The sequence below is a fragment of the Numenius arquata genome, chromosome 4 (assembly GCF_964106895.1).
Source record: "Numenius arquata chromosome 4, bNumArq3.hap1.1, whole genome shotgun sequence".
NCBI lineage: Eukaryota > Metazoa > Chordata > Aves > Charadriiformes > Scolopacidae > Numenius > Numenius arquata.
The window spans coordinates 17709367-17781455 of NC_133579.1; the positions used below are offsets into that span (position 1 = coordinate 17709367).

The 72089-nt window shown below is 42.3% G+C and overlaps 1 protein-coding gene across 1 annotated transcript; it reads left to right on the forward strand.

Annotated features, from left to right (window-relative positions):
- The first annotated feature begins 1488 nt into the window (after positions 1 to 1488).
- AQP4 (aquaporin 4) lies at positions 1489 to 10619 on the forward strand. The gene is given in 6 exon segments (XM_074146220.1): positions 1489 to 1513; positions 1516 to 1555; positions 5811 to 6225; positions 7160 to 7324; positions 7691 to 7771; positions 9712 to 10619. Coding segments are annotated over 6 exon segments (1005 nt in total). The 3' UTR covers positions 9991 to 10619.
- Positions 10620 to 72089: the final 61470 nt, after the last annotated feature.

Here is a 72089-nt window from a genome sequence, read left to right on the forward strand (position 1 = left end):
TGGGGAACTCCTCCAGCAGCCTTGACAGAAAAAGCTGGTCTGTGGGTCTATGAAGTATACGATGGGCTTACGTGTCAGTAAGACAGCGTTAGGACCTGAAGTTTCTGGAATCACTGTAGCAGGTTGTGAAGGGCATAGATTGAAAAACCAAATGCACCAAATGAAAGCACAGAGCTGTGTGATAGTGACTGCACCCCCTCTTGACTAAGCTCAAGACATAAGCAAATGAAGCAAAGCTCGAAAACAAGGCAAACATCCTGTTTTTCTTTTGCCGTTGAATTGTGAACGTCTCTTGGTATCCTTTATGACATGGCTTTAGGGGAAAAGCAGGCAAATGTGAGAGAAACACCTACATTTGTACTTTATGGTCACCTTGCATTTGCCATAAACTGTGATCAGTAGGTATTTAACACATGGGGCATGGCTTGTTTGATTGCTGTGTGTACAAATTTGTCCAGGGCATCCTGAATTGATAGTGTTATACATTATACTTGCTTTTCACTGGTGTAAATTATTACCTACAATCTCCTAGCAGAAGCTAAGAGGGGACTTTCTGTCCATGGTTTGCATGCCCAAATAAGACCTTCAGCTCTTGCACTGATTTCTAATGTTCAGAAAGATTATCTGGTACAGTGTATCCAGTACAGGCTGGCTGATCATCATGCCAAATTTTGATTCTTTCTCTCTTGAGGCGTGAGTGCACGGTAGTAGATGTAGATTCTCTGTATGTGTTATTTTAACCTGTTTTAACACTTGAACAACATGGCCTTTAAAATGTTTTGTGTATAACATGCACAGATTCTTACTGCATGCAAAGGTCTAAGCCACTGGGGGAAAAAAAAAAAAAAACACAGCAGATTTTCTAGATACATTGCTCCATTTTCATCCCTGCCTCCTTCAAGTGACTGATGCATTCTCTAACAAAATAATTGAGCCTGGCAACTCAGGTGACTTTGATTTTTTTCCTTATTACATAAAGGGCTGGTTTTTTTCACTGAATTTTTTAGAGTTGGAAGGGACCATAACGATCATCTAGTCCAACTCCCCTGCCGAAGCAGGATAGGATTTTCACAGGATTGTTTTCATGCTGTAGATTCAGTAGGTTCTTCTCAAGGTGAGGACCATCTGAACTTCCTCAACAGCACCATGGTCTAATTTCAACACTTCTTTTCAGTGGCCTCTGTTGCCTTTCCACACCGGGCAAAACTTTGTTGAATTTAGCAACTTCCAACAAATTAAACACTTTTGCAACCAGTAGAGTCATAATAGGCATTTTAGATGGATAAAGCTCCCTGGCTGGAGAGTTGCTTAGACTCTTTTTTTTTTTTTTTTTCCCCTTTGATACAGCGTGCGGCAGAGAAGAAACTGAGAAACTCTTCCCCACGCTGTGCAGCCCCCTCTGTAGAAGCACAGTGGGCTCTCTTCGGCCCCGGGCTGCTTCATTTAACAAGCAGCCGCGAATCCCCCTGAATTAATCTGCATATTCACATGATCGCAAATGACCCGCAGCCGGTGCCCTGGCTCTCAAGTACCCTTCGCCCGCACGGACCAGCAGGTAGGGGACCGCGGGGCTGGCTAGTCGCATGGTTGGGAGCTGTGCCACCACCACCACCCTCCCCGAACCCACCCCGCCGAGCGCCGCTCGCCCGCCCCGCCGCGGCTCCGCGCCCGCCGGGCAGGCATGAGCGACGGAGCGGCCGCTCCGCGCCGCGGGTGAGTGCGCGGCCCTCCGCGGGGCGCGGAAAGAGGGAGGGAAGGAAGAGGGAGGCCCACCCCAAAGCGAAGATGACTTTATTGGGGGGGTAGTGCGCGGTTACGGGAGGGGCGCCCCTTCTCCGCGCCCGCGGGAAACACTCCTCCGCGTTGTCCGGCCCGGGAGGGGCGCGCAGCTGGGCTACCCTCGCTGTGCCTGTGGGGGGCTCGGGGGTGCTGCCTTTCCCCGGCGTTTTGCACCCGAGGGATGGCTCGCAGGGCGGCAGGGTCCCTCTCGCCAAAGGGACTACCGGAGCCTTTCAGTCATCCTTGGGTTTTAACACTGGAGGCGCGAAGGGGGGCGAAGGGTTGCAAACCCTTTTCCTTTCCTGCACCCTAAAACTTTGTTTTATTTGCCACTTGTGGTCCTGCGATGGAGAGAGGTGTATGCAGAAAGCCCAGCTCCTGCACAGCCAAAAAGTTGTGGTACTGGGCTCCCAAGCCTCTCCTTCCCACCTCCTGTAGATATCCATGGCAGTTGCTCATTCAACATTGTACTGGGAAATGAGGCAATGTGGTTATAAGCGAGCCCTGCGATAGTGCATTTGTTTTGCAACAGTAGCCTGTCCCCCTCCTCCCCCAAAACTGGGGAGCAGGTGCCCAATGTCCATTTGAGCTACCGCCAGCTGTGCCAGCACAGGTTGGGGAGTAGCTGAGTCTGCCGTGGAGATGCCACTGGAAATAGCTGCTGCACGCACAGAACTCCTGTGTGACAGTGGTGTCGTGTGGAGTGGCTGGCTGCGAGCCCACGTCCAGGCTGTTTGCTCTGCTCCTTGAAGTGCTATTAGTTAGAAAAGGAAGAGTTTTTAAGATACCGATTGACTTTTGTACTGAAGCCTTTGTTATTGTTGATAATGTTACGGCTTTGAAGCTATAATCACGCCTGCAGCCCTGACAGCAACGTGACCTGTAAAAACCCACCTTGCATCCTATCAGATGCAGTCCACTGTGTCATCTTGTAGTCCAGACCAGAGAATTTCAAGTGTGGCCACACACAAAATTAATGTGTGACCATAACATGAAAGTATCGTTCTGTTGCATTCTGTATTTACCTAAGGCAAGCATGAACAACTACTGCAGAAAATTGTTTTGCAACTTTGATGGCAACTTTTAGCTGCTGGAACGTCCCTTCTTGGTTTCAGACCTGGCACAGCCATCACTCACTCTCTGTCTCATCTCAAGCCTTTAAATTAACTGCATGCTGAAAGAATAGTGGATGTTGGAGATGGTGCTGTTTTCTAAGTTGCTGATAGCCTTTGGATTTAAGTGAGAGCTTGGTCTTGGGGCTCAAACACAGTATTAAGGTTTATTAACACTTGTAGGGTTTTTTGCTGTGAGGAGGAAAGGTGTGCAGTTGGAAAGAAAAATTTGGCTGTGACAGCTGGGCATTTTGCTGGGTGTTGAAATCATAGAAAAACAGCCTGCTTCAGAAAAACTTGTGTGCATTAAAAATAGATGTTTAGATTATTAACTATCAAAGTATGGCTGACAGGGTAGTTCTGCCATCTTGATTTTTTTTTTCCCCTGTGTAGAATGTTGTTTTAGAAGAACAGAAACTTTATGTTGATGAGCAAGCTTTTGTGTTTGAGTTGTGATGCTTTTGGCTTGCATGCAGCCTTTTTGCATCTTCAGGGCTGTAAATTATATTGATCTAATTAATTGCACATGGTCTCAGTTGGAGTAGCAGTATGAGATCTGCCATTCTTAAGTGGTAGCCTCCTTCTAGACAGGCCCATCAGCAGTTCAGTAGGTGTGATCTTCGGGATCTTCTCTGGCATACATTTGTGCACACACGCACTCTTACTATGTTCATCCAAGATGTTCCACAACTAGAAGGAAGCTAACTGCACTATTTTAATACCAAATACAGACACACTTTTCTGTCCAATTCTACAGGATGAAGGAGTGTAATTAATTTGCAGATCTCACTATTTTCTGTGTACAGAAAGAGGTGGTCAGGCACAGTTGGACAAAGAAGTCGGGAGTCGTCATATCCCTCTCTCCCATGCTCCAAAAACCTACATACCCCCATAGTGCCCTTGGTGGTTGGAAATCTTGCCCAAGTCCCAAATGTAACACCAGGGCTTGCCTTTTGTTTAGCAAGCAAAAGCTTGGGGAAACCCAGGTTACATCCCAACTGGGCTGGTGGTTTAAGGGTAGATGAGTGCTGTTTCCCTTGTCTGCGCATCCAGGTTTCTTTTCCATGGGTTTCAGGATATGCTTCATCACTGTATGAAATGTTCACCTGGGACATGCCCTGGGAAAATGAGCTTTTGAGCTCATGAGTATGAATATAGCACCTGTGTCTTGCTCAGGCCACTAAAATAAATTTTTAGTGAGGAAGTAGTAAGGGTGTCAATGGTAAGACTTCAGGTTTCAGTAAGAATCTGGGCATAGGGTTCAAAGGTAAGGACAACCAAATACCTATGAGCTTCAGCATTGGGGGAGGCAATGATTTTGGAGCCATTTTGAATAGAAGGTCTAGTCTAGATAGTTGGTCATTAACTGACTGTTAATACGAGACCTTAAAAAAACATCTTTCCGTTTGTCTTGAGTTTGACCCAAAATCAGAAGATTTTGGGGATGACTTTTATTTTCTTTTGAGCTTCTCTCTTCAATTCTTCTCTAGCAGAGCAAGTCCAGCTCAAGTTTCTCAGATGACTTTGCAAGCACTTTAAAACAGCCATTTGCAGGAGATAATGTAATTCTTGGTCTCATCTGAGAGTCCAGAGAACTGAGGGAGAGTTCAAATGACCTATCCAAAATGCACAGTAAATTACATGAGAAATGAGACAGGGAAACAAATTATTTGCTCCAGTCACAGGATTAAATTGCCTTTCCCTAACTCATTGCAACTGTTAAGAAATTCATGGGCCATTCCTCTTGCAATAACTTGAAAAGGGCAGACATGCCTTTTATGCTTCTTTCTGATGTAAGTGGTATTAAATATGCATTGTAGCTCAGTTACCTTAGATAACTGAGCATAAATTCATCTATCTTCCACTTGAAATTCTGTTCCCAAATGTAGCAGCTGAATATTCTTTCTTTTGTTTTCTACTTTTTGGAAGGGTTGGAGGTTTTTTGCTTTTGTTTTTAGAGAAGAATCTTGTTAGCATTCCTTAGAAACTCATTAAAATGCTTCCCTTTTGGCTTATTCTCCTAATTTATTAATACTACAAATAACTTTTCTTTGGTGACCCACTTTCATAGGTATCTGAACATCTAGCAAAATTGTAACTCATCAGGAAAGCAGTGTAGACTAATAAACAGCATCTCCAGACAGAGAGGAAAATCAAGACACTTCTTTCTTTGCCACACAAGTTCTACACACCACACATACAGAAAATATCTCTATTTCACAGCTTGCTCAGCACTCTTAGCCCAAAAGAAAGCACTTTATTGATTGTGTGATTGATTTAAAGGTCAGAATTTAGGATTGCATCTGTTCTCGTGGCTGAATTCAATTTTTATTCTACGTCCATATTGAAGCAACTGCTCTTTGCATAAATATAAATTGAAATATTGGTCTGTGAGAGTGTTGAAACAAATGGACTTCCTCTTACAGCTCCCAGGACAACATCCCAATACTACACTGTTGTCAAAACCACTAGGGTTTGACTAAGATGCTGGGTTTTTATTGAATGATCGTACCTGCTTTGTGAGAAGTAGAGATTTACTTAAAAAAAGAGGATACCTACTGGTTTAATGAGTGTGATGGTCAACAGGCCACTGGAAGTGGTAGGGCTGTAGACACTTTAAGTCAGGCAGAGGTCAGCCTCCCTGATTTCAAAAGATACAGAGTTTGCTTTTTTGTGAACTGAAGCTGTACAGACAGACTTCTCTCAAAGGGTGATTAATTACCCTGTGTCCTGCAGACACTCAAACACTGGTTATGTTTTAAAGGCAGTCTACTCTGAGAGTGCAGTCTGTGGTTGTCCCAGCTCAAGGATACTCAGCATTGCCACCTTCTCTCCAACATCTGCTGGGTAGCAACCTGCTAACAAGAGAGCATAAGGTTTATTTGGTGACTTCTGATGAAGCTTTGTTTTCCTTTTCAGTAAGTGTGGACGTCTGTGTAAGTTTGAGAGCATCATGGTGGCATTTAAAGGAGTCTGGACACAGCCCTTCTGGAAAGCCGTTTCAGCAGAATTTTTGGCCATGCTCATTTTCGTTCTCCTCAGCCTTGGCTCCACGATCAACTGGGGTGGAGCAGAGAAGCCCCTGCCTGTAGACATGGTCCTCATCTCCCTCTGCTTTGGACTCAGCATTGCAACCATGGTGCAGTGCTTTGGACACATCAGCGGAGGCCACATTAACCCCGCTGTGACCGTGGCAATGGTCTGCACGAGGAAGATCAGCCTCGCCAAGTCCGTCTTCTACATTCTTGCCCAGTGCCTGGGAGCCATCGTGGGTGCAGGCATCCTTTACCTTGTCACACCACCAAGCGTGGTGGGAGGCCTGGGAGTCACTGCGGTAATCAATTCTCCTCCGGCTCTTGAACTAGTCTGGCTTAGCACCTAAGAAAATATAATCAGTGTTGTGTAGAATAAAGAGAGCTCAAGTAGAGATTTTAAGAGCTTGCTGGTTTATTTACAACATCTAGACAGGGCTTAAAGCTCTCCTTAGGATGGGTTTATGCAGTATAATATCTATGGCTGTTCTTTTAATAGAAGTTCTCTTTCCTAGAACTTCCCCAAATCTGATGACAGCAGGTAATGTTAATTTACATATACAATTTAAATAATATATGCGTGAATTGCCATTTTTTCTATGGGCTGGGGAGGGTGAAATTAATTCTATGCCATTATGATGGGGATTGAAAAACATCAATTTAAAATGACATACTTTTGAAATAGATTGTGGCTTAGATTTTAGCTTTGTTCTAAACTAATAAGGAATGCCATCAGTTAGCCCTGTTGCAGGACTTATTAAAAATGCACTTGAGCCGCACACTGCTTAATTTTTAATTGAAATTTAAATTAATTAAGTCAGGGCTAATTAATGAATTTATAATTGAATAGTAAATTACAGTGCTCCCAAGGAAAAAAATGGTGAAGTGCAGCATTTGCAAATCCCTGTGTAAAAATAAACTATTCTTCTGCAGTCTAACTTTGAAGTTCTTGTTGGGTGTTACTGTTCAGCCTTCTGTTCTCAGTCCAGTAGTAGTTTTCCATGGCTCTCAAAATAAAAATAAAAAAGAATTAAAAGTTTAATTAGAAAAAAAAAAAGGGAGAAAAAGGTTTTTTGGGGGGGGGAAATCTGTACCTCTAAGAGTTCATTGTTGTGTACTTTCACTGTGTACCATTTAGAAATGCCTTTCATTGAAATACAATTAATGCATGCAGTGGCTTTCTGATTTACAAAATCACCTTTGCTTCATCTCCAGTGTTTCTTTCCCTTCTTCCAGGTACATGGGGATCTTTCCGCTGGCCATGGACTCCTGGTGGAGTTGATAATTACATTCCAGCTGGTTTTTACTATTTTTGCCAGCTGTGATTCAAAACGAAGCGATGTCACTGGTTCAGTAGCTTTAGCAATTGGATTTTCTGTTGCAATTGGACATTTATTCGCTGTAAGTTAATGGCTTCTCTTCAACAAATAGACCCCTTGTCCCTTTATGACTACTTCAGAAGTAAATGGAAACTTCTGTGGCCTTTATGGCTGCCATAGCTATATAGCTGCTATATTCTTTATGGATCCACACCAAAACCCTTTGGAGTAGCAGGAGGGTCCCCTTGGGTAGGCTGTTGCATCAGAGCTTTTCTTCCTGTTTATGTGATGACTTTGTTAATTTTGTGATAAGACTCAGGAGACTGATAGTACTTGCTGTCAAGATTAGAAGCCATGCAAAGCCAAAAAAAAAAGTACAAGTACCAGCAGAAACTGAATAACTACCTTCAAGACTTTAATAACAGGTAACATTTTGCCTCTGCTTTAGATTAACTACACTGGTGCCAGTATGAACCCTGCTCGATCATTTGGACCTGCCGTCATCATGGGGAGATGGGAAAACCAATGGGTAACTCTGCTTTCATGCTTCCTTCACCATAGCGACAAACACCTATCAGGATTTTTCATACATCATTTGCTTTTAGTTATCTATCCCAGTTGGTCCCACAGAGACCATCACTGAGGGAGACAGGTACTGACCTGCCACAGGCTTTGGTATAATTAAGCTCCTTGCCCGGGACTGTGGTGCAGTACACAGCACGCTGGAATAGCATCTTGCTGTCCAGGGGCCGTTTTGCGGAGGTAGTAGCTGGGGTAGAAAGGAAATCCTACAAAAAGTTCAAAACAAAAAGAGCAATCCAGTGAGACTGAAAGAATTGAACTGCTAGAAAGAAAAAAAAATTCCTCCCAGGCAGATTGCAAACCCCCCGGTCGCTCTGGTGAGGAGTTATGGAAGTAATTCTGTCAGCCTCACGTTTCACCTGGTTCTGCGGCAAATTGGGGCAGATGTATGAAATGAGAGCAGGGACCCTCTGTGATCTGGTTCCCGGGGGAGAACCTGCCTCGGCAAACGCCCGCAGTGAGAGATGAAGGGGTTGCAGTCTGGTCTTTGCAGACCAGACCAGATGTTACCTGCTTCAATTTGAAAGCATCAGCTTAACTAGGAGTATTTGTGCAGAAAACAATTTGATAAACAGATTGTGAATGATGCAGTCATTTTCTATAGCATCCCACTATTAAACTTATTAAAAACCAATTCACATTTTATAAGGGAGAGATGGATTGCAGCTCAGTCTCACCTAATTAAAGGCAGGGAAAGCACTTCTAGGGATGCTTTCAATGCTTACTGTAAGAGCTGCATATAACAGTGCATATAAGGATTTTCTTGATTTTTAAAGTATGAAGCCCACATTGCTCCCACTGCAGCTAATAACAGAAATAGCATTGTCTTCAGGCCCTAAGGCTCCAATTCTGCAAACACGATACCATGTGTAACTTTGTTCCCAAGAGTTATCCTATTGAGGCAGATTTACCCAGTTATCAGTGAATAGCTTCTTCATACGAAGAACTGCTGTAGTTTTTCACAAGATTAATTATCCATACTCTGAGGGAGCCTGTAATTTATAACTAAAGCTGTAAACAATAAACAAATGTACCATGGAGAAACTTGTAGGAAAAGCTTAGCTGCTGTCCCGGTCACTTGGAAAGATGGCCTTTTCTCCTCCTCCAGTGCAGTGACTTTGGCGTGTCATTGATGGGAGCCTGTGGGCTTCTGCACCTACTGATGTTACAGAGGTGCTGCCTGTCATGCTGAAATAGATGGGTGCCCTACAAAGTTGTGTCTGTCAGCTGTATTTGCTTATTCAAATTAGATAATCAGGTAGCTGACTGCCTGTTGGATTCTGCAGGATCAGAAGCCAAATTTGAATTATTTTGCAAATGTGAGCCTGAAATACTGAAGTAGAACTGTTTGTGTATACACTAGAAAAGGTTTTGTTTCCTTGAAAGTTCATTGTCACCTTGGTTGAAAATGCAGGAGGAAAATCAGTTTTCTGCATTGATGTTTATTCTGTGTGTCATCTTGCAAACAGTCCATACATGCTATCTACAGCTGACAATAAGTAATTAAAATTTAGAGAAGGCCTCTTGGAAAAACAAAAAGGTGACCTAGGACTAATGCCATTAACTGCCTAAAGACTGCTTTATGACCAGTTTCATATGGGATTTTAGAGCAGTCAGTTGCTGAGCTCCAGGTCACCATCTGTGAAACCCATGGTAGTTACACTTTTCTGCCACGTAAACTGGTATGATGGCAGATTTCATCCCAATTCATGAAAGCCAGGGAACTATGTGACCTGCTTGGAAAGCAGAGTTAGTTTGAACGATTGGGTCAGAAAGTTTTCTGGGTGAAGTGTGTTAACCCTAACGTGCTTATCTCTGATGATACCCTGGCTTCTTTATTTGCTCTAGAGCTTAAAGCTGATCTCTTTTTCCACCTCTTTTTTGCAGGTATATTGGGTGGGACCAATAATAGGAGCAGTCCTTGCTGGTGCTCTTTATGAGTATGTCTATTGCCCAGATGTTGAACTCAAGCGCCGTTTTAAAGATGTCTTCAGTAAGGCTACCCAGCCGTCCAAAGGGAAGTACATCGAAGTGGATGATAACAGGAGCCACGTAGAGACCGATGACCTGATCCTGAAGCCTGGCATAGTTCATGTCATTGATATCGACAGGGGTGAGGACAAGAAGGGAAGAGATCCATCCAGCGAGGTGTTGTCTTCTGTATGACTAGCAAGAAGCACTGAAAGCAGAGAGCAGCCTGCTACCATGTCCACAGATATCCTTCCACCTATTAAAGAAACAGATCTCCTCTAGACTGAGCGTCTACCATTTCTTAAAAGGTACGGTGTGGGCAGCTGCATGGTAGAGATGTCACCAAACCATACACCTGCTCAGTTGGAAGATTAGGCTTTTTCTATAATTATGATTCTCCATCTCCATCTATTTTTCCAAATTAGGAGTTGTTCCTAGTATTTTCCTTTCCTTCTTTCTGGAGCAACCCCAAAATCAAAGAAAAAAAAAAAAAAAAGAGAGATGAAAGCATTCTCCTTTAATAAATCAGTCAATAATGAGAAAGATGGAGATGTTTAACATTCAGATTGACAGTTAAGACATACCAGGAAATGCCTATAGACATAAAGACCTACTTATCAGATTGTTCTTCTGACACTTAATTGGCTGTTGTCAGCTCTGATTAGAACATCTTATCCATTAAGCGTTCTCTGCGAGGTTCAGGGACAGCACCAACAGTATTTAAGAGTTTTATCTGCAGTCAAGCAAAGGAGTATTGTTTCTATTCACGTACATCACTATTGCCTTGCAAACTACCTCTGAAAAAATGATACTTTAATAGGTTTAAAAAAAAAAATAAAAATTCTATCAACCCATCACACTTCACTCCTGTGATTTGCAGTATAAATATATTACCTTCATCCCTTCCCGGGAGTAAATACGCTGAAATTGAATGTTGAAGTCTACTGTAATAAGGCTGCAAAGCATTTGACTGTACTTCATGCTCCCTCTTGTCATTGTCTATCTGGTGAAACATTCTCCTGGGGTTTGACTATTGACCATTTAGTGTAAGCAGACTCTCAAGGTCATGCAAAGAATATAAAGGCTTTCCTGTTACTTAATAACTCAAATAAAAGATATCAGAAGAAAAGGCATATCTGTTTTCAGTGCACTTGTTCAAATACACATTTCTGTGCTAATTTATGTAAACTAAGAGTTTAAATTACTTACCTACTTTCTTACAAGATGGTTGGAGATATGGGTTTTTTAATTTATTAGAAAAGTAGAGGGTTTTTAACTTTTAACTGTATTGAAACACTGATTGGGAAATATTTTTTTTAATAATGGATGAGAAAAATATGACTGCTTCTTGCTTTTTTGTTGTAACTGATGCCTAACTATTTGAACGGGATTCATGCTTGTTCCACTGTTCATATGGTCTTAATTACACCTCTGGCAAAGGTTTCTTTATCTGTTGTTAGGAAAAGATGCAAGCACTTGCAGGGTTTTTTAGGGGGAAAGGAACATGAAATATGTTCAGTGATCAGTCTTTCCCTTATATAAGTATTTTGACAGACATAATCACCCCAGCAGAACATTTCTGTAAAGCTGTTACTGACTTACTGCTTTTGTTTCTGATCAGTGGCTTTGAGTTTTACAATATGCAGCTGCAGAGCAGTCAGGAGCATGGTATTATTACTGTAATTGTATAGTTTTTATTTTGAAATTGAAAAGCTACTCCTGCCTATTTAGCAATAAGAGGGGAAAAAAGCATTAGTCCTGGCTGTGGGCTGTAATAGCCTTGTCTGCTCTTTGACATACTCTACATGCAATCTTTATTACAGGGAATTAGATGTTTCTAATGAGATAATAAACCACTGCTACACTCAAATCTGTGCACTATGATCCAAAGGCAATTTTACTATCCCAACTCCCAGCGTGTCCTGCCGTACTCATTTTCCTAGTTTCACGCTTTTCTTGTCATAAACCCTGCTAGAGCACGGCACAAGCTTCCTGCATTGAGCGTGAGATTCATGAGTCCTCCATGCCTTTGCAGCTGGACCACGATCTCTCCCCTGCACCGCCCCGCCCCAGGCACTGCATGTGGCACAGGCGGGTGCAGGACGGAGATTCCTTGGGTGACCCAAGGACAGCCCCGCTCCCCATGCGTGAGCCCTCCTGCCAGGCAGGCTCCTCATCACATACCTGTTGCAGCATCACAGTAGCAGTTGCCTGTCGAGACTAGCAGAACAGCTGATATTTGTCCTTAGCTGTGCCCCTTAGTGGCAGCATCACGGTTCAAGGGCATGAGCATGGACAATGGGACAATGTCAAATCACAGATAAGAGCTCCTTCCCACAGCAAGGACTCAGTCCCCTGGGGAAGGGCAACACAGGTGGGTTTAGAACCCTGTGTACCTCTGCTCAGATGAGTAATACCATGCTAAATAGATTCAATGGGAAGATCAAAACTTGTGGGTTTGGTGTTTTGTTTTGGTTGTGGTTTTTTTTTTTGTCTCAGCTTTTGTTCGTTTTTTTTTTTTCTTTGTTCTTTTGTTTCTTTTTTTCCTTCAAATGCTGTATTTGTTAAAGGGACACTTTGATTAAACCTTTTGCATGGCTTAAACAGGTAAAATAAAGAGTAATACATATAGCACTGGTGGATTTTTAAGCAAAGGTTTGCATTTTTGTATTTCAAGACACTCCTTAGAAGCTCTTGATTTGTGAATTTTGCATGGTACTGTGTTATTTAAATAAGAAACTGTGATTTGTTTTGTGCTTAAGGGTCCTTTATACAAATGGCTTGATGCGTATTTTCCTCACCCAGCCTGATTCTCCCGCCAAGGTGAGCGTAACGTGAGCATGGCACCAGCCACCTCAGTTAGGAGGATTTTTTGTTCTTTAAACAGTCTGTATTTAATGAAGTGTGATGAACACTCAGAACCAGTCCCAGGAGAACTCCTTGCTCAGAGAGTATTGGAGATAAGATACTGAGGCTTCTGGGAAGATTAGGAAAAAGAAGGGAAGCTAAAATAGAGACCACTAGGCAGTAAAGGATGTTGCCATGCCATTGGACATGAGTAGGAAAGCAAGATATGATAGGTCTGCTCCTGCTCCCACAGAACAAGACTCATAGAGGAGTTTGTCATTGACTGCAGAGGAAATGATCCTAAGCTTTTTTGGGGCCCGATGGCTTATTTCATGTGCTTCAGTGTGTTTCCAAAATGAGAGTCTTTCAGCAAGATACTTAATTCTGGAAGGAGATGTGTTCAACTTGAGGTTTATGACCCACCCTAAAGTAAATCTTCAGGAGTGGCTGTCATCACAGATGGTTCTGCCCCACCGCAGGAGATCACCATTCATGTAAGGGAACATCACGCTTTAGTATCCCTTAGGACTTGATTTAGCTTTGACCTGCAAGCATATGTGCTTTTCTTTGTTGTTTTGCAGTGGAATCATCACTGTACAATCGTCACATTTGGTTAAAATATAGACTAGCGTGACCTTTTTATGGATTGGAAATAATTTTGCTTTAATGTGATTTTAAAATATGTACTTTAATACTGTTTGGGTGAGATTTATGTTCTAAGGACCTTCAGTTCTAAATTGTATGTCAAAGCATAACTTGGTGACCTCCTAAAGTATTTCTTGGTTGGGGTGAGAAATAGTAAAGGTATCTTTTTTATGATGGCGGATGGATATCACAGGAAGTCTGCCAGGCACATCATCATTCTGGGGTCCTAAAAAAACCAACACTCCTGCATAATAGCACAATTGTTTCCAATGCTATATTTGCACTTTAACAAACACATTCAAAAGATTTAATCACTGGATTTCAGAAAAGAAAGGATGGAAGCTAAGGGTGGTTGCATTGAGGCACACAAATACCTTTTGGGTTGCATGAACTCCTCAGCGTTCATCAGCCAAATTATAACTATTCTCAGGAAAAAAAGAAACCCTGCAGCATTTGAGTTGTCATCATAACTCTTCTCCTGTTGAAGTATTTGGGAGCTGTATCTTTCATTCATTCAGTGGAAGCAGGAGCGAGACTTATCTCATGCAGTATTTAGGCTTGTCACGTGTATTTGCATATGAGCTTTTCAAAATATGTTTTATTTCTGATTATTATTAATTGCCATAGTATCTGCTTAGAAAGCTAGATGGCCTTCAGATTTCCACATTTCTAGTGCTTGGTAGCAGAGCAGTTGCTGCTGTGCTCTGCAACAATTTATCTGCAGTCTGTGTGACACATTCAGGATATTATACACCATCCAATATTTTTAATCTAAATAAAATATGTGAGAGTTTACATTGTGAACCTTTCTTTCCAAGGTGAGAGATGAAAACACCATGCACAATTTTTTGTATCTCAAATCAGCCTGTGTGTAACTGAGTTTCTCAAGGACTTACTAAATAGACAAGATGCAAATATAGACTGAACTATTTGTTATCCACTTACATGATCTATATCATACTGTCACAGTCTGTAATTTGGGACAAATGAGGTAAAGCAAACTATGTATATGGATTTTTCCACAAGACTTTTTATTATTGAAGTGCTTAGTCACCGTGATATCAGAACTAATGTTATAGGACTTAAAGTTTCCGTATGTAACATTTGCAATAATCTACTGAAAAATACACTATAAAATAATACATTAGTATCTGGTTCCCACTTGTATTCTACTGTATCTCACATTACCGTTGCAAATAAATCTTCTGTTTAAAAAAAAAAAAAGGCATCTTGTGATCACTGGAAACATTTAATGATCCTAAAGCTCAGGACTAAAATAAAAGGAAAAAAGATGAAGCAGCATCCTGGGAAGAACAGGAAAGCAACAGTGCAGTCAAGGGGGTTCTTTATAGTGTACCTCTTACCTAGTGGTTACTGGCACTGTGGTATCACTTACGGGATTATAACATGGTCCTTGTTGTATGAGGACATGTGTGTAGGTTTGTGGACCACATCTGAGCTGTCAAATGGGAGAGGCTGAGCCATGATGGGTGAGTGGTGTCTTTAAGCTTCAGTGGTGGCACTGGCTTCAGTAGCAACAACTATAAACAGCAACTCTGTCCCAGTCATCTGCTTAAAAACAGAATTTAGAGTGTAGATATTCCCAATATCAGCTTCCTTTTAAACCCTCCTTTGGCTTTAGATTCCTTTATCTGTTGCAGATTGTGGCGTACTGCAAACGTTATAAGCCGCTTTATTTATATCAGGCTGATAACTGTTATCTTGGCTACTAATTTCTTTTGACCTTTCTTGCCTCATTAGAAAAGCAATCCTTACAAGTACAAAGACTGTGGCATAATCTAGCTAAAGAAGCTATCACGAGGTTCTTTTGAAAGGTGAAAGGAGCTTATATTATTTGTCTCTCACCTTGCCATGTGTGATGGGGACAGGCAGAGGCTTTCTGCGGGTGTGCCTGACAGAGTTCCCAACTGCTCTTCTCCACTCACACACAGCAATGACCTACCTGTGGTGTATCATCCCTGCTTCCCTTTTGATATGAATTTTCATAAAAAGCTCTGGAATTCATAATAGGTCTAAAAGGTCATATTAATAGACTCTATGTGTGCACACAGCTGCGTGTGAAAGATGTACAACCTTGCACAGCCATTGGATTTACTTCTTCCCAGAAGTAGACAAGATCACTGGGTAAAACCGTGGGATTTGTGATTTGAGATTGCTGCATGCCCCGCTGAGATCCTAATGACTTGGACGTTTATTTCCACTTATTTCTGAGCCATATGGCTTTCAGTTTGAAGAGGGGTCATGACTGTTGCCTACTGCCATGGAACCAATTGAGTTCTGCTACTCTTCGTCCCAAGGTTCATTTGCCATAAGGCTATTTTTTTAATTATTATTTATTTTTCACACTCAAAGCATTTAAAAATTTATTACCTTACACATTTTTGAGACTTCTAGCATGAGAAATATTTTACCGTTATCCCACTCTACCTTAGGGTTAGCCCCATCTATTCTGTGGGAATTGTTGCTTTACTTAAGAACAGCAGATCTCAGGGCATTGGAGATTCATCCATTTTCCTCAAAAAAAATCCTTTGATAATTCCAATAATATCTCCACTACTCTGTTCCAGTGCCTAATTATTTCCATTTGTGTGGTATCTCAGTGCCTATCTGCTTAGTGGTCCCATGTTCAGACTAGAATGTGTGCTTATTTTGTTTCGTTTTGCTTTATTCCCTGCCTTTACAGCTGAGTGGGCTCATCAGAGCTGGAATGAAATGGTTTAGTCTCTAGAGCCTCCTTCTCTGAGCTTCTTCATGCTGCTACTGCCACTTTGGACTTAGGGCCTCTTTCTCTAGGCAGCAGCAGAGTTGCCCCAAAGGGGGGTATCTCATCTGCCTTGACTTGCCAGAGCTGTACAATACACAGGCTAAATCCTGCCTTAGCTTCGCAGAAGACATGAAGTTGGTTTGCACCAGCTGAACCCAGTCTCAGACAATTGCAGTAGAGTAAACAGTGTCCCAGCAAAGAAGTAATCAATTTTGAAAACATGGGATTTGGACCTGTGGCAAGTCCCTGGGCTCTGATTTGCAAGAAAAACATCAATAGGAAAACTGGAACAATGGTTGATTGGCCTTGTAAGTTCTGAACATATGCACATGAATATCCAGTAAGAAAAAGCCTAATGCTTCATGATTAAAGATGACAGAGCAGGGACAAAATGAACTCTGGAGATCAGGAAGATGTACATAGATGTTGGACTCTGCTGCTGTTTGCCCACAGGTATTGCTCCAGAGAAACAGCTGCACAGCATCTTCTCAGAGCTGAGTCAGACCAGCTGTACAGGGTAGGATGCACACAAACACAAATGTTTCAGACACAAGGCTTTTTTGTTTTCCTCCCTCCTTCCACAGCTGCCCAGCATACTTCAGATTTACTGGAGGCAAACATTGCTAGGGCGTAAATGCAGAAGCTTCTCTAACCTCAAGACCAAAATGTGAGAATAAATCTTTGTATCCTCCAACCTTTTAGCTTTGAAAAAGCCCAGCAAATGCCATGGAGGGAGCTTTAACAAAGGAGGTCAAAAAGTCCATCTGGATCCCTCTGCATCCTAGTCATTCCTAGAGCTACCCTTAGAATAGAGATCCATAGGTTAATTTATCACTGTGTAAATAAAATATCCCCCAACTTCTTTTACCACTAGCCTTTCTATCTTAAAATAAATATCCTTTGGTTGAGCACAGCTGAAGAGCATCTAAGGTTTATATATAGTTTCTATTGTATCTGTATCTGTTTCTATTGTTACTGTATCTGAGTGGTGAGGAAAAGGTCAAGGCAAAATGATTTTATTCTCTCCCCAGTTAGAAAAATTGCTTTGTGTGTTTGTTTGGGGAGGGGGGGAGAGAGGTGGAGGGGGGAGTTCGGTCTTTTTTCCTCTTACAGAGCTCTGCTTCTTTCAGGTTGTCCACACTTTCTTTTCTCTTTTCTACAGGTTGAATCCTCAAATATTTCATGGAATTAAGTAGAACAATTCATGTTCTTATCTGGCAAAGTTTTTCACTATCTTTTTTGGTTTTTTTACTTTCTCAAAGAATGTCACTTGAGAATGCTTTAACTGTTCTGGCTGTTTGATGTCTTTACTCTGCAGGATCTGATTGCACCCTCCATCGTGTGGTCCATTTGTCCATCCATTTGTCTATACTTCCTGCATAGACAGCTGTCCCTTCAATGAATTTGGGACCCTATGGGGACTGCTGAGGATTTTACAATGAAGCTCCAAGCACCTGGCTTTCTGATTCAGATTCTTCATTTTTACTTCAGATGGTATTTTTTGTAATAAACCACCACGATTTCCATGAACTTTATTTCATGATGGATCTACATTTTTCTTCTGAGTCCAGCCTTTTTTTATCCATTTTCCCAACATTTTCTAATTGTTTAGAATTTATCATTAAAACCTCTGTATTTGATACAACTGCCTAAATAATGTTTGTGTTTCTTATATTCCCTTCCATTTGCTTCTCCTTTTCAATGTCTGAGAGGCTAGCAGTTTTTGTGCCAACAGCATATAAACATTGTGTAAAGGAAGACACACTCTAGCAGTTACATGTGGCATAGCTGGAGTCTTGGGCACTGGAAGGAGCCTGTTGCAAAGGGACAACATGCCAGTGATGTCCAATAACTCTTAGACCCTTCCTCAGGAGGATGTCTGACCATTGCCACAGTCAGATGGATAGAAAAGCAACATGCAGTGTGTCCTAATAGCATATGACGTCTGCAAGCAGCAAATGTTATCCAAGTATTTTTAGGGGACCCCTGGTACAGAACATTAGTACCATAATACTTGAAAGTAGATAGCTCGTCTTCTTGACAATAACCAGGCTGACAACAATACACAGGAGCTGTGGCATTTCTAGTAATCAGGGATGTGGTAATAGCCTTGTCAACTTCTTTAGGAAGGCTATGAATTTTGCTCCTTGACATAGATGTTTATCACTTTTTATTACATGCAATTCTGTACCAGCAGGTCAGATTATCCTTATTAGGAGTTAACCATAGTATGATAACCTGGAGGTCAGGGCTTCCCTGTGCTGGAAAGTGTGGAGGTACAACAAAGAATGGTTGCTGTCCCAGAAGCCTGACACTCAAACTAGAGGGCAATTGGCTAGAAAGGTGATAAAACTAACAGCCTTGGGCAGCAGAGGGAAAATGAAACAGTGAAGAGGCAGCCAGGAAAACAAGGATCACATTAAACCAGGTGTGAGCTGCAGGAGATTTTCTTCAAGTTTCTGAAAATGCCTTACTGATACAAGAAATCTTCCAATAGATTGAAATTTTACTCTAAATTCGGTATGTATGTTATGAACACACATGGTAATGTAGTATGTTTCCAGACTTTTCAGAAAAGGAAAAGTAATGACCCAGAATATGTTTGGGCATCAGTTGCCAAAAAAAAAAAAAAAAAGTAATCCTTTATCATTAGGCTAAGTACCATTTGAATACAAAGGTAATTCATCCTTAATCTCTTCCTTGTATACTTATCAAAGTCACTATGTAGGGAAAAAAATGCTGAGTACATCCATGGTACCCCTCTGTCAGGGACAGATTGTTTCCCACAGTTCACCTATTAATATTTTTCCACTCTACCTGCAAAAGGACTTTGCTGTTCTTGCTCTGAATGTCAGGAGTAGATTTGTAGTAGCCTCTGCTTATTTCTGTTTTCCTAGGCCCTGTTTCTATTGAGCTACATAGTTTTTCTCTATGCAATAAGTTTATGGCCTTCAAATATTGCCGGTTTTTGTTAATATGATTTTAACCAAAGAACACCTGTTCTTCTTGATTTACATGTTTATCCATTCAGGTCATTGATCATTTTTTTCTCATTTTTGTGCACAGGCCTGATAAAGACAGTGTGAGAATCTTTTTAGCAATATAAGGCCTGGGCCTCATTGCAAAAAAGCTGCTGACATGGCTCCTGTGATATACTCTGAGAGATCTACATCTCTTCAAACCAAGATGGGATGTCTTTGCACGTACCTGCTGTCTTCTGCTCACTTACTACAGCACACTCTTCAAAGAAGTGTTATGTGCTCCCTGCATGTAATACACTAAACAAGAGAAATTACAGATTCGTTAAAACTGTGGCCAGAAATACTAGCTTTACGCATAACAGTTCCACAAGCTTTGAAACATTCATTTAAAAGCAATCCAAAGAAAGACTGCAATGGTGAGAGGCCGGGTGGGAAGGGAGAAGCCAGCAGACAAACAAACGTTTGGAAAACTTAATAGAAAGTCTCCTGCACTTTCTTCCCTACACAAACACCGCACAACCTCAGAGGGGATGCGACTGGCACTTCTCATTCCTGGGAGAGATTTGCTGGGCTGTGTTGAAGCTACAGCTGCAGTGTGCCCTCTTATGGCAACACCAGTTGCTTTCTCTCTCAGTTTCACACAATGGTGTTGGGAAGGGAGGAGCAGGAGGTTGCTTTGATTTTTTTGTTCTTCTCTTTTTCTTTTCCCTGAAAAAGAGGCATGGGAAGATAATATTAACTCTGTATGCTGCGGCATGTTTAGGAAACAGGCTTGAAGCTTCACATCCAGAGCACCAAGCAGTGTCCTATCTGGCAGAGAAGATGAGATAGTGAACGAAACTAAAAGAGAGGCTAAATGTCATCAGGTTTTGCATTTGCTGATTGCACATATGGCTTGCATGCCAAGGTATATGTAAAGTTGGTTAAAGACACCACTTTTAACAGATAACATCTAGTTTGACCAAATGTTTCTGTGCTGGCTCCATTGCAAGCCAGGCTCTGCACGTTGTTCTGTATTGCTACAGCATTTTGAGTAAGACGATGACTGAAGTATTGCCAGTATTTTGTAAATATGCTATCATTAGACCTGATTTGAAGATTGTATTCCCATGGCTTCCTCTCCCTCTGCTTCTGGTACCTTGTTTTCCTCTGATGTTTTGCCTTGTTACTTCTCAAACCTCCCCCCTTCACCACCGTGGAGCCCACCATTCCAGCGCAGCACTCCCACAGCTCCCCTGCATTCCCAGCAGGACTCTTCCTCCTCTGCTCACTGAGGATGCTTCCAGTCTCACAGCATTTTCCAACCCACAAAATCATAGTTGAGGTACTCTGGGACTCATACAGCTTGTCCTTTCGCATCCTTTGTATCGGAACAGCCACATCATTCTTGCTTATTTGATATTGGCCCTCTGCTCATTGAATGTTTAAAAGCACACAGAAATCCCTGAGAGCTCAAGGCAAGAGTTGTGACTGTGGCGTTGATGCCTTTTACTGCAGTGGCTTGGCACTGTCAAATAGAAGAGGCATGGGGCAAACCTTTCCCCAGTTTCCTGGTCAGCCTTGGAGATCCGATATCTTCTGACCACTTCAAGCTTCCAGTTCCAAAATTGATCTAACCTCACGTGCATGAGGAAAAAAAATGCATTCCCCTGCCAGGCTCCTGGCTTCTCCATCAGAATAAAACCTGACACCACATGGCGGTACATGCGAGTCCTCACCGATGACACCGCATGCTCCAAGCACAGACTATTCCTGGGATGACCTGTCGTCCTGGGGTGCAGGTTCATAATGGTGCCCAGGAGCCATGCACGCACACCCTGGTATTTCCAACTGCAATGTGTTTGTGTTTCTACTTTCCCTCTGGCTCATTGCCTTTTATATTTACTTCAGCATGCCAATTCACCTTAACATAAAATAAAACAAATAAGAAAAGAGTCTAAATGCTTTTCCTGTCAATCAGGCAGCTTCTGCTGCAGCTCATTCTGCTGCATTTCATCTTCCTAAAATCTGTCTTTCATTATGATAATATAATAATGAGGCAGTTCCAATACCTCTAATTATTGATGCTAAGACTGATGATACTTACTACCAAAAGGTGAAGTGGTTTTTAGAAACTAGAAACCAACCTACAGGCTCGCTTTGGATTTCAACTGTACCAAAACCCACTGGAGTGGTGCTAAAAACTATGATAAAGCTATCGGAAATGTCACAGTTATCTCGGCCTTGCTTGCCTTAGAAATGAAGAGTATAAGGTGATGCTCTCTAGAGTTACAGGACCCAGCCCTTGAGAATACAGTTCAATGACCTTTAAATGTTCCTTTTGTAGTTTCTATTTGAAGATTTGACAGGAGTTTTGTAATTGAGTCAGCTTCTGTCACCAAGTTACAGTTTTCTATGCCACAAGTAATGCTTTTTCTGGTAGACAGAGAATGAGGATGTCAGAATCCAGCCTTTCTTATTAACCTGCACCGAAGCAGTTGAGAGTTTCACTGTTTAGCACCATTCCCCCTGGTGCGTGCTTGTTTGTTCTTCAAATCTCACATTTTACTGTTTACGGTAAGGTTTGCGCTGTGGAGGAGACTGCTGGTGGGGAAGCTCTAGGAGGAACAGAAAGGTTTCTGTGCCTTTGAGATGTTCGTTCACATACCCTCAGTTTGATAAGCAGCGAACAGATGCTTCATTTAACTAAGAACACAGACCAGGAAAGGATCTTGTGGTCTACAGGGCCCAGTCCTTTACTGCCTCTGGTAACCATAAAACATAACACTTTCTACCCTACACATCAACCTTTCTTAAGTGGTAAGTACCACTATAGCTGCTCAAATTGGAAGTTTGCTCCAGAGCTTACAGCTCTTAAAGCGAGAAAACTTCTCTTAATTTCCAGCCTGAATTTATTCATGGCTAGCTTACACTCACCTGTTCTTTACCAACAGACCTTGGTTTACAACACCTCTTCTTCCTTCTGTTTTGTCATACCCTCCCCATCCTTCTCAATGAAACTCCTTCTTCATCCTTGGGTCCTCCTCTCAGTTGCCTTCCCCCGCACCCTACCCGCACATCCACTGCCCATGGGTGCCATCCTTCATGCAGAAAGCACAGCCCTTCAACCCTCTCCTTCCCTGGGATCGGACCTGTGCGACAACCACTGGTGACCCCAGCGACAAAAGGAAGGGGCCAGGTCTGAGCCGGGAAGCTCCTCACCCCATTCTCGCCTCTGCTGCCAACGGCTCTGGGTGAGCATTTACTAGTTTCCCAGGCCGCATTTGCCTGCCTTCATTCTTCCCTTCTTGTTTTAACACACGTAGAAAATGAAGGTGTGAACATTCTTACTTGAGTCATTACCTTAAGGCTTCTGGTTTTCTTCCTTAGGTTCCCCTCCAGCAGTCCCCAAAATAAAAGAATGAATTCTAAAAGGATAAAAATAATATAGACCTGTGCAAGAAAGAGGAAAAACTCTCACCCAAACGAGTGCCAATAGCTGCCAATTCTAGTCGCTTGATTTTTGCTTTCAAGGCTGGGAAACTCTCCATATATCTGCAGGGATATAAATGAGCTGATACTGGATAACACTCAAATGAATATGTTCTATGAGAGTTGAAGTATATTTTGCAGAATATGCATACATAGTCTACTGAAAGACTATATCCAAAATTGAAACTGAGCATCTATCTCCTCTTAATAATACCACAGAGAAAACCATCTCGACGATATTCCCCCCAATTTAAGCAGAAGAAAGAAGAGGAAATTTAGGGGGAAAGGGCACTTGAAATTATACCAAGGGGAGGAGTACACAGTGGGGATACTTGGGCATTGTGGTTGGGCTGGAGCACTGGGTTGGCTCCACTTCCTCAACCATTCACACCACTGACAAGTTCCCAGGGAGCCCCTTGTTTGTGTCAGTATTCATAGAACATTCTTCTCGTGATAAAACATTATAGTTATTCAGAGTCCTGGCCCAGACAGGTGATGTCCTCTGTAACGTCACCAGATTTCGCAGATTAATCATTGTCTAATTTTTTATTTTTACTTGAAGCAGTCTCTGTGCTTTCACAACTCGTGAAGGCTGGAATGTGCCTCTGTGTGTGTGTTCCACTTGTGTATGCTCGTTTCAAGCAAGGATCTGCTTTCCCCCAAAGACATTTTGCTGTGAAAATTGTATTATAATGGATCTGTGTACATTCATGATACTGACTATGATAATTTATCTGAGGTTACCTACAAACTTCCTTTGTTTTAGTAATGAAGTCTATGGATTTGGGTAGACCTAGAAAGCAGAATATCATCAACAGTTACATGTTACTAAAAAGTGGAAATCAAAAAAATTATTTCAGGAAAGTATTTTTTAATTTGGTAGAGGAGAGAAAGGAGGGAGGGAGGAAGGGAGGGAAGGAAGGAAGGAAGGAAGGAAGGAAGGAAGGAAGGAAGGAAGGAAGGAAGGAAGGAAGGAAGGAAGGAAGGATGGATTCTGTCTTTCAGAAGTATTTTAAACTGTATTTGAAATTTTCTAAATTGGGTCAGCATGAAGATTTCTCAGATAAGAGGAAAATACCCTGCTATAATGTACAGATAAATCTGATTATGCCCACAATGCAAAGCTGTGGAATGTACAGTAACTGATTTTATTAAAGTAGGGGGGTTTCAGCTAGGAGTGCATGGTTATATTGAAGTTATGGAACTATCACATTAAGCAAGTTCTCCGATTTCCACCCCCAACCAGGAATGATATCTGAATCTATGAGCCGTCACAGCAGCTGTTTGTAAGATGTTTGAAACACCCTACCCGTATTGCTTCACCAGTTCAAAACAAGGATAGACCAAAATTTTAAGAAAGTGTGTGGGACAGATTCTCAGTGGGTAAATAAGGGAGTGGGGAGGCTTCACAGCGTGCCATTAGCATTGCCTTGTGTAACTGTCTCCTTCAATGAGGGAGAGATGAGGCCCCACACAGTCCCTCCACCTCTCCTCCGTCTCTGTCCTGGCTGCCCTGACGGAGGGATAGAGCAACAAGTTTTGCAGAAGCTAACTCAGGTAATGGGGACAGTCTAAGAGCAGCACTGCTGCAAATTTACCCCACTGCAAACACCTGATCCTGTTATCTGAACAAAGTCATTTAAAGATCACTCATATATGTTTACATAATGCTTTTAAGTGCAGTATAAACACACTGTTTGCTTTAGGTATGTGAAGGGGAGATTAAGCATCTTGTGTACTACTGGTGGTGACTGGCAGCATACCCCCCAGCTAGCTGGTCATTAGGGTGTGTGGATCATGCCATGCATTTCCCCTCCTTTGAATGCAGTCCTGGGCAAGGAAAGTCATCCTCCTCCTGTCTGTTTTCAGGCAGCTGCCTGCCTGACATCAAGCATGCCTTTTTCAGTAGCTTTGGGCAGCAGATGTCCCCAGTGGTGCCCTGGTGGGCACTGCGGGTTTACTCCTTTTCTCCACACTTCTGAGCAGGCACTGCATCTGCGTTACCTTTTATGGAACATGAATGTGGTGGAGTCTACTACTTTCCAGTGGTAGGAAGGGACCAGTAAGGTGTCTTATGGGTATAATATAGGACAGAATAGCGTGTGCGGGACTTCAGTGTTTCTGTGGCCATGCTTCCAATGGCTCTGAATTTCCATTGCTCATGGCACCATGAGGCAGCTATTGAAAATAAATTATATTAATTGAATACTGTTAGTTTAAAAGGCCTACACAATGGGATACTAGAAGTTTACCCTTGGAAAGACTCAGTATACATGCCACTGCTCTTCCCACCACCTTGAGATCACAAGAAAGCTTCACCTGACTTCTGCCAATCATATAGTAAGGTTAATGAGAGGCACTGAGGTAGGTGGAATTCAATAGTGTGTAACCTGCACAGAGTGGTTTTGCACCCACCCCGCTGCTGGAAGAGTGGCCTCTCTCCTGGCCTTCTCCCTATAGTCTGTTTAAGGGGTGCTTGGTGTGTTTGTCTAGTCACTGTGTGGAAAACCCCAAGATCTTATCTGGAGGTTTCAAGGGAACTGGGGTTCCTGTGCCCATACCAGCCTGTATGACTGGGGAGGATGGAAAGCCATTTCTCCCCTCTCCTGCCATCCTGAATCATTGTCTGTGCCATCCTTTTGCTTTCTCACAGGGGATAAAGACCACCAGGAAACACATTTAAAAATCATCTGTGGCACACAGAAGGAGAAGAGAGAAAGTTGTTGGTACATTTCAGCAAGCCTCGTTAAAAACATCTCTAGGCACTACAAAGTGCATGTTATCAATATGCATATGTGATGTCTCTGAGGCAGAGTTGCCTTTAAGGTACATATTCAGCAGGACAACATTTTCCCATGTGAGGCAAGGAACAACAGTGAATCATATGTGTGGGAGGGAAAAGCCCTCTGGCTATGTACAGTATTTATTCCCTTTTGTGTCTTGCTTCCCCCCTTCCCCTCTTTTATTAATGGCTTTTGCAATTACTGGTAACAGGGTATTGCTCGCTGGCAGAAAGCGGTGACTCCTGCAGTCGATTGTTTGCAGGAAGCTGGATGTATAGGGGAAGGAGCCGATGCTCATGCACTGGCTTTGCTCACCCCTCCGGCCCTGGAGTAAGAGCCAGCCAATGCTCTAGTTGTGTTTGGCACTTGCCTCCCCAGCTGGATGTCACTTTACTTGACCTCACATAAACACACATACAGATGTAGAAATACAGAAGGTGAGGCCTGCAGTGCACGCATTAAAAATTCCTACTGAAGATGTCAGCAGGAGGCCCAGAGAAGCTGATTTAGATTTAGAGGAAATTTGAAGGAAAAGTATGACACCCATGCCATCTTCAACCGCTGGCTGGATATAGGACTTGGGGTTTTATTTCTCACTAAAGAAGGGCTCCACTTCAAGAACGTTAGCGCTGGAAAGCAGGCAGATGTATGGGTGCAGGTGATGAATGCTATGATATCTCGGGATGTTAGCTGAGTTCCTGCTGAGCTGACAGGACAGCACTGGAGTTCAACATCTACCTAAGTGCCAATCAATAACTGTAAATGGATGTGAACAGTGATGTGGGGTCACTGTTGCAGGTGACCAAGCAGGTTGCCCATGGTTTTGGCAGTAAATTGAAGCCAAGCAAGACAGAGTACACAGGAGGGTGTAGCTGTGATGGAAGAACCCCAATGTCCCAGCAGGGAGCACATTCTGGCAGTTGGGAGGTTACCCAGGAACCATATCTCTAACAGGTCTGGGGACTGACAATGTGCTTCCCAGGGAAGGTGGCAGAGGTAAAGGGCAAGCCATTTCAGAAAAATGGCTGTTAAGTTGCTTTTAATAGAATTATGTCATCTAGGAGCAGCAAGATCCAGTACCAATGTGCATTGATAGAGAGCTTGTGCAGCTGTGGCTGTATCAGCCGTGGAAACATATATACAGCCAGGACTGAAGTAGCGGTGAGCTACAGCTTCCTTACGGTTCCCTCTTCTCCTTGCCTTCCCTCCTCGCCTTCCCTTTGTTCAGCTACGTGTGGATTTAGAGACTCCTGCTGAAGCTGAAATGTCAAAATACAAGATGTTGTATAAATAAGGGAGTATAAGTGACCTAACAAATTTTAACTCTGAATAGAGCAAAAGAATTAAGAAAGAAAGAAAGATGAAAGCTGGCATTACCGAGCTGGCAGTGCTATCATTTGCAAACACTTATATCAAGCTAACTCTGATCAGTAAGTTCTGCTGTTTGCTCCCTTTTTCCTCTTGCTGGAAAAGCAGAGGAGCACTGGCAAGAGAGGAAAGGGTAGCAGGAAAAATGGGCAGGTGGAGTGAGCAGGGTGAGGCTCACAGGAGAGGCTGTGAGTGGGGTCACAAGAGGGAATCAGAGGCAACAGCTCATTGATGGGAAAAGAGCATCTGGAAAACAACTGAAAGGTTTTGAGGCATCAGCGAGCAAAAATGGTTGGCAGTTTCCTGCCAGCATGGAAAGGATGTCATTCTTTTCTGTGGAAAATGCCCTTTTAATAACTGTCCATCAGATAATATTTCTTTGAAAATTTACAATTTTACCTGACTCTTATTTTAAATTTCTGTTGGGGAGGAATTGTCACGCAGCTGGGAGCTGACATTTCTGGCAGGCTCTTATCATTCACGTTTTCTACCTAGAGGCAAAGAGCGTGAGATCCTTCCAATCTGGGAGCTACAGCTGGGCTGACGGGGAGGCGCTGAGCCTGGCGCTTGCTTCCAGCCATCTGCCTGGAAGCCTCACACCATGGCAATTCTCTCCCCCTAGGCAAAAGTCAGGCTGACAAGAGCCTTTCAAGACAGCAACCAGCAAATCAAATAAAGTCTTTGTTCCTTCAGATTGGAATGTTTCCCTTTTTTGCCCAAATGAGACATGGATGTACAAACAATTTTGTGAGAAAAGCCTGACTCTACTGATGACCTTAGAGAGTACAAAGGTCCTTTGGTAGCTGCTTGCCTGTGCTTCCACTGGCTAAATTTCTTGACAGACCACTTATTTTGTCCCTGAATTTCACATGGTTGTAAGCAGGACCAGTTGCCCTGAGGAAAAGGCTCTCCTGTATACAGTTCTGTCCCTGGGAGCACTCAGAAACAAGGAATATGCTTGGCTTCTGCCTCCTCTGCCTCCTCACTGTGCCCATCATGGGCATCTGTTCTGCTCTTACTGTGACGGCTCTCTAGCTGACACAATTAAGCAGGGCACTGTAAAATAAGCATAGTCAGGCATCAGGGCTGATATATATAACAGACTGAAAATTTCACTGGCTACGTTAGGGACCATTAGCCAGCCTACCTGACTCCTGCAGGGTCTGTTAGTTTCTGCAGAGGGCCCCACAGACCAAGCTCTATGAGTGGGTTGACCCTGCAGACTGCTTCCCACTGGAGTAAAGCTGGAGCATCCTCTAGGAAAAGATGATTTTGAGCAACTAAGAGAAAGCTTCTTCATGATATGCCAGAAAAATAAAACTTGATGGAGACTTGTTTTTCCATTCTACTGAGTACTATGAGGTTTGGGCACTGAACTTCAAGCAGGAGGTAGCCCAAGTGGAAACAGTCCATAGGAGAGCAACAAAAATGGTCAGAGGTCTAGAAAACTGAATGCTGGAAAGACTGACTAAATAATTCCTAGTGTCCAGAAGAGAGACCTGAAAGAGGATACTGAGAGATATGTAAAACAAGGTCCTCTGTGAGGGAAAGTTAGGAAATACTGGATTGCATTTCAATTAAAAAAACAAAACAAAACAAAACAACAACAACAACAACAAATACCAAAAAAACCCCAAAAAACAAACAGATGAAATGCTAGGAAAAGTTTGGAAATTATAAGGATTAAGAATGTATTGATTGGAGAGTTTTCCAAGTAGATATCCTTGGAGATCTTTAGGAACAAGTTAGAGAAAGATCTGTCAGAAATGGCAGTTGACCTACCTTGGATAGGGGAAAGGACCAGATGACTTTTGATGTCCTTTCCAGCACGATGCTTTTCTATCCTGTGCTCTTTAATAGAAAACCCTGGGTTGGGTTTGCATGCTTTTTCTAGATGCTTGAGTTGGTCGGGAAGCAGATATGTAGAGGGAATCCAAATGTGGTGGGGGGGGAAAGACTGGTAGGAGAAGTCCGGGCAGCTTCAGACAAACTAAATGGACTGTCTGAATCCTTACCAGGGGAGACTCCAGGCAGCTACTCACTGGTTGTGCTACGATCCGGGCGCGGTCGACATGCTGGAGGGAAGGGATGCCATCCAGAGGGACCTGGTCAGGCTTGAGAGATGGGCTCGTGCAAATTGCATGAGGTTCAACAAGGCCAAATGCAGGGTCCTGCACTTGGGACATGGCAATCCCAGGCACAAATACAGGTTGGGCAGAGAATGGCTGGAGAGCAGCCCTGAGGAGAGGGAACTTGGGAGTGCTCGTGGATGAGAAGCTCAACATGAGCCAGCAGTGCGCACTGGCAGCCCAGAAAGCCAACTGCATCCTGGGCTGCATCAAGAGAAATGTGGCCAGCAGGTCGCGGGAGGTGATTCTACCCCTCTGCTCTGCACTCGTGAGACCCCACCTGGAATACTGTGTCCAGCTTTGGAGTCCTCAACACAGGAAGGACATGGACCTGTTGGAACAGGTCCAGCGGAGGGCCACGAAGATGATCAGAGGGATGGAGTACCTCCCCTATAAAGACAGGCTGAGAGAGCTGGGGTTGTTCAGCCTGGAGAAGAGAAGGCTCCGGGGAGACCTCATAGCAGCCTTCCAATATCTGAAGGGAGCCTACAGGAGAGCTGGAGAGGGACTCTTTGTCAGGAGATGTAGTGACAGGACAAAGGGTAATGGTTTTAAATTGGAAGAGGGGAGATTTAGATTAGATATTAGGAGGAAACTCTTTACTGTGAGGGTAGTGAAGCACTGGAACAGGTTGCTCAGGGAAGTTGTGGATGCCCCATCCCTGGAAGTGTTAAGGCCGGGCTGGATTGGGCTTTGAGCAACCTGCTCTAGTGGAGGTGTCCCTGCCCATGGCAGGGGGGTTGGAACTCAATGATCTTGAAGGTCCCTTCCAACCCAAACCATTCTATGATTCTATGATTCTATGATTCTATGATTCTATGATTCGATGATTCGATGATTCGATGATTCTATGCCTAAGAGTTGTATGAAAAATGTTCTGCTGGTAGGATTGATATATCTGCTATTTTGGCTTTGCCTGCACTACATTTACCTGTGTTAAATAAACAAAGAAAGTGCTCTAAGTATTGCTCTAAGATTGAATAATAAGTGGAACATTTCTTCTTTTGTTAGTAGCTTGTGTCCTTGCTTATTAAGTCTCAGGCTGAGCAGCCAAAGGGAGTGTTTGAGACATAAATGCTGGAGGGGACTCCCACTGCTGAAAGCAACCGGCAAGCAGCTTGAAATGTGCTACTTCTATTCCTGGAAGACCATGATGATCAGAACTACAAGCTCTGTGTCCTTTACTCCCTGCCTTCTCTTCTCTACCCCCTGCTCCTCCCTCATCCCCTTGAATAGCATCCAGGAATTTCAAAACTCATCCTTCACTGCAAACCAGTGACCAATAAAGGGAAATTGTTTTATTGCCTTTTTCTAACTAAATTAACAGAGATCAGTTTTGGACAAATTCCTCATTTTAGTTAGTGGTAAGATGAATACTAAGATTTCTCCTGCCTCTCTGTCTCTTTGTCTCTCAATTCACTTTTTAAATCACATCACCAAGGCTTCTACTCCTTGAAAAAATCTACAAAATGAGAAGTTTCAAGTCTATCAAGATTCATTTGCCCTTTCAAAACCAAACCTATCTCTCATAAAAAAAGAAAGGGTATGATTATTCAGTACTCTGAAAAGTAACAACTGCTTACACCAGACCATCGTGTGTCTTTTAAATCATTTCCTCATGAAAGCTTCCTCTGCCTTACCAAAGTCAAATCCTCCAGACAAAGCCAAGCTTTGTTAGTCCTAGCAAGAAACAGGAGTTCCCGTGCTATGGACAACAGAGGAAAAAATTCCAGCCCCCTTTTCATGTGACTGCTAAGATTTTTAGTCCTATCACAGCTGCTAATCACAACTGCTTGCTGTCACCCAGAGAGCAAGACACAGTCTTTCAGTCTATACCTGACACTTCACAAGAAACTAATTGGAACCAGTGCAGATATTGTAAAGCGCTCCCTTTGCAAAGCAACTGCGTGACAGAGAGCTGATCTAATGTGGAATGAGCTGTGCTATGCTTTGCTTTATAACAAGTCCCACAATTATTACCAGATGCTTGCAAATGTTCTGTAAGTCTCCCATCTACCGTTAACTGCTTCTTCCAATTTTTTACAGCATTCAAAGACTGAGGGTGCTGTTTAGCTTGTGCTGGCAAGAAAGAAAAAAAGGGAATTAAATAGCCCTTGTTCTTTTGTTCTTTCTGCTAATAGTAACAGGGATGAAACCACTTGAGTGACAGGGAAGTCCACAGTGCTACTGAGACACATGATAAGAATTTGATTTTCAGGTCTCTTATCTAAATGGTATACCTCAGCCCCAGTAATGTGAACTGCACTTCTATTTAGTCAGGTAATTGAAAAACCTGATATTTCATTGCTGGTATATGTCGTAATTTTGCAAAGAAAGAGGACCTAACTATTCAGATAATATTTATTTATACACCGATTAAATGGCTCAGACAAAAGTCTGTTGACACCATTCCCTAATATACTCCTATTTGCAGGCAGCAGAATGAAATGTATTGACCACTTCAACCTGCTTTGGAACACTGCTGGAGGATTTACCTGCAATTACCTACCGAAAATGAAATAAAAGATTAGTAGAAATGAGATGTCACTTCGGACTTATGGCTCCTGTTGCTAGGGAAACCTTAGAGTTAGCATCCTGATTAGGGCAAAAATTGCTGTAACCCAGCTGAACCTTTGTCAGCATCAGCGTTCAGCAGAGCTGCAGATAGACTTTTTGTCTGGCCAGGGACAGTGATTGCCCACTGTGATCTCCTGGTTGACTGAATAGCCCTTTCTGATGGTGCATCATCCAGACACCAGCTTACAAAGACACATAGCAGGGACTGTGTAACTGAATTATACAAATACAACACCAGTGTGATTAGATGGGTAAAAGGGAAAGGCTGATGGAGGAAGAGAGATTAATTATGTTTAATACCCACTACCTCTAGTATCAAACAATTCAGAGCTATCCAGGCTCCCAGTGCCTGCCAACCACTCCTACAAGAATACATTTCATAGAGGAAGAACAGTAATAGAGAGACATCAGTCAAGTGAGAGCTTGGCAGTAAAACCTGCAAAAGGCCTTGAAGCAGTGGAGCAAGGCCAAAGAAAATGAGAAGCATTCTTATATGCTTGTGCCTGGGCCTCCAGAGAGGAAAAACAGGTGATTATGCAGAAAGCAATGGAGGTGGGAAGGGAAAAAGCATGTTACACCCTCCTTACAGAAGGAGGTGTCACCTCCTTCCACCATCCTGAGGGAGAGACTTCTTTGTATTTCTGGAGTGTCAAAGCAACTAATTTCAGGAAATCCTGACTCTCCCACTTCCCCCCATATTGGGGAACCCCCATTCTGGCAAATCCTCTTTGAAGATCTCGGTGCCTGCAGCTTCACTTAGGGGACAAAGGTGGGTCCAGCACAGCACTCCTGATGCTCTAAGACACTGAGGAGGGTAATGGCAAGAGAACAGGTTTCAGACAAGTTCAGAGGCTTCAGAAGACAAGTTAATGCTTTTTATTTGTGGGGTTTGAAAGCTGTCAGGGATCAGTCTGTCAGCATAACTGAATTAACTGCAATCAGTACTTGGCTGGATTCGATGAAACAGATGCTGTTGTGGTTTTGTACTTAGAGATAACTTCTGCTTCAACTCTATTAGAGGTATGACTTTTAAAAATGCCCCGGTTCTCAAAAACACTGTAAGAGAGCTACTGTATTGGATGAGAAAGACGGTGGGTCATTTTGTTTTTCAAAGCTTTTGACAATATAGTGCATTGTCCATCATTTCAGCCAACACAAATACTGAAGTTGAGCTACAGGTAAATTAGAGAGTAAATCTATAAAATTATCTCATATTTAAATTATTGAATTACTTTGTCTCTGCCCTTTGTAAGAGAATCACCACCCTTAAGAGGAGAAATGCAAATACTGCATGATTAGTTCATGACCAGAAACACCAAAACCAAACCACTTCACTAGTTTTCTCTTCTTTAATGTTACCTAAGTGCTGACTTTTTAAAATAATCTGGGATTAATATCTTAAATATGCACAGACATTCTTGCATTCTTCTATCCGCAACTTCAGCACCAAAAGAAACATTATAAATGCCAGGACTGTAGGAGTGTTGAAAGGAAAATTACTTTCAGAGCTCAGGAAATACTGCTTGTCTGTGGGCTTATGACACTTACTTCTTAGAGATTTGCAAACTTTAGCACTGACATTTAATGGGTGTTAATAGTTGATCTCAGGTCTTTTTAGCTGCAGTGAGTTAACTACTGCTTCCAGCAGCCCACCACATCTTTCTGTAGTAGAATACGCCATGTTGTGCAAGGTGTGGTGAAAAGGAGGGCGAGCCTGTTCCTTAGCCATCACAGGTCACAGCTAAATGAGTCATTACACTGAAATTCTCCTGCAGTGACCCAGGTTGTAAACAGTGAAATGCAGTTCAGCACTTGCAGTTGGGATGGGAGTGCTGCTTTTCTAAAGAAAGAACTTAAAAACTTGGCTTTTTATTAAGGTGGAAAACTCCTTTCTGATCTCAGTAGTTCTAAGCAAACTGTCATCTAATTGCTAAATATGACTAAAGCAATTTCTTTTATTGTCTTACAACTCTGCTTAATTCATGAAAATTTTCTCCTCACATTTTTTTTTTCCCCATCAGCTGTAGGGAAGAGACCTTCCATCGGAAAATTGTGTATGTGTATATATACATATAATTATTTCACTCTCCAGTAGTGATTGAGCTACTTCATAGCAGTTTAACAGCAGAAACTGTGCTGCTTTTGAGCACACCAGAACATTTCATAAAAGTAAGGAATCAAAATATTCTGGTTTGTAACATATTACAGTATATTCTACTCATAGCCATGTATCTCCTCTGTCCTAAGAATTAAAGGTTCAGTAGTAACAAAATAAGTGAATCTTATTATTTATGGAAACACAGCTGAAAGGTTGCTGTTCCAGATATAATAAGAGGATTTCCTTTGTTCTTTTTCCCTTGAGTTTTTACAATTCATTATAAGTGCAGTCAGAAGAGAGTCCAAGGCTTAAAAACTTCTCTTTAACCAGAATGAGTGAAAACATAAAGTTGTTTTTATTACCTGCACATCACACAACAGCATCGAGGTGCTATTCACACCACTATTTTGGTGGGTTTACCCCAGCCAACAGCCAAACACCCACACAACTGCTCGCTCAGCCCCCTCTATAATTGGATCTCTCCCCTGATATTATGCTCTGAGAAATGTGGGGTCACTTTTGCTGTGAGCAGCCTTTTTGCTGTATTCCTGACTGTCACTCCAGTAAAGACTGGTCAGCAGAAGGTTTGCTTTGTGCCTACTGCCTTGCATTAGTCACCCAGCCTGGACCTGATCACTCTCCTCTCTCACAGGACAGGGAGAAAATAAGCGGAACCCAAAACGACTCATGAGGAAGATCCTTTCTTCCTCCGATGCTGCTGGACATGCTGTCCCAGAGAAGAGGAAGGTGGGCCACTGCCTTTGAGGACACCATGGCTGAGACAGACACTCAGCTCCCAACACCAGTGATCGCCCTAGTAGGCAGAAGCAACACTGGAAGCAGAAGTCAACAGGTCAATTCCAATGTTCCTAATTAAAAGACAAAGGGAGTATTCGTGGCTGCATTTTTGATTCCTGGAGTAGTCAAGTGCCCTTTTCATGGCAAATATTAACCACCAATATGCTGGGAAATAGTGCCAATCTTAGTAGAACATATAGTGTGTGGCTGGAGAGTATAAAAGTCATCAGCAGAAGCAAACATAAACCGTTTTTAACTCCAGACACAGAGGAAGTTCAACATTATATGCCTATCCATCAATGGTGCCTCATGACATTCAGAGCTGCAATCCAAGATGGGACAGGGCCTTAAATAAAAGGGCACCATGTTATCTATGGTTTTCATGATACTTATCACAGAATCATAGAATCATAGAATGGTTAGAGTTGGAAGGGACCTTAAAGATTTCCTTGCCTCATTTTTAATCTTCTTGTCCAGATTACCTTTGTCAATCTTGAAAGACATACATAGGATCATAGAATCATTGAATTATAAGATGGTTTGGGTTGGAAGGGATCTTAAAGATCATTGAGTTCCAACCCCCCCTGCCATGGGCAGGGACACCTCCCACTAGACCAGGTTGCTCAAAGCCCCACTCAGCCTGGCTTTGAACACCTCCAGGGATGAGGTAACCACAACTTCTCCGGACAACCTGTTCCAGTGTCTTACCACTCTCATAGTGAAAAATTTCTTCCTAGTATCTACTCTAAGTCTCTCCTCTTTAAGTTTAAAACCATTACCCCTCGTCCTATCACTACATTCCCTCATAAAGAGTCCCTCCCCATCTCTCCTGTAGGCCCCCTTTAAGGTACTGGAAGGCTGCTATAAGGTCTCCCTGGAGCCTTCTCTTCTCCAGGCTGAAAAACCCCAGCTCTCTCAGCCTGTCTTCATAGGAGAGGTGTTCCAGCCCTCTAATCATCTTCGTGGCCCTCCCCTGGACTTAATCCAACAAGTCCTTGTCCTTCTTATGTTGGGGGCCCCAGAGCTGGACGCAGTACTCCAGGTGGGGTCTCACCAGAGTGGAGTAGAGGGGCAGAATCACCTCCTTCAACCTGCTGGCCACACTTCTTTTGATGCATCCCAGGATGCTGTTGGCTTTCTGGGCTGCGAGCACACATTAGTTCCTATACTTCTTATAGTATACAACAGGTTCTGGAATTTCTGCTCCTGGAGTGGCCTTAAATTCCAGGCTGCTCATATTAGCTGCTGATGTTAGAGGAATTTTCACTGTAAGAACAGTAAGGAAATTCTGAAGCAGTAAAGAAAAAGTATCTGCAGAATTAGGAAAAGGGAGGAAGGAGACCACAGAAAGGCACAGAGGAGATTATATATGTCTAGTGAAGAAAATGCTTCAGCGCGTATACCTTAGTAAGGAATAGTCAAAACAGGAGTGTAATTCTACCAGAGTACTTTAGCAATAGGACATTTTCTTTTCTAGATTAAGTTTATGGATTACCACAACTCTTTAAAAAATAATGATGAGACAGGTGCTGTCTGAATAAAATGAACAACCATTGCACACAGAAGCAGCAACCTTGAGGAAAAACACGTTTGAAAATATTCCTCACAAGCATTCATCAAGCTAGAATTTTGCAGTTCTTTTCATGTTCCTTCTGTCCAAAGGATAGCTCCTGGTAATGTCTGTCCTGGTGATGAAGGTAAAAGTAAAATTTATGCTCTGCAATGGAAAGGAAAAAGACATCTTCAGACTGCTGTGAGATTTTGTAGCCTTGCACCAAAGGCAAAACAAAAACTAGAAGTGAAATCCTGATTCCATTGAAATCGAAGGCAAAAACCCATTTAATTCAGTTATTTTAGGATTTTATACCAGAAGGGCATAAAGAGACTGAGGATACAGGATATGGGTATCACTAGTCATCCCACCACAACAATCCCAAGTTTAATATATGGATTGTAATATAGGCAGGTGACCCTGCTCACATCCTATTGTGGCTGATCTAATTACTTCAGCGCTAGTACACTGAGTGCAAGTGTAAGTATAACCTAAGACACACAGAGCAACAATTAATATGAATTAAATCAACTTTTCCACATAATGACATTTCGCTGTATCAAAGACCACTCCAAAAATAAAGCAAAGATCTTCAGTGAAAAGTTCCATTTGTCCATGGGAAGACTCTCCTTAAAATCTGCTCTTTTTCTAATAGAGTCTGTCTCGCAAACAGTGGAATTTGAAGATGAACATCTGTGAAATGAATATTTTCAGTACATGCTAATTCAGAATGTGCTGTAGGCAAAAAAGGTGCAGCAGCTGTGAGCACCACAGGTTCTGGTTGGGTGCCAGTACAAGGCAGTCAGTACGCAGCAGACCTTGACTGCTGTGTGCACTCTCCAAATCTGAGAGGACCTCTGCTGAACAATTCTTACTGGAGTGATAGGCGGGAACACAGCAGGAAGGCCACTCAGAACAAAAGTTACTGCAAGTTTCGTGGAATATATCAGGGGAGAGATCCAATTAAAAAATCAGAACTAGAAAGTCTAAGAAAGTTCATGATGAATAATCCAGTGACTTGAAAGAGATACTGGAAATGAATAAGTTTAAGGAACATCCACAGAAGCCAAGAATAAGCTTTGACCACTAGCAGGATTGATTTTCTACTCAGCAAAGAGGCTGCACCTGGAAGAAAAGTTTGGCACTGGTTTCCCTGTGTATATGTATAAATACAAGGGAAAGTTGATTAAATGATTCCATTGTCAAAAGTACTTAATAATTATTAAATGCTTGCTTATATTAAACAAGTAGCAACAGCTCAAATCAAATTTGAGGACTCGTGTTAGATGATTAGATGTGAGTTAGACATAACTGTAGGTGTTATACATAGTACTCGGTAGCCCTCTTTGAAAAGATTACATCAGTTGAAAGATAGGCAAAATCTAGACAAAAGGAAACGCTATCTTCATTTCTGTATGTATGCAGCTAACTATACTTTGGAGCAGAATTGCAGAAAAAGGAGGGAGGGGCTGGGGAAAGGAGGACTGGGAACAGAAGAAAAGGAGAAGGGGACAGCATGGAGGTACCTGCTGAAGATGAACCAGCTGGGGTCAATGAGAAAGAGGGAGCAGCCAAGGAGCAGCAGCAGGGATGTAAGAAAAAGTCTGACTTGATTAAATCTAAGCGAGGCAGGAGTTGTTCTCGCCACTGCAGCAGGAAACAAGGTGGCATAGGTCACCACTAGCCTGAAGAGCTGGAAAGACTGCTGATCACATCCAGTGCAAGCATGAGCAGGGGGTCCTGCAGAGCTCATCTCAGCACACAATAAAATGGGGCAAATATACCCAAGACCTGGCTATTAGTGCTGCCTGGGTCCTGGAATAAGCTCAGGACAAACAGGAAAGGAAAGAGTGAAATAAGGTACCACAAAAGCCAAATATCTAGTGAATTAAAACTTCCTGAAAAGGTGAGAATGAAGAGTAGGAGCCAGGGTTCCTTTCTCATCTCCAGTGGAACAACACCAGCTTTCACCTTTGTCTGCTCTCAGTCTAGTTAGGAGTCCTGAACACATGAACTTGAGAAGCACACTCCAGCAGTTTTAAGTTTTTTTGGCCTTGTTCCTGATTCCTTGGGGATGGAGGGAGAGTCCTTTACTTTTCCAGCCCCCTATACTTCTGAGGGTTTATCATCATGATGCTATTTGAGCATAAGATAGTTGTGGAGAGATGATAAAAATGGCCTGAGAGCCTACCACATGATCATGAGCCTAGGACTGATCCATGCTTGCTCCTGAAGCTGTGGCCCTGTCTCCCATCTCAGGGTTACCTGTGGTGACCACCCAATCCTGCAGGGAGCTGGGTGTGCAGGAACTCTCCTTTCTGCTGCGCTCCCCGAAAGACCCTGGTGCAGAGACCGCAGTTCTGCTGATAAGTACCCTGTATTTCAGGTTCCCCGCTGACAATGGCTGCCCATCTCCACTGTCCTTGAGAGTATTTAACTACTGGGGTTTATACGGGAATAAAGAGATGCTATAACGGAGCTGCTGAAAACAGTGCTCATTTCCTGGGCCAAAAAGCACCAGATGCAGAGGAGGCATGCTGGAGAACTGACCCTGCAAGTGATACATACACACAGTAGGTATGTATATTCCCTCTCTCGTTCTCATCATCCTACATCCACCAAGTAGAGTTTAGGTTGCTAGTTTCTTACAATAAATAGTTGTAGGACTAACAGAGGGAAGAGAGGAGAATGCTTTTTCTTGACCAAGTTTAAACCAGTCCTACGCAAACTTGAGTAAAATGGATGAATATGCATATATGCATATGCTAGTTTGAATATGTGGTTTGTCAGCTATTTGCCTACATGTATTTAACACCCACAGAAGGCCTGAGGCAGCAGCCATAGACTTTCTTCCACTTGTTTTTTGCAAAGATCTTACAGAGAGCCCAAAGGAGTTAAATTACTGCCATTACGATGCTATGAATGACTGATAGAAGTATATTACTCTCCAAAGCTTTGGCTGGCTTAATGTAAGCAAGAGTGCAGCTACTGCATAACGGCTTGGGACTTATTCTGCTGCATCCTCAGCTACGGCCTCTGGGAGCTCAGGAAAGGTGGCTTGTGTTTGTTATGTAGTCATTCTCTTCTCTATGTGCCTCAAAAAGTGATATAAGCTGGGTCTTGGGCTAACTGTGGTGTTTCAGTACCTATATGTAGGTGCAGCTAACTGCCAAATTAGGGAAGATAATTCTTTCTGATTCCTCCTCTTCTTGCCTTTCCTATTTAAACTAGGTGGTGAATGAGTTTAATTTAGATTTGGTTACTCAACAACAGCAGTGTGCATATTTGTAAGCTGAAACATCCCCTGATTTTTCAGCTTCTTGACAGAGGAAAGGTATTTATTTCTAGGACACTGTGTTCTACTGTTTTAAAATAAGGTCAGTTTACCATGACTTCAGTGAAAACATTTAGTGAATGGTTTATTTTAAGTGGCAATTTGGATAAAATCTTGATTCTGTTGAAATTAAGGGTAAAAGCAACTTCTATATGAAATTAATTTTAAGAGAAAGAGAGCATGAAATCCCATGTGTATACACCATTTCAATCGGGGCTACAGTAAATGTATAAAGTTCTGCAGCCATAACAGAAAGCAAAACACATCTTAAAAATATGAAAGAATCTTTGTCAAAAGCATGCGTCTCACAGAAATCTTTGTCCCCTCTCCACCACCTACTTCAGGACACAGCATATACCTGCATGACCTTGTGATAGGGGTCTATTCACATATAGCTCTGGGGATCATTTTGAGAGCTGATAATTATTGAGACCCTCATGTTTCTATCATACTGGCTCACCCTGTCTTCCTTTTAAAACATCTGAGTATAGATGGGCACTGACTATATGGCTGTCTTATCAAGACTGTTTCCTAACAGACATCTGGTATCATGGTAATTTGATGACCGACATAAATGGTGCTGCCCTTTCCTTTTGAGTGCAAAGGGGTTTCCTTTTACAGAGTAGCAAACTGGTGAGTGTGCTGAGAAAAGAGAGGGAAACAGGGAGGTCAAACTGTGCTTAGTTACAAGTTCCGTTCTGAGGCCCAGAGAAAAAGAAATGTAACACATGGAAAATTTGCAAAGTTAATAGGTGAGAAGACCAGATAAATGGCTTTCAGGTGGAAGAGTTTGGGGACAGGATATTACTAAAGCGGGAGATGGAGGGAAATGGGGACGATGCAGCACCACAGACCATGGGGAGCTCTGAGTTCTGCTGGGTGCCATGGTGAGGAGAAGCAGGAGCCTGTTTTGGCAAACCCTAAAGCCCAGTGTAGGCATGAGCTGCCCTTGTTCATTAAAAAGAAAAACTGTCTTCATGACAGCATTTTAGAGGAAATATCAAAAGCATTCTAGAAACTCTCATGATGATAAGGTCTTCCTATTTGGTAAATTCCTCTGTTGTCGGGGGAAAAAAAAGATATTTTGCATGACTCTTAATGGCATGTTACAAACTGGAGCAAAGCCTCTCTGTTACCTGAATTCCTAGACATTGCACATTTTCAATGAAATGGTTTAGAAACTACTATTATAAATTAAATCACTTTAAAAGTTTTCAGTTCAAAAGTTTTGAATGCTGCACTGTTACATTAGATTTCATCACCTAAGATGACTTTTTTCCTCTCACTCTCTCACCCTCTCAATAAAATGCCACAATCACAACAACAATCAGTTGCAGTATTTAGAGTAAATCACTAGGTACTGTATACTTCAATGCATTTTTTGCCTGGTTTTCACTTTTTAGTAAAATGAAAGTGGGTTTGCATGCTGTTTGGATTGGTTTGATTTCTTTAGTTTAAATAAAATCTTTTCAACTCCTGCCATTCCAATGTGCCAACTCTTAACCCAGGAGGATGGTGAAACATCTGCAGAAACCCAAATATTAGCCAGACTGATCCCCTCTGTACAAGGCAAATGAACGTTCTGTAAATAAAAACCCTGTTTGTTGATTTTCAGCTTCAGTCTCCTCTCTTCTTTGCACTGGAAACATCTTTAAGAAAATTTTACTTATCTGCGCGTAATCACAGGCCTTGCCCTGGGGCCTGCAGAAACAGAATTGTAATGCACAAGAAAGAAAGTGCTGTAGGTGAGGACAGACAATGAAATGGCTTGCAAATACCAAGGTTGGGGAGTATTCTCTTCCAATGTCCTTGTTGATATCCTGCAGTCGGTGTCCCTTTCCTCCTCCCATGGGGCTCTCACAGAGCATCACAAGCAGAAATCATGCCCAGAAATCCTCTGTAATGCACCTGATTTTCCTTCTGCTTTTTTCATCAAGGCCAGTGGGAGACCAGGGTATTCTTTGACGCATTCTTCCCTTCTTTAAACTGCTCTAAATGCTTGTTTTATACTCTTAAATACAGATTCTTGCCTGTTCTCAGGCACTTCTCAGATCATCTTTAAACTCTCTATAAATACTAAGTTGTATAACCCCAGTTATGGCTAACTCTCCCTTTATGTGTATAAAGAAGGTGGTTTCTACATCTAAGATGTGACGACAAATGCAGAGACTTAGATGTAATTGCATTATTGTCACCCTTCGTTAATAAAACATTTGGAGTAATTAAGAAGCAGTAATGTAACAGATCAGGAGCACACATTGGCTTTATTATGTACAGCTATTACACTTGTATCTTAATTTCATTTTTGCCAAGTTCTGTATTTTGGGAGCATAACACAAAATTAAATGTCAGGGCTGCTGTTTGTAAAATCCTCATGAGTGGGTGTTATTATCTTTATTATCAATATTATCTGTATCTTCTATATCTGCTACATCTTCTGCATCATCTATATCTATAATATGGGTATTACTATAACCCACTAAGCCTATGAAACTTAGCACTATGCTGTAAACAAGCATTTAATTTACAAAGAGGTTGTCTTTTTTCTTTTTTTTTTAAATAAAGGTCCTTAGGGAGTAACTCTGGTGTTCGTTTTGTAAAACACGCTCCCCCAGGGTCCGTCAGCCATCATGCAGAACCTGGGGAACTCTGCCCATGGCGAAATGCCACAGCTTCACAAACAGCTGCCGAGCTCTGCACCACGTTTCTAGCCCTTCCTGCCCAGCAGCTCCCCAGTCTCTCCTGGTTTGGAGGAGAAGCGTCAAATGGAGCATGAAGAATAGAGAAGCTGGGTCTTTGCTGTGCATCTGAACTCCAGATGGGACCTTCCAGCCTGTTCCCTGGAAACCCTTTCAGCAAACAAGGGGTTGAAAGGAGGAGGAAAGCTTCTGTACCAAGGCTTGGGGATGAGGTACAAAGTTTTTTAGCAGCAGTGCTGTTTCTCCATCTTCTGACACTGTTCTTTGATCAGTGGTAGAAGAAAGGAGCTCTCTATGTGCTTATTTGATGTTGGCTTCATCCTGAAGCTTTGCTGCCCTACTTTGAAAAAAAGGCAACAAAGACAGAGATGAAGATTCTACAGCCTGCAGCAACCACTGCCTTATTTTCTGAGTCAGCTTCTCTTCGGCTGCCACAGGATTTCCACCTGAGGAGCTCTGAGGTCCAGCTTTAGTAGTAGTAGTACCAGTAAAGAGTGGCATTGGCTTGGTGAAGTGTACATGGATATTATTATATCCTGAATCATGATGCATCATGAGGCAGTGATTTGGCACACTATAACTATATGTTAATTTTCAAGCAAACCACTTACTGCTATCATCTTCAGTCTCCATTTACATGTTTTTGCTCTGAGATAGTCACACAATATTCCTCTGTCTCACTGCACTGTGCCACGCAGGAGAAAGGAAACTGAGATAAAGATATCATTTACCTCACCAAAAATGTTTGCTTTCTGAGCTACTCCAGAGAACTTGGACATTGATTAGCTGGGAGTAAGCAGCTAGACAGCCTAGAGATTTGCTAAGGGAATATCAATACTGCAAAGCTTGCAGGTTGAAAACTCAGGATATCCACTCAAAGGACCCTGTGGGATCATTGTACTTTCTTTTGAAACCCCATTATATTTTGGTCATCTACTATTATTTTTTAACTCCTGTATTACCATTTTCTGAGGGGAAGAATTTTCAGTAAAGTCCACCAGAAACAGAGTGAAGAGATTCTTCCATTCCTGATGGAGTGCTGAGGTGTTTTCCCTGCTTGGATACTGCCCCCTAACACATCTATCATCTTTCTGCCCTCTATAACACTAAAAGAGAAGGAGGAAGTTTGAGCAGCACTTTCTCCACTGATGGTGACCAACAGCAGCATCTAGTGGCTCAGGCATTGCTTCAAAGAAGATTTTGGTCTGAAATCTTCAGACGTGAGGGATCTGTTTGCACATTACAATGAAGTACAATTTCTCTCAAGTCACAACCCTTGTGAAAGTATGCCATTTGGCAACCTCAATGCACAGAGAGGTTTTACAGCTGGGTGAGCAGTTTGAATGCATCATGTCTTCTGTGTAGATCTAATGGCCTCCACGGAATGACCTGAGGTCAAATGGATAGTGGGAATCTGAATACTGAACTTTTGTGAAGAAGGAAAGAAGAAAGAAGCTGAACAATACAGCAGTGTGGCAGCCGTATTTGCAGAACCGGGCTCAGGAGTATCTTCCTCCAGTGCTGCTTGCCCATCAGTTGCAGGCTCTGTGCTTGGGCAGAAGTCACTGGCTGTAGGCACAGTTGGTGACCACCTCTGTTCGGTGTGCAAACGCAGCGATGCGCCCACAAGCCAGCCATTTGCCTGCTCAGAAAGAGCAAAACTAAATGCTGATTCCACACAGGCCGTGTAGTAAATTTTGTCATGTATTTCATGAAGGAGCCTGAATATCAGACTTTATTACCTCATATCAAAGTGCACTTTCCACTCCTGTCTTTCAAGGGCTGCTAAATGAAACAGTTGCAGATACTTAAGGAGGCTTTCCTCATTTCCCGGAAGATGATGCATGTTAATTCTGTGCCGAAGTTTCTTCTGGGGAAAACTGCAAAAAGGGAAGGCCAGATTTCATCCTTATACTCTTCCAGTAACACAGGCAATATATATGTTATGCAGCCATTTCTTGAGAACATTACTGTTTTGGAGAGAGGGCAGTTTCTGCCTGCTGTTTACGTTTATCTCTGTTCAAGGGGTGGCAAAATTAAGAATTAAAAGAAAAAAAGCCTACAGCTTGGGAGGCTCTTGTGTCTGCCACCAATAGGCTGAAAGTGGATGTCTTCTTGCAAATTGAATGACTTGAATGCTAAACACTGGCTGTTTACTGTAAACAAGGATCAGCATGGTTTGGCAGATAATTAATCTCCTGATAAGCCTGTTTACCTGCAGCCCACTCCCCTCCTCTACTATCTAATTTCTGGCTCTAACCTATCAAGTCCACATACATACTTAAAGCATTTATGTTTGCTTCCTATGCATAGCTGTTTCCAGCCAGCAATGGGTAGTAATCCCTGCTTTTTACTTGCTCAGACTAGGTTTGCCTATGTGAATGCCTGGCTTGCTTGGGTTTAATCTGCAATTTTTTCCCCCAGTAGAGAGCAGTTTGGCCCTCTGAGCTGGAAGGATGAAGTGTTTGCTACTACTGCCTTGCCTTACATAAATATGTGGGCTTAAGTGTAATTATTTTACATGGGATTTCTCACCTGGCAGTGAGTTCCTGTGATAACAGGGTCTGTGTAATTACCAGAGTGATATAGGACTTCATCTAAACATGCCTCTTCAAGCAAATCTTAGTTTCCTTGTATTCTGTTGATGAACTGCCTGATGAATTGTTGTTTGGTTTTTTTTTTAATTTGAACCAATTATTTGCCATGCCAAAATACTCTGGGGGTGCCCAACCTTGAATGGGTGCTGCCCTCCTTTGAACCCCGCTTTTCCCAGCTGCCAGGTTGCCCCAAGGCAGGGATCAAGTCTCATTTCAGCTGCTTCCCAGAAGAGAGTGGCTCAAAATGACCAGAAACTGTGCAAAGGGGAGATTAGACCAATTTAAACTAATTCTATGTTTGAAGCGTAGCCACGGGACAAAGCCAGAGTTCAAACTGGTCACAGAAATTGCCTGCGTGAGGAGGGAATAGTCTGTATGTAGCTTTTGCAACATTTTCCAATGCAAAGAAATGAGGGAGGGCAGCAGGTGGGTTTTGCACAGAAGTCATCCCTGACGAAGTGCAGCAGTTCATGAACGCCAGATTAACAGATACAAACCTGTATTGCATCAAGTTATCATCAGATTTGTCTCTCAGTGCTTGGCTCCTTGCCTTGGTTGCAGCTTCTGTAAATTACCTGGGAGCTTTAGAAGGCATTAGTGCCTTTCTTTGTTGTGTCTGTAACAACATTAAAGCTGAAATGACTTTCTTACAGGTTTAAAAATAATATCCCCATGCCTGCTTCAAATCTAGCTGAAGTTAATAGGAACTGGCTTAAGTGAGTTTCAGTCAAGGTCTGGGGATTTCAAAAAGTTGCTCAGAATTACCTGTATTTTTTACATTATTACGTGGTTGTCTGAGCTGTAGCAGGTAAGGGTCTCCTAGCCAAGATGGTTTTGTGAAACAGCAGCTACTGCCACCACTGCTCCCCAGGCTGGGAAATCATAGAATCATAGAATGGTTTGGGTTGGAAGGGACCTTAAAGATCATTGAGTTCCAAACCCCCTGCCATGGGCAGGGACACCTCCCACTAGACCAGGTACACAGAAATGGTGCACAGAAACCACCACCGCAGTCACAGGCACAGTTTTGACACAACCGTCCAGTTCAACTCCTCTGGCAAGAGGTGTGATCTCCCCAGGCACAGCACATCATGGGGCAGCAGCAAAGACTTCGGCCCCATCCCTCTTTTTCCCCTCGGCCATCAGAGAGGGTTGGTGAGCAGCCACATGGCATTAGCCTGTCTGAACCCTTGCACTGCCCATGGGGCTTCTCACTCCCTTCCAGCTGATGGTTGCATCCATGCATATCCACAGTCTCATTACCTAGTTTCATGGCCAGTGCTGCAAGGGGTGTCTCAGACAGCATCCCCTGCATCCCTGGCCTACCTCAGCCAACGGGATTGAAAGGAACACTTTCTAGGAGCAGGAGAGTTATGGTCTGGTGCCTTCTAAGAAGTCATTGCTTTGCTTAGAGGATCCCAGCAGAGAACCAGCTCTCTCCTGGGCTGGTCGCCAGATGTGCATATAGGACTGATAATGTCTCTGCCCTCAGGAAACTCACTGTCAAGAATTTAAACCAGGGCTACGTAATAAACTTCCACTATTTTCTGCTGGGTAATTTTATGATTATGATTTTATGATTAGGAAGGGAGCATGGCGTTTTCTGCTTTGCCAGGCAAGTCTTTCACATCACACCGCCTTCAGAGTGGGGAACTATGGCCTCTGCCTTGGACGCGGGGAGAGTAACCAAGAAAGCAAATAATTTGGAAGAATATGGAGAGATCTAGAAGGTATCTACACTCTGAGTAGGTTATGTTAGCCAAAAAGTAGCACTTACCAGACCCAAAGCTCGTAAGATCTTATGGTAGTTCTCTGACAAAACTCTATGCCTTTTGGAGCTTGTCCAATTTGCAAGAGGTGAAGGAGGATGTTAAGAACTGCGACAATTGCTTTTGTATAAATTAGCTCTCATGTCGGTCTCTGTTTATCTCTACCTGATGTCAGTTTGACAAGCACCATATTATGGGAGGTCTTGCCTGCAAACTTCTAACTTAGAAACTCCACACATAAGCCTCCTGGCATTGCACTTGTAATGTTTTTCAGCCAGCCCTTCTCCCAGACCTGGAGGTTGCTGACAACACTTTTATTTCAAAACATCCTAATACCTACACCTCCCACTGGTTCTTCAGTTTCTGATGTGCTGAAGTGATTTTTGTGCTGTTATTTTTGGAAATGTGGGGTAAGGGAAAAATACCTTGCACATTAAAGCTAGAGTTGACCCTTTGAGACTGACTCCTTGCCATATTCTCCTTCAAAGAGGTGCTTTCCAAATGTAAGCATGCTCAGGAGGAGGGAGGGAGCAGCAGATCTGACCATGAAGCCTCATGTTCGGTAGGAGAGAATTGTTCCTGCCAGAATGTGAAACAATTCCTGTATCCCTGCCAAAACAATTGCTTGATGTGTGCTCCCTAATAGCTCATAATGAACCACAAACAAGCTTTTAAAGTAAGGATAAGGACACACATGCTTATAATGTTCATAGACTGAACATTCAGAGAATTGAACAAAGAGCCAAAGAATAGCTCAGCTAAAGGGGGATGCAGTGTGCTCTTCAGTGCTTTGCTAATTAAAACAATGGGTCTCTGAATTACAGTATTTCCGCTTTTGGGGATATTTAAGCTCTCAGATTCTTCCAAAGAGGCATTCCTCCAATCAGTGTGTCAGAAGGAAAATAGAGCCTTGATTTTGAAAAGAGATGCACATAGGTGGTTGCATGAATTCAGTGCAGATTTGTGCAGGAAAAGGACTCAGCCAGGCCATTTTTTTGGGATCACATAAGTCCTACAGTAATGTGGACTGTGGATATTGTGATATAGAATGTTTGAACCTACAGCAGCATCTGTTTAATACATTTAGCACTGATAACCTGCTTCAAATCTGGTGAGATCTGGGTGTACCTCCCCATTGACTTGGGTGGCCTTTGGTTTCTGTCCTCCCTTTTTCTTTTCTTTGTTCTCTTTTTAAGTGTTTTTAAAATAAGACTGTTTATTCCTGTAATTATCCAGATTTTAAAAGGAAAATAGCGGATACCCAAAGCAGTTGCCTAATGCTTTCCATCCACATATCTCAATCATGTGAAGAGTTGAATGCATGTGGGGTTTATATCCACTTTTGACCACTGGGATAAGAGAATGTCCACACAATATCCAGATGGCTCACGCAAGGTCAGAGCAAGTCAATGGTGCAGAAAGAAACTCAAGTCTCCTTAATTTCCCAGGTCTTATCCACAAGAGAATGTTGCCCTTCACATGAAAGGAGCAAAAAAAAAGGTTTTATTCATTTACGGGAAAGAAAAACACAAGTATCCCTGAGGATGACAATAAATTATTAGTCCACACTTCACAGAAGGTTTTTATGCTGTATGATTTGCAACATTCAACAAAATTCAAGTTACAACATTAAATAATAGAGAGAAATTAAAAGCTATAAGCAAAAAAAAATAAATTAATTTTTAATAAAATGTGGGAAGGAAGCAGGAATCGGTGAGGCAGGAAGCTACAGGCAAAAGTATTACAAGGGACTGGAAGCGTGAAGTCTCTTGCACCAAGGTGGTGAGTGCATATTAATCTATTTATAGCAACAACAAGTTGAAAGGTATACAGTGCACACACATACATACAGAGGGAACAGCATGTTAAAATATAGCTTTAGGTTAAGCTTGAGATAGCTCCCTATTGCCTTAATTCACGCAAATAGTTCCAGCGCAGTTGTTGTTACTATCTGTGTGACTAAAAAGGGAAAGGTCTCTGGGGCCCAGGCCAGCTTTTAACTTGGCCAGATGTTAGACAGCTGGAACATATTTTTAAATGTAATTTTTTTCTGACAACTATTTCCAAGGGTGTTCTCGATGAAAGTCTGTTTTGTTTCTTCTCTTATTTTAAGAAGTTCAGGCCTCAACAAAAGCAATAAAGTGATAGAGAACAGGAACTGCTAGAAGAAGGAAACCTGTGGTAGCACAACCTGAGACCCAGAGTTATCTACCCTTCTGAAGCCAGGAGCCCTGTTTGTCCTACTCTTGCTTTTCTTCACACACTTCATGCCAATAACAGGTCACGTTCATGCCTTTGTTCCCTATATGTTCCCGTAGAACAAAGTACAGCATAATTCGAAGTGCTAATTACCCATACAGCCACTGATGCTGTATGCACGTATGGGTGCAGCTGTTCAGAGTACATCCCACTATATATCAGTCATAGATGTATGTGAATGGAGGACTAAGTTATACCAGGCACAGGACTCTAGCAAAGGACCTGTACAGAAAGAAATTGTTGTGTGGAGTCAAACCTAGAGCACACAAAGTTCTCACTTAAGTGATGAAAACCGGCCTCTGGGGAGGGCATTGAACTCAAGGGAGTCAGGTTCAATTTTCCAGCAGTTCAGCCCCAGATTTGTTTGATTCTGAGCCAGTTGGATTGATACATCAAAACACAGGCACAGACAAATCAAAGCCCGTGAAAATTATCTACCTTTTTCCTATACAAGATATCTTCAATGCCAGTGTTTCTCAGAAACCAGCAGCTGCTCCAGGCAGCCACTGAAACTCCAGATGAGCTCCTCTCTCCTACCAGTTGCTCGGTGATGAGAGGGCTATAAATTGGAGTAAGGGCATTGTAAATTTTTCCCAAGAGCCACATGTTTCTTTATTACTAATACTAGGTAGTATTTAATTCACTTTGGTATTAGGAATTACTCTGAGGCCCGAGCTGCTTGCCCCCATCTTAATAGAAAGTTTCCCACTGCCTTCACTGGATGTACAAATACATTTCCCATTGCCTGCACTGGGCCCGGCGCACAAATACCCAAATATTTTTTGCTACTGAGCCTATTGTTCATCTTCTATGCTTATGTTGCTTTCACAACAAAATTCAGAAGGTGGTTATGGAGAATATCATTTGGACATATGCCTCTGGAGGCACATGGGAAAAAAAAACCACTAATGGAGTCATATCCTGGCATCATCAACCACTTTCCCCCTTAGAAAAAAAAACTAAAGCATTTTCAGTACATTTCCAGTCACTCTTGACCCCACTGATCCCAGAAGGAAGAGAGCTATGGAAAACTATGCCATTTCGAGGAAGGGCTGTTTCTGAGCTGTACCGGTACATTTGGAGGAAAGGTTACCAGGCCACAACATGCAGTTGCATTTTATCTAGAAGGGAGGTCTCCTTGCTAATGCATGCAGGCAATTATAATTAATCGAAATGGGTTGGGAATTCCAGCCTAATCTAAGATCATTGTTAGACGTTTTTGAAGACATGTGGCATGTTGCTGCATTCAGATTGTGCTGTAGATGTTTACTTGTTCCAGTCCTTCATCTAGAAACTCACTTAAAATATTACACGTTAGAAAAGCACAGGGAGAATAGCTCCACCATATAAATATGTTTTATATATTAAAAAGTTGGCAGCTTAAAAGGTCAAGTTAAGTGAAATATAACCATTGCTTTTTTTCTATCTAGAAGTCCCATACTTGGGACTTCTAGGAAGTTGGCGAAATGTCCTTTATTGTCCTGTCTCACTTAAACACTTAAATATGTTCATACTTAAGAATCCTTACATGGATGACAAGCCGAGGCGGGGTGGGAGACTATGTTTGAGATGTTGTTTTTTAAATGTGCCAAATTTTGGATTAATTTTTTTTTTTGCTTTGGAAAAGGGACAATAACTAATCAATTGTACTGAGAGGGAAAAACTAATAGGCATTTAAATAATAGGCTAATCCCAGCAGGATTTAAAACTTGCTGTTTCCGTAGTATGATGCAGATTGGCAAAGAGGTCCAAAGCAGCTAGAATATGTAATTCACATTGCCTTGCAATTGCTCTCAACACATGCAATAACTCATTTTCCTTCTAGACTTTGTTGACTTTTGTACAGTTGAGTTTTATATTGATGGCACAAAGAATTCAGAAAAGACTGCGCTGGCTGTTACTTCATCAGCAGAAGGAAAAAAATATGGCATTCACACAAGGAAAATATGTTGAGAGCATAGCTGCAGAAGTTTTCATACGCTCTAAAAAAACCAACTCAGTCACATATTTACTTGTACCTGAATACAGCACAGACACCTAAGAAATTATTTTTGTCCCCTCAATCTTATAGAATTATTTCCATCATTCCATACTGAACAAAAGGTTTCAGGAGCTCCGTGAATTCTCATGAGCTATGAATTAAGGCTTAGAATTACTCACAATTTCTGTAACAGCAGCACTCTCCCATACACCAGCCACATCCAAAACAAAGTTAAAATCTTTGCTGGTATCCTGCTCCAAAAGTCATTCACTTCTTCACAGTGTGGATAAGTGCTTGGCGATGAGGAGATACCAGGATCTAATCCCTGTGGTCTTCTTGGTCTCTTTGTGGCATTGTATGGTGGCACAGTGATCCTGCAATATCACCATGATGTTGAGACTCCAGAGAGTCTTGCCCATTACAGCTCATGGTCTTCTTCAACCATTAAATCTCTTCAGAGATCAAGGAAGCCCAGGGACTTGGCCCACATGCCACAGGGTACAAGTTTACCAGATAGAGCTCAAGGACAGCTGGAAAGATATAATCAAGATGTCTGTTGGGAGAGTCCCTCACTAAGGATTCAAATGAACTGAGCTAATGAAAAAAGTCCATTTGTCCTGGAATGGATAAGTAGCTGGCTGAAAAATAGGAAAAAAAGAGCAAGGATAAAATATGGTGTTTCATGATGGATGGATGTTACCAGGGCAGTCCCACGAGATTTGTACTGTGATATTTTGCCAATGACACCAAGCTGTATGGTGCAGACAACACACTGGAGGGACGGGATGCCATCCAAAGGGACCTTAACAGGCTTGAGAGGTGTTCCCATGTCACCCTCATGAAGTTAAACCAAGCCAAGTGCAAGGTCCTGCGCCTGGGTCATGGCAATCCCAAGCATTAATACAGGCTGGGCAGAGAATGTATTAACAGCAGCCCTGAGAAGAGGTCTTGGTTGATGAGAAGCTCAACATGCCAGGCAATGTGCACTCACAGCCCAGGAAGCCACGTGCGTCCTGGGGTGCATCAAAAGAAGTGTGGCCAGCAAGTCAAGGGAGGTGATTCTGCCCCTCTACTCCACTCTGGTGAGACCCCACCTGGAGTACTGCGTCCAGCTCTGGGGCCCCCAACATAAGAAGGACAAGGACCTGTTGGACTGAGTTCAGAGGAGGGCAACAAAAATGATTAGAGGGCTGGAACACCTCTCCTATGAAGACAGGCTGAGAGAGCTGGGGTTTTTCAGCCTGGAGAAGAGAAGGCTCCAGGGAGACCTTATAGCAGCCTTCCAGTACCTTAAAGGGGGCCTACAAGAGAGATGGGGAGGGACTCTTTATGAGGGAATGTAGTGATAGGACGAGGGGTAATGGTTTTAAACTTAAAGAGGAGAGACTTAGAGTAGATACTAGGAAGAAATTTTTCACTATGAGAGTGGTAAGACACTGGAACAGGTTGTCCGGAGAAGTTGTGGTTGCCTCATCCCTGGAGGTGTTCAAAGCCAGACTGAGTGGGGCTTTGAGCAACCTGGTCTAGTGGGAGGTGTCCCTGCCCATGGCAGGGGGGGTTGGAACTCAATGATCTTTAAGATCCCTTCCAACCCAAACCATCTTATAATTCAATGATTCTATGATCCTATGTATGTCTTTCAAGATTGACAAAGGTAATCTGGACAAGAAGATTAAAAATGAGGCAAGGAAATCTGCAGAAGACAAAAAATTATTCGGGATAGTGAAGTGTGCAATTGACTGCAAACAGCTATGGAAGGATCTCACAATTCCAAGTGATGAGGAAATAAAATCACAGATGAAATTCAATGAAAATCACAAATGAAATGTCAATAAATGCAAGTAAGGCGCATGAAGGAGAAAAAACAACTATCTGTATAACTATTTATACGGTGATGAACTCTAAATTAGCTATTAGATAGGGGAATTAGCTATTACTAATCTAGCAAGAGATCTGGGAGTCATTATGAAAAGCGCTTTGAAAAGTCAGCTCCATGGCAGTGAAGTGGCAAATAGTGCATTGAGAATTGTTAGAGAAGGAACTGAAAATGAAGCAGATAGCATCCTTGTAGCATTATGTAAATGCATGGTGTGTCTGCATCTTGAGTACTACCGGTAATTTAGTTACCTCTTTTGCAAAAAGATATGCTAACATTGGGAAAGGTACTGAGAAGAATCATAGGGAAATGAGGGAGAGTAAATAGGTCAGGACATTTCTACATGGAAAAAGAGATGATGGAGGCGGGATAAGGCAAAGCAAATAGTAGGAACAGGTCTCTCTAATGGGAGCAGGACAGAGGAGTAATAAATATCTCCTAGGGGCTGACAGAAACTCTAGGGAAACAGTCTTTAATCTGTCAAACAATTAGCAAGCACCGGGTAAGAAAATATTTCATGCAAAAGCTTTTTTAAATATATGCCTATATATGTTTGTCTGAGTGAGAGTAGCAGTCAGAATCATGTCCTCAGAAATATATCCCAAATACTTGAAAAAAATTACCTTTGTGTAGAGTATAATGACGTGACTGTACTTCTTTTCTAGTTGCTAAAATGACTGTTGTGACTCAATTAACCCATTCAGACAAGGAGATGGAGAGAATCTACTTCTTCCTTGGTAGTTCAGAACTCGTAATTACATGAGAAGTCTTCTTGACAGAGAATGTGGTATCTACACTTTTGCCACTGCAATGTCCAGAGAAGACAAGGTTGATTTATTTCTGCAGGGTAGCTGCAACTTGTTTCCCCTTGAAATTCTTAAAAATACTGGTAAGCTATTACCGTGTAAGAAAGAAATAGAATATATGGTTAATGGCAAGATATATTCTTGCTGTATCAGCATAGCTTTCATGTTAAACCACAGTTAATCTGCCTCTGTATTCACTATTTCTTCAATAGTGCTTGCTTGAGTTGCATAAAGCCCTTCCTTTTCTCTCTCTGTCTCTCCCTCCCTTTTCTCACAGTAGTGTGGTTATAAAGTAGGGAGTATATTACAACAAAAGAGCCTCAGAACAAGGTCCTGCTCCAAAGATCAATTGCAGCAATACTCCAGGAGAGCAAGCTGCCAATAACTGAATCTGAGGATTTGGTGATAGGCTGTATTACTCAAAACATGAAATGAGAGAGGAAGAGCCAAAGCATAGATCCTCTACTGTCGGAGGATGCAGCTTAACAACCAACCAGTGAATGAAAAGCTGCACTGCTTGCCCTCTGCCAGGCAGCAGTAGGAATGCTGCTGGAAATGCTAATGCTGTGTTGTTTTTTTCCTAGTGAGATTTCCCACAAAAGGGTAAGCTTTGCACCTGCTTTAACATAGGTTGTTAGAAATGTGAATGATACAAATGAATTCTCTTGGGTTAGATAATTCAGAGACAATGGAGAAAAATCCACATTTTTCAACTGCAATACCTTTTCATGAACTGGTGGAAAAGTACATATTCATTGGCTCCACCAATAATCTGAATCTCATTTAAAGAAATGTTTCTCCCACCTGCAAAAAAGCCACAGATAAATCTAGTGAATACATGCTATTTATGAAGCTCTTTCTTCCCATAAAAACCAGATGGATCATATAGTGTTATTGCATTTTTTCTCTTAAAAGCAATCTGACCCATGAAGGATGTTGGGATAGTTAGGAGAGAGTACCTGGCTCTGGAACATGCCCAGAAGACAGGGATTTAATTGCTCTCCATCCTAGATTTCCTGAATGTTTCCGTACTATTGCTGCTCCTCACTTCTTCCTCCATAAAGATAACACTCTCTTAGCTTCCAGGATGTTGTCAAGGATAAGTATATTAAACACTTGTAGGTGCTATGGCACAGAGGGGGAATTCATAAAAGTGTCTCAGATGGATGGTCTATTCTTCATTGCAACACACACAACTCCTGGCTCCCACAAGCACTTCCACCGAGGAGCAGTGATTCATACTTGGCAGATAGGAGCAGAGTGATCAGGCCAAACACCCTACAGAACAAGATCTATAATATGTTGCAAAGTATTAATCAATGCACTGCTCTTCTGCTCATCTCAGACTTCACATGACTGGGCAATGCATTAGATACTTCACTGGTATAAACCATTATAGCCTTAATGAAAGTATACTGAATTATAACACTTAAAGATCCATTTTAAAGTTTAATTGACTGAATGTATACTTCACGTCCAAATTGTTAAGAGAAGGGTACTGTCTCAGGCTGTATAAACTTACAGGAAAATGAAATTTTTCTCCCCAGGCAGAATCCAAGAGTGAATTCTGGATGGTTTGAAGTCCTTGAAATAATATATATTTCCCTAGTTTTGGTACAGGTAAGTTAAGATAATTAACTTGAATATATTTCAGCCAGAATGTTAAAAGAGAGAAAGAAGGAAAAACAGAGAGAAAAATTATATGACTTGGTTTACTAAACTGATTTTTTTCTCAAGTTGATATTCTGGTTTAGGTCAGTGACTTTTGCAGTGCAATCAGTCCAAAGCAGGAACTAGGCTTATAAACACATAAGTCTTTCTAAACCACTTTCTCTGATTGATTCATATTTTCTCTTTCTTGGCTGAACAGTGACAAAATACACAAAACAACGTCTATTAGTCAGCCACATTTTCTCTTTACTAAAATGAACTTGGAGGAGGGCGACAAAGTGGAGAATCTGCCCCTCAAAACCAACCCATCCCTCGATGGCTCTGATGCCCAGGTCCCCTTGCGCAGGGTTTGCTGCTCTAGTTGGAGAGAAACAATACTGCAAGCCCACTCCACTGAAATTATTTCTGATTTTCATTGGAAAACTCCTGCTAGAACAAGTAGTCTTCCTGATGTGTGTTGCTATGGTATGACAGTTATCTCTAGCCATGTGAGGTATTTATCACGGCGCTGTGTGCCCCAGAGTTCAGAGGCAAATGCATAGATCAATCCTGTGGCTGGTTCCACTTCTCTCTCACAACCTCTGACAAGGCAACAGAGATGGAAGGGCTATGGATGTCACAATAGGTCTATACTACCTTCTGTCTGCCAAAATTAACCCTCCACACAAGCGGACAAGAGGAAAGCCAATAAAGAACTAAGTCATGGACCACAGCTTTGCCTTGGAGAGCTAAGGCTTGCTCCACTATTTACATATCATTCTGCAAATGTATGCATCTAAAATCTCAGTGGACACATGGTTTACTCACTTCTCCATACAAGTAAAGTTATTCTCTTCTCTTGGCCCAAAGAAACAGAAATATCATTTTTTCTTGTAAAGGAAACATTCTTCCAGAGCTAATGAGGGCATCAGTAAAAAAGTGACAGCAATTTCATACTCTGAAAGAAGTATATCTCCTCTCAAGAGTGAAACTGGGATCCTTACTCATCCAAACGAGTGGGTCTCACACAAGTGATGCAGAACATATGAGCAGAATTTACAGTTGCAGGTCTTTCTGATATATTGTGTCTTCTGAAAAGCTGCAATAGATTAATGGGTCTTGTCTCTAAGATGAAACACTGAACATTACAGTTGCTCTATCGAGGCAACTGAGCATCAGTAAATCTTTTATGCCAGAGGCCTGGACTTCTGAAATGGACAGTGCTAGTGGTGGTTGCTTCAGACGTATGAGCTTCCCTCCACCAAACAGAAGGCATCCCTTTATTTGGCTGACTCAAACTTCCCACCTCTGTCCCGGAATGCTTTATTAAGTACTTATGGCACCTAACAGGCTGTCAGAGTAACAGAGTAACCTCTGCTGTGCCAAGGACACCCTCATGAGCTGTTACCCAGCTGCTAACGACTTCGTATGGCCAATTCTTAAAAACAGTAATCCCAGGATTTTGTTAACCTGGATGACTTAATGACTTACAGGAGCCCAGAAATTCCCCATAAACACCTGATGGCCAGAGGCATAATATGAACCCTAAATAAACTCTAGCTTTACTGGGAACTATGTCCTATTATATATTTTGTTGATTATTAAAAATCAGTTGTAAGTTGAAGGAAGAGGGGACACTCAGTTTATTAAACACAGAAGACCATTACTAATTAGCACAACAAAGTTATCATATTCTCATGTCTTGGTCTCAGGTGCCACACCAGCTGAGAAAGGGACAAGCTCCCTCAACAGAAGAATTAGCTACCAAAATGTATACCCTATTTACTGATTGCAAAATATCCTAAGCAGCTTCCTGATTTCCATCTCCTTAATTTATAAGCAGAAAGGAGGGGGGGAGAAGAACAATAGCACTCGTGGCAACAAGTAGTAGGGCAATCTTCTTTGATTTCCCTTAAAGTAACAAATAAATATAAAACCTGGGAAAATATGTACCAAGGATGGTTATTCATACCATAGAACAAGAAGGCTTTTTGTCAGTGACACAGGAAGTATGAAAAGGAGTTAACTGGGCCACAGGTCATGGAGAGTTCAGCTGACATAAATAGCAGAGTAGCAGAAGTTTGCCTAAGAGTTTAGAGTAGCGATAGTAAACTTTAATAATAGTGAAGTGTTTAATACAAATACTGCCTTAGCTAGGCCTACAGTTACAGGCCTGAACTATTGATCGCATAGTATTATATTGATGCATTATGGCTACAGGGGACAGGACCACCTTGTTCCAGGGAACAGCCAGCGTGCTACCATGTTGATTTAGCCTTTTCCTGACTACTATGCTTTCAATAGGTGCAGTTCAAAATGCAGTCGGTACATATATTCTCCATATATTCTTCTCTAAACTTATACCATAGTTGAGTCAGTTTGTAGTGATGGCAACAACGGACAGTTTTACAGCTTTTGATGATAATTTTCGGACTGTGTCTTTCCTCTTCTGTTTCTCAATCATTTTTTGCCAACTCCACTTCTAGCAAAAACAATGGCATCATACAGATTAATTAGGAGTTTGAAAAGAAAGAACTTCCGTTGTAGCAATAGGTACAGAAAAGTAAAAGCACTGAGATCATTTCTGTGTCTCACAGCTTCACTAATTCCCTCAGCTTTGAGATAATGTGAAATGAGACCTGATTCTTCCATAAGAATGTTTCCCCACTTTCTTCCAAACCTGTTTTAAAGGACTTCAAATAAATTCACAACCACCCAGCCTACTCCTTTGGGTTACAGCAGCATACTGCACACAATGTGTTGATGTGAAAGTGCTGCAAACAGAGAGTGTAAGGCAAAGATGCTCAAATAACCTGGCTTTCTGCAGCACCCCTCACACCTGGGGCTCTGAGATCAGCGGCATCCTCCCCAGGCACCCTGCCTGTGGTTCCGCTGCCTCTCCCACCATTGTGCGAGACGCCCCTGGAATGCAGGGGCGAATTCCTCAGACATGTCATCTCTTGAGTCCCCTTTCATCTGGTGGAGGATGGAGACAGATGTTAAATCAGTGCTAGCACCCACCGTACCGCAGATGTTGGCAAGGAAAAATGAGAAGAAAAAGATAATGTCCCCTTTGTCCAGACTGTAATTTCTATGTTGAGATAGAACCCGTGTTGCTTCTTCACGTTCAGTCAAGTTCTTTGCCACAAACTCCTTGTGCTCCATTCCCTGTTTTGGATGTCTCCAGAGACTAGGATGAACCCTTCTTGTGACAGTGACCAGGAATAGCTCATTTGTTATCTGCACAGTGTAACAAAAATATAAAATCATATAAGTATGGTTGAGAGGGATTTTACTCCCTCTACCAGAAGAGACAGGTCCTTCTCCCATTATCTCCAAACCTTAAGAAACAGAGGACATTCCTGTGCATCCTGCACAGACGTAACTTTAATCCTGAAAGTGTTTGCTACTCTGCATTGTGCAACTTAAAATAAAAATAATCATGTTGAGGTCTTTAGTAAAAAGATGACAAGAGTTTTCAACTTTGGCTTGTTATTTCTTTCTCATATTTTCTACTGCTCACAACATTTAGTTTTATTTACAGTTGAAACACCTTTGAAAACATCTTTACAATTATGGTTCCACATCCTAAGCAGTTCATTAAAACACCAACGTTTAGTGCAATAAAATGCCTGACAAAGTAAACAAGAATCCCTACAGGAACCATGATATGTGCACTGCTGAACTCACGTATAAAGAGAACATGTAACGGATTTGGGATTAAAGCCAAAACCAAAGTAACATGCATAGTTTTCAGTCATTATCAATTGTAACAGAGCAGCATAACACATCCCCAGCTGTACGCTCTGATCAGTGGTGACATTTTATCAAAGTCTTCTTTCTAGTTGCTCAGCACCTCCTCCAGCCTCCCTTCTTGGATGCAGAGAAAGTCTCACTCCTAAGCTTTCCAAGGCTCTGCAAAGCAAAATGAGCCATTGCAATGAGACACATCTACTTCTTGCCACCCATCAGCTTTAGCATTGAACTCCTCAATTTGTCCTTCAGTCCTCTGGGTACCAGTGGGTATGGCAAAATCTCCTTGCTACAATCCAAACATTCCGTGAGAGCTCTTTACCCAGACATTAAACTGGTCCTCTCTGAAAGGCTGAAGTGACAGCTAAGCTGTGGGTGATACGACAAGTCCCCAGGCAAGGATGGCCATGTGCATCTGGCATGCTTCTTCATTGTGGCCTTGTGGGTCAGCAACAACATCCTGCCCCAAGAGAGCAGTATCTTGGCTTGGCTCTGAAGTTGAGGATCCCCAGAAAAAAAATCCCAGAGGAACATCTGCTTGATTACAAGCATCGCCAGAGGTATCCTGAGCCATGAAGTCACAGCCTGAGAGTAGTTATGCTAACCCATGCCTCTCTGTATATGTCACCATCAGGATTGCAGCACTCAACAGCATCTCCTCTGTGCTGCCACTTGGAAAATGTCACTGGCACTCTCACAAGAAATGGATATATGGTGGGATGAAACTGAGGGAACACTGGGAGATATATAGCTCAGTCCCTAGCTTGTGTTGTCTTCCTGCAGGCCATCATGGAGCAGCAGAACAATGCACAGTGGGGCGCCCGACCAGATTTCCTTGGCGCGTATGTTGAAACACAGCAGTGTGGCACGGCAGCGGCTTAGTCAGCAGTTGCTAATACTGGTGTGCACACTACTCCTGCAATGGGGGCTGCACATCAGTTAATGCAGGATACGTGGAAACCACAGTAAGTGCCAGATGTGAACGTGCCTCAAGTTGCATTGGTCGAGCCCTTCATCTGCCCCAGGCTCTCGGGTGGGTGTGGAAGGATGATTCTACACTCTTCCTCCCCCACAGCTTCTCCTGAGTCAAGCTCTGGCCTGGCACAGAGAAGCAAGAAACCTCTTGTTCAAAGCCGGGCTCCGAGACCTGAACTTGCAGGGAATCAGCAACTTGAATGTACACCTGAATCCAAATTTCCAGGGTGTGGACTGAACCAAAAAATAATGGATTGAACTAGAATCTACTCCAAATAGTCCCAAAAGTTAGGGTTCAAATTCTGAGCAGCTCTGATGTTATTGCTAAGCTAATCCTGCAGGTTGAGGTGACAGGGATGCAGCTTACCTGACTTTCTGAGTGACATTTCTGAGACTTGGCCTTCTGCCCTGCCCTGCTTTCTGTTTTGTAAAGACTATTTTTCATCCCCTTCCCTGCTCTCTTTCCTTCCTTGTCCTTTTAACTTACCACTAACACGTTTTATACATTTTACATCTTTATACATAAAAATTTAAAAAAAAAAAAGATTTCTAGGCTGACAGCCTTTCATTGTATCTGTCATCTCCTATTGCTCTCTGTGACATGACAGACCCTCATATGAATATGATGCATTATGACACGACACATGACACCAGTTACCCAACATTGTACCTCATTAGAGGAAACTGTAAAGGCATAAACCAGGGGTGAGCCCTTTCTATTAATCTCTTGTTCCTTTTACTACCATCATTAGGGGTTTGTCTGGTTGTTTCAGATTTTTTCCCCCATGGCCAGTCTCTTAATTGTTTTTGAGTATAGATGAGGAACAAAAAAGGAAAAAAAAAAAAAACCTGAAAGGTTAAAACCCATCACACTTTTCTCTGTGAGCACACAAAGAAGTGTGAGCCTAGTTGTTCCCTTCTTAATAACTGGAAGGAAAATAAGAATTTGTATATTCCTGACAGCACATCCTGGATTTAATTATTTCCAGACCAAAGAATGGATTGATCAGAATTACTGTTGGCCAGGCAGGAAAGAATCATCATGAAAGATGCTGGGTTCACTTTTAGCCACAGCATGGCAAAAAAAAAATGACAATTCTCAGATCACAGTAACATGTTCTCCGTCAAAATCTGCTGGAGAGAAAAAATGCAAATGCTGGTGAAGGAAAGATTATCATTGCTGTTGCTTCTAGATTCTCCCTTATGTTTGATAAATGGCATCTCTGATTTTTTTTTATTTCTAATTTTTACCTGCCAAATATCATCTCCTAATACAGCAGAATGAACCTGCATCGTTGTCATGCAAAACTGTGTGTGGAAAGAAATTGAGGAATTGAGTTTCCCATCTGTTTCTATGGAACTCATAAGTTCCAAGAATGGGAAGAAGCTGTTACCAAGGTGGGTAGGAGATATTTAGTAGCCACAGCAGATAAGCCTCAGACTGACTTTCAGTTACCCAGCTGGCACTGCCTCTTTGTGTTCAGCATGGGTAGTCTCTGGGTTGGACTAACAACTCAGACCAGGTTAACAACCTCCTGCTCGGTGTGGGGTGACTACAGCTCATGAAACGCCAAAGCTGTCTTTCTATGTTTTATAAAAATTTAGTAGCAGAGAGGGTGGATGAGAAAAGGATGTTTATAAAACTGTAGGAAGTGGTAGTAGGCAAATCAATCAATACCAGCAGCAGATTATACATCTGGAGACAAGTTGCTAGCTTCTGCAGTGATGTCAAAGTCAGGGGATACAGCTGCAAATTATGATATGGCCAGTATTTCCCACTGGATAGAAGAGTGTATGCATATAGCTCAGGTGACTGAAGGTATTTCAGGAGGATGTCATTTGGGTTTTTTGATGACATTTGGTGCCATGAAGAGATCTTGTGTGTTAAGAACATACTCCTGGAGTTCACTGAATTGGAGGAATCATGATTGACAGTTACCACCCAACTGATGAAGACAGATGTTTGCATCCCCAAAACGCACATTTGGCTCAGTTGGCACCTTTAACGCCTGTCTCATTGGACAAGTTAAGATTAAGTAATCATGGAAAAAATGGTATTAACGCTGGTTCATTCCAGCTGGAAGAACTCTCTACTGGCTTTGCAGATGTGGGAATGATGCTGGTTTACTGTCGCACGTGAAGGTGAATAAATGTCCTTGCTCTTTTACATTGACATTCCTTAACCTTTCACAAGCTTTCAATTCACTTTAAGAGAACGGGAGCATATTTTTGGGAATGGATTTACAGTTGGACCTCATGGTCCTGCTACTGAGCTTGCTATTTCTGGGCAAATATACTCTACAAAGCAGCAAGCTAATTTACTGTTTAGTAATTTTTCTGTTAATAAATGCCAGATATTTTACTGCAGCTCAGAGGAAGAAATCTTAGACACTCACCTTGACTAATTGGTACAACTGGTTTTGGGATGTGCTAGCATGGAAAAGATTAGCAATATCCTCAAAATCCTCAATCAAAATTATTTCTGAACATTTGGTTGCATATTTCTGACTTCTGCTGGGGAAAAAAATAAAGGCCTGTAGAAAAGCTAACTCTCTTCTTCAATCTGCTGAGCTTTTTCTCTTTATTGGCTATGTTTGCCACAGAACTTCTGACAACTTTGACAGTCCATTATAAGGAATGAACTCTCACTAACTGTGGGGTTTTTTTCATCTTTAAGTGCCCCAAATAAGTAATGAGTTATCTATATAAAAAGCTTCTTCACTGCAGAATGCATATTTTCTATGTATAATGGTTTTCATTTGGCATTGCAGGTGTTAAGAGCTGTCTAACACAGCAGGCACTTCCCTAGTGAGGTGCCAGTAAATTCTAGGTTACAGGAGGCCTCATTCTGCAAAAAGATGTGTGTATGGGCAGCCACTGACTGCCAAATATTCCATCTGCAAGATCCATTTCCAACACCACAGCCTTCCTTCATGTAGGCATTTTGATCAAGGGAATGATCCTGGGTAGCTACTCTATCTAACAGAGGCATAATCTCTTCTTACACATAACTTCATACATTTTTGGATCTGTGGCTTTGGGCTGCTAGAAGAAGTGGGTAGTTTTGCCTCTTTAAGTATCTGAAGGCACTGTGTACTTTCTTAAAAAGTGTTCTGCTGCTTCCTAACCTTACTAAGTACTTAAATGTCTAGAAGACAAATTTCACCAAAAGGGTTTATGCTTAGAATTGCTCTCCATTATTCTCAGGTGTCCCATTAGACCTCCAATCCCTAGGTAGATGTCCAGGCTCCCTACTAAAGGAATGGTTCCTGGTAAGAAGGACAAGCTCAGCTAACTGAGTAGCAAGCACCAAAGAGATGAAAGCAGGACTTAAGGATCAGAGATTAACCTAGATAATTCCAGGTTAGAAAAAGCTATTTCTTTTCATCAGGGTTTATGACCCTGAACCTCTTCTGAAAGCAGGTGAGGTCAGAAGAGGTTCTGGAGGGAAATAGTGGCAATGTTAATAGATATAGTGTTAGACAGTAGATAAGCACTTGAGCACCTGGACTTCCAGATATCAGGGGACTACTTTAGTGAAGTAGCAAAAAAATGACCAAAAAGGCAAATTTTTCTTAACAGGTTTCCATTCACTTTGGAGCCAATGAAAAATTTATAGGGTTCTATAAATCAAAAAAGGATGAAAACACACAACTAGAGTCCTGCATTTTTTTTCAAAACTGGAAAGACCAGACACGAGTGTCTTAAGCAGCTAATCCCACACCGACACCCAGCTTCAAGACAGAGCTCATGTTCTATGATCAAAGCAAAAAAATGTACCCAGTAGAGGAACCAATTTCTAGCAAGTCCAGTCCTTGCCTACTTCCTCTGCAATTTGCTTCCACCTACTATAGGCTGGTTTAGAGTGGTTAACAGGCTACTTAGGCCGTTTTCTGCTGATTTGTATCCTAAATAACCAGCTACCCCTCCACACAACATTTAGGTTGTCTAGCCCAGAACTAGGATGATAATTTCGTTTGCTAGAAGGCCACATAAGGATTAGCGGTTACAGCAGTGCCTGGAGCACAATGCTTTTGATCAGACAAGTATTGTAACAAGAGCCTAATCCATGGCATACTGAAGTCACTGGAAATATTTCCACTAATACAAATGGATAGAATTGGGACTTCCAAATCTTTGAGGTTAGCTATTCCTGTTCAAGTGTAGCTCCTTTGTTAGTGATAATGATAGATGTCGGTTTAAAACCAAAACCAAAACAACGACCTTTGAAGTTAAGTCCTCATGTTTTAAATTGTTTAACATCACATCTTCTTCACCATAGGTTGGTGCATGAGTGGAACGTAGGGTAAGAGAGGTCAAACTATTTTTCTGTGGTTTATGTCTACATATGTCTCTCAAATTTAATATTAGGTAGTTTTATTCTGTTGCTTTATGGGTTACTTCATCCTTTCTAAACCCTCAGAAGCCTGATGTCCTGACTACCAGTCCATGGTTTACATGCCACTTTCAGATCTTTCTTATTGTAAAAATGAATGTGCTGATTTCAGTCATGCTTGCTCAAAATGAGTAGCTGCCTCTGACAAACATTATTGTTAATGATACTTTTGCAAAAAAAGTACTGTTTAGCACCACCTGAGTCACATAAAAGAAGAAGAACGCTGAAGCACAACTTCCTTTAATGACAGATTTCAGTATCTTTACTCAAAAATGGTGATGTGCCTTACACTGTGAGTAGTCACAGGAGTGGATTTATAAGAAAGCAGGTGGAGGGGAAGGGAGAACAAATGAACTGCGGGCATTGATCAGCTTGGCATGTGCTCTTGATCGTGTAAGGACAGGCTGCAGAGCCCCCGCCAAGCTCATGGTAGATCTGGCCTTGAGTAATGCTGCTGTAAGGAGACTCTCTGTGGGGAAGAAGGGATGTTGCAGCAGCATCCATTCATTCAATAGGGCTGGAGAACCCAAAGGACAGCTGAGTTTCTGTGCAAAGAGCAATTTACAATTGCTACTGCCACCCCAGTGTCAGCTACCCACCTGCACCCTCCCTGAAGCCTTTTCCTCACCCCTTTCTCGATCAGGACCCCTCTGCCTCCATCTGTTTAATGGTGGGATGGAAGAAGATGAAAGGCAGCTGGGCAGGTACGAGGGGAGCAGGTGTGTAAGTTCTGCCTCCTGCCAGCTGAAACCACGCATTTTACTTTAAAACCTCTTTTGAAGGAAAGATGATCTTTTTCTCTTTGTTGTCACTAAGGGCAGGGCTGTGATGCAGGTGCTATGCAGCTCCGGCACTGGCTAAGCTCAAGAGCCCTAAAAGCAGTTCCAGAGGGAGGGAACCCTAGGAAGACAGCTGAAATCCTAGAGGCAGAAGGAGTGTGCCCCAGGCCCTAAATTACCTTAAATTTAAAGTGGCCTTTTCCACTGCAAAGGATTGGTGCAAGGTCTTCGCTGCTGGTTTAGCTCTTACCTGAGCATCTTCATCATATGGACAAGCCTGCACAGGGTCAGCTGCGTTACCAGAGAAATGAAAAATTCATTGCTTATTGAGGTGGTCTCTCTGACAGCTTTATTTATCTACAAGGGTATCAAGAATGCTGAAAACAGCCTAAAGGGAGAAAATGAAACTGAGTTTTTAAGGTATGTGACAATGTCTGTATAATCCCAACAGACTACCCACTGTTCCTACATACCATAGCAATTTCTGTTCCTGTAATTCCCTGTATATCAGCCAGATACCATATTGTGGCAAGGGAAAACTTGGGAAGAATTAGGGTGTGGTATGAAAGACAAGCACAAGCACAAGACTTATGTATCAGATCGTATGCGAGGATGCGCAGCACAAAGCTGCTTTGAGCGAGGGGCCTGATATCATCTCCCAGGGACACTTGCCTGGAGTTACCCCTCCTTGTGTGTGCAGGCATGTTGCTAGAAAACCGCGGTATGCTCGGGCCTGGATTCAGCTGCGCCGTGACCTGAGGGTGGGAGGAAGGGAAGCTACGCGGCCGGATGGCTGTCACCACCTCTCCTGTGCCTGCGAGGTGCTGAGAGTGGGGTGGACTCTCCCATTAGCCCCATCCTCTGTAAACCTGTGCTGGCAGGTGTTGATCAGCGCATCAAGATTTCCCTACCTCCATGCAAAGCACAGTCCATGTTGCTAGAAGGCTGTCAGCACCAACATTGCTAGAAAATGCTCACCTCTGTTTTCCCAGGAGGGGACAGGCAGGTGGGGAACACAGTGGCGCCACAGTGCATCCCGCAATATGCTCCAGCCAGGTCTCCAAGCCGGGTGATGGAGGAGCAGGACTGCAGGGGACTGCAGCTAAACAAAAATGGGCTAACACATGAAACACCCTCCCGCCTCCCTGTTTTGACTGGTTCAGAACAGGGAGGCAAGAGTTCTGGTCTGGTCTGGAACAGAAAAGCCTTTGCTATAGGATGATGCCTACCTAAAATGGACAAAAACCTAGATAAGAGTTATCTTGCTAATCTTGCCCTGGGTGACGCCCACAGTGGTTTCTTGAAACTCCTTTGAACATACAGTTTGATTATTTCCTCTTGTAAGCAAGACGGTAAAGGCTCAATTAAATGGATTTGTTTTCTATTCTCAGTCTTCTCTTACTGTCTCTAGTCCTATTGTAGCAAGGTCTCAAATACTACTGAAGAAAGGATATTGATGTAAAAACATATGTCATCCTTGCCTTGTACAGAATATCTTGGGAACACATCTTTAGAGGTAGGTGTTATAAAAGCTTGCATTTGCTTACTTAAATTTTGGACGAAGCAAAGCTAACAAAATCTTTTAAGTACCAGCAGAAAGGCAGCTGGATACAAGGCAGAAAAAGGAAGTAAAAAGGAAGCACTAAATTTATTGTAGTGCTGTAGTACATGTAATGTAATCTGTCCCCTCTGACATCAATAAGGTTTAAGCATGCTTAGCGCAGTAGGCTCCTTCTAAAGCTTTTGTATATGTTAAGGCAGAATTTACATCGGTTTCAATAGCTGAGCTTTATTAAGATGAAGTTTAAAGTTTTTAAAAGCATATGTAGAAACAATAGAGTTGTTACAGTACTGGGGAAAGAGTCTAACTGTAATCATGTCCAGAAGCATTTGAACTGAAGGATAAATTAAAAAAAAAAAAATGTGGAAAACAATAGCCCACTACAATGGCAAAATCCATCAGCTGAAGAAAGCAGGGCAGACATGGTCAAGGCATTGTGCTTAAAGGATATCCATAAGATACGCGTATACAGTAACAGAGAGTGACATTCTTCATGTTGTATCAGTTTAAAAATCCAGATAGATCTAGATATAGATGTCAGCTTCTAGGACAACCAGGCTTCATCGCCCATGGACATCAGCACAGCCAGCACCTGTCTGCTCAGCAGGTTGTGTGCCTCGTGGTGAAGGGATAAACATGATCCGCTCCCCCGAGCCCCCGCCGCCCCCGTGCACCAGCAGCCCGCAGCCCAAGGTGCGCCTCCCACCAGGCTGTGCCAGCACATGGAGTGCAGTCAGGGGAGGCAACTTATAATTATTTGATGCAGATTGCAGATGGTCACTTCATTAGCAGTGATGCAGAGCTGCCCCTCATGAGGCGTGGGGTCGCCTTTTGTCCCTTTGCAGAGGGGGATGGCTCGCTTGTTCTGATTTTTTCGTGCCTCTCCCAGGGCTTGATCCGGGGAGGTGCTGAGCAAGGTCGCTTACATTAAAGAAGTAGAAAAGACCAAGTTAACAGCCCTTTGGGATAGAGGCTTGAAAGGGAAATTAGAGAATAGGATTTCTGCATCGTAAAATATTAGGGACAGAGTGTATTAAATTGCTCCTAAATGGTGACAAAGGAGATCTGTTTCACTGTCTGTTTTATTAATTGTTTTAACTAAAGGATGTGTCTCTCTTGTGGGGTATTGACTGTTAATTCCAAAAGTACAAATATTGCTGATGCATTATAATTAGGCTACTATGCTAATTTTTAATGAAATAATAATCAAGTTATGTATGTTGAGCTTCCAACATTTATTTACTTGTTAAAACCAGGCCTTTTATTGAAAGTGGTTTCATGCATTCTTTCACCAGTCAAGTCAACATTACTGTCTTTTTAAAACAGCTGTAAATCTCTTTGATTGGGACTTGAGGCTGGAATCATTCGTGCTGTGTTAAACTAAACTGTCTTATCTCCTTGAGTGCTATGCAGCCTCTGGCATGTCCAGAGCTGCATCTGCCCATGGCCTAAGGAGGCCAATATTTGAAAGCTATTAATAAAGACATTTGGGGAGGAGACAGAGACACGCCTTTAACCCTCAGTGCAATGCGTTAGAAGAGATGACAGAGTAGGAAAGGCATATTTTTTCATTTTCAAGGATAGGGTTTGTTTTTTTTTTTAAATGGGGACAATCAGTGCCCTGCAAATAACCCATTATTTTCAAAAGAATGCAGGCTGCTGAACATCTGCAGCACAGGACAGAAGGCTAATCCAGATGAAGGTTTCAAACTGAATATGGGAGGAAAAAATATAATTGCCATGAAGCTGGCACCCATCAGCACCACAGCAGGGTGACCCTCACCTCTGATGATTCCTCCTGCACTTACTGCCCCAAACTGCTGAAGTCTGGACAGAGCGGAGACCCTTCCATAGGCCTGGACAGCCCTGGAATTTTCCATAAGACTGAGTCAAGTAGGGAAGCCATAAAGCACCTTTACACAGGGCCAGGATTCCCTTTGCATGGGGAACTCCTGTCTTACCACTCAGGTAGCACCTGTTCTTTTGATGTCGAAGTGGCCCAAAGAGAATTTCAAACTGGTCCCATCATATCTTAGTATTAGCCAGGAATTCAAGTACGACTGTAATGAGGAACATATAGCTCACCCTACAGACATCAAATCATAAAAGACAGGTCAAACATCTGGCTTGTGGTTCTGTTTTCCCCAATTCAACTTGCATGATGAGAAGCAAGCCCTTGGTGAAAAGCCAGAGTTTTGAGGGAGATAGTACTAAAAATCTCCAGTCTGCTGGTACAGGTGGCAGTAACTTCCTCAGCTATCCAAAAGTCAGACATCTAAATCTCTGTATGGTCAACATTGAGAACCAGGGCACATCTGGAGAAGAGTTATCACAACCATTGTAGACAACCATCCAGAAGGTGGCTTGGTTCCTTCCAGTGTGACAAGTGGACAGGGCACTGGAGTCATGGCTCCCCTCTGACTTCAGCTTCCACAGAGATGAGTTTCAGGCAGAGCAGCATCTGGGGCTTTCTCATGGCAAAGCTACTGACATCACTCTCCAATGTACCCCATAAAACCAAGGCAGAAGTGGGGAAGGGAAGCTGGGAGGTTGCTCTAGAAAGCGTCCTTGCTCCTGGTTTCCTCTGAATCAGCTCTGCCTGGGATACTACCTTTCTGGTGCTGAAGGTATTGGTGACATGTACAGAATGAGTTGTAGACTCCTGTCCTCACACTCCCTACCCCTACATCTCTGTCCTCAGGACCTGCCTGTTTCTCACAACTCACCAACTCGATCCACATGTTTTTCTTAGAGGTTATGTCCAGAGCTGTCTGCTGTACTTCCTTCCAGCCTAGGGTACCAGTATTTAACATCAGGCAGTCAGGGACAACCATGCTCATGGCTAGGGTAAAGGCAAACAAGTTAGCACAGTGCAAGGCAGGGCATGCCTTTGCAGCTGTCATTGCCTATTACAGTAGAAGAGGGAAATGTCCCTCTTTCATTGAAACCAGGATTTGGCCTCAGCATTCCTCTCTGCTGTGGCCTCCTCTGCAGCAGTGAAAACTCAGCAATCTCCTTTCTCTCTGCTGCCACAACTGTCTTTTTGGTTTCCACAATACCCACCAAAGTAAAAAGAAAATCCAAGTCCTACCTCTTACAAAAGTCCTCAGAGAGCATAGCACTGGTGAGATAAAAAAGGCCAGCCTTGCCCCTGAGAAGAGCAGCACCTATCTCAAAATAAAGGTTAAAGAATAGACTGTAAGCTCTTTCAGAGACAAATCTGGCAGTTTTCTCACTTAGACAAACTCTACCCTACATCAGGTATTTGCTGTCTTTTTAAAGTAGGAATTTCTCTCAGTTCTCACACTTACCTGTGTGATAAAGATAAAACAAATGATAAACTGCAGTCACACAAAACCCACAATATCTGCTTCAACATTTCAAATTGTTACCATGCAAAAAGCTCAAAGTCATGGACCTGCTTCTTCAATGTCAGGTCTGGAAAGTCCCAGTGAAATTGCCGCTCCCTGGATAGCACATAAATGGGCTGACTCAGCGGGCCTTCAAGCTCTGCCCTCACCCAAAATCTCAGAAGAGTTGCTCTGTAGTTCATTTTTCTGGCCTCCAAAATTGCCTTTAGCTTTTTCTCCCAGAACGGTCTCCTTTGTTCAATTTTTTTGCCACCAAAGAAAACCCGTTGCAAAAAAATGAAAACTTCATGAATCAATGGTGCAGTTATAATAGGTCTAACAATCCACTCAAAACAAATGTGTGACAATTATCCTACAATTAAAATTGTTGGGTTTTTATACATAACTCTGGCTTTTTTGTCCAAAACCAAATGTTTCTATTTAAATGGAAAAAAATATGAAGATAGGAAATTGCAGTTGGGAGAGAAGGGGGCTGTGGAGAGTCCTCCCACAAAATATATGCTATTTCCTGACTACCACTTTTCTCTTATTTCTAAAATTTCCATCACTGCAGTAACTGAGCAGCCTGAAGTCCAGATCGTATTTAGTTTCATTTCAGAAGTGCTAAAGAGATTAAACAGCTTGCAGATTGGATGATATTGCATGATATGCCCTATACATAATCATACAGAAACTGGAGCTCAGCTTCCCATTAATCGTGCATTGATTCACTTTAAACAGGCTCTGGATACAGACTGAGATGTATTAATAATATTTTATTGTATTTTAACTCACTTCTGCTCTTATTAACTTGTTCATTTGTTTTAATGAATTATTTAGTTTTTCTCATAAGATTTATTAATGTGTCAGACCATACTTTCACCTGTAGTTTTTTATTATATCTATGGTTGAAAGGAAATACAAAGGGAAAAAAGTAGAAAGAATTTATGCAGAGTATCTTTGTTGCAGTTGTACTATGAGTTGTAATTTATTATTACTATTTTGTTGCCTTACTCTGCACAAGTAAATTAACCAATGACTGCCTAAGGACATGTAGCACATGTTCAGGGTTTGTGGCATAAGAATGGATAAGCAAAGATGGTAATATCAGCTATCAGAACATCACATCCCACAAAAGGTTTTAATTTCTTTTCTTGGTACAGCTCCATTTCCTTTAAATGAGGAAAGGCAATTGTCCCTGAGAGGTTTAGGCTAGCAGTCCACAGGCTGTCCAGTTGTAACTATTTTCTTCCCAATCAGCTTGAAGTTGGGTGCAAAGTCATGCTGTTTTGAAGTTCTCCTACCTTCATCTGACCTTCAAGATCATCTGCAGTGTTATCTCTTTAGCATCAAAAATCACAACAGACTTGGGCAGAGCTGGCACAAGAAACCTGTGCTAGAAACTACAGCAGCTCGAAAGTGGTGAAGCAGTGATTATTTCCGTACAATTGAAATAGATCCTCTCTTCCAACAGAAAGCTTTCAGGGCTCCACATTTGGCAGAACTGAAGAGAAACCAGGAAACATGAAAACTTTCGGCAGCAGTACTTTTATAATGAAGAATCTGCTGTGCCATTACACCCAAATCAGAATATTTTATTCAGTACTATTCTGTGACACTTGCGTTATGATCATTTTATATCTTATATCCATTCATTGCCTTTTTCCCATTACAAAATCAAAATGTCTGTGTGCATCTACCTGGAGCAACACAGACCCTGAACCCTTGATACACTGTCTTTCCAAGTAAGCACAAACCAGCACCTTCCCTTATGCTCACAAGTTCTGGTGATTCATCTGGAGTCAAAGATTCATCAGTTTTAAGACAAGAAAAAAAATGTATTTATTCAAGTAATTTATTCCTCAGTTTATCTTCATTTAAAGATACCAAGAAACAAAAACTCCACCAATTCTCGGCTACCTTACTTCACATTTTATTACCCTCTGTATTGAGAACCTGCACTTAACTTCCCATGTGAATTTGTGTAGTTTCAGCTTCCAGCCACCAGTACTAACTCAGGAGCCCTTTAGTAGCCAGGATTTTTTCCCTCTCGAGGTCCTCATACTTGTACACCGTACCTCAACTGCTCCTGTGACTTTCTTCACTGCTGTTTTCAGTTGTTCCCACCTCCCCTTTCCCATGTGATCACCAGGACTGCAGGCAGCACACCACTATTGGTCTCATCAAGGCTTTCACAAGGAGGCTATTCCTTCCTTACTCCTACCTGCGTAGACCTACACACTCCTACTGGGAGACCCTTTTCATCTCCTTTTCTGAGTGCTCCCGGCCTCCCCTGCCTTACCCTGTGGACCACCTCCCATGCCCCTCAGGTAGTTTGTACTCTTAGCACAGAAATGCTTTTTTTTTTTAAACGGGCCCATCCTTTTAAGGAATTTCACTATGTAATTGTCCCTTCTGCTATTTATCACTTAGAGTTGTCTGCAAATTTTTCCAGCAGTGATGCAGTTCCAGACC